Below are 60948 nucleotides of genomic sequence, written 5' to 3'. Positions count from 1 at the left end.
AAATGGACCTCCTAAGCAAAACATTCTTTCGATTAGACACCATCAAATTTATGTTTAGCTACCCTTTTGACAAAATTCCACCTCCTACATGCCAACACTGCAATCAAAACCTAACCCTGATCAACATATATTTCTAGGATGTCCCCTTTACGTTGAATCCAGAAGGAAACTCCTCCAAAATACCATAGAAGAAATTATAAACCAAAAAAATGCTGTAACATTTATCATATTTCCCAAATCCATCTACCTCTACAACAATATATAATGTAATCGTAATATTATCAACAAAAATTGTAAACTCCCATGTACATATTACTGAAATTAATTTATTCATTCACTAATTCATTAATTCGCTCAATTAATGTTGTTATTTATAACAACGGAGTAGTTATGCAGAAGGCCACTGTAGCTGTTGCCTAATGCTATCACACTTTGTAATTGTCGGTCATAAGTTAATCAAGATGTGTGGATTATAGGAGACTCCCGCGTCTGTCACGGCCGACAATTTATAAGTCTGCCGGGTGTCGTCTACGGAGTCGCCGTCCATCCAGTGGTGTTGGAAAATGTCTTGACAGACAGTGTGCATGTGTAAGCAGACGTTCCCGGTATCGACTTGAGGATTTACAAATCGTCCCTGTTACTGTCGGAACTCCCGTTTCCTGGAACATAACTCGGTTTTTTCACTTCACCCCCAGCATCTTTCTGAGAGCCTTTGTAATGCACGTTTGCACCCTCTTTAGTGAAGCCCCCAGTTACCGTCGGCACTCCAGTGTCCTGGAACATAACTCGGTTTTTCCACTTCACTCCCAGCATCTTTCTGAGAGCCTTTGTAATGCACGTTTGCACCCTTTTTAGTGATGGCCCAGCAAGTGATTCCCCAGCTTAATGACGGAAGGACAATGGCCTTACAGAGCCGCACCTTGGCTTGAAGGGATGGGCCGCTATTTGGACGAAGGAGCCAGTCCATTTTGTCAAGTTTTGTTTTTGCTGACCCACAGACCCGATCAATTTGTCCCTTCCAACAAAGGCGACGGTCTAAGGTAACTCCGAGGTACGTCCCCTTTTCTTCGTGTTTGAACCTATTTCCAGCAATAAAGAGGCTACTCGAACGGCCAGGGCGGACAGCAAATGTGGCATGTTGCGTTTTGCCAACATTTAGCGCAATGTTCCAATTCGTCCAAGAATGTCTGGACACGTCGGGAGGCAGACGTAGTGGTGCTACCACCTGCAGCAAACTCTCTATTATCTAAGCACGATACAATGAGATTCCAGAGTCCCTCAGCCAAACCCTGTCACAGGTCTGTTGAACGTCAAGAAAAACGGCTGCGCAATGACAGAGCTAGGCAGAGCATTTACTACTTTGCCATCAATCGCGTCCATTCCAGGAGCTTTAGTAGTAACCAGTCGCTTTATATGACCGCGCACCTCAATTTCGTGTAATGGACGGAGAGCAACAGGATAGCCAAAGGAAAGCCCTAGCCTAGAGATTGATGTCTGGACCTCTTTGCTTGCTGCAAATTCAAATGGAGTAAAGCGATTCTCAAGATCATAAGCAAATATTTTAGCAATCTCGGAATCACCGTGGCCCCAAGTGCTATCGCTACGTTTAAGGGAAAACCTCTGAAGCGGCTGTCTTTTAAGGTTCCACAGCGCGATATCGATCATCAATGTGAAAGAATAAGACTAATGGTTAAATGTGTCTCTGAGATCATTAAAATGTCAATGTTGCGTTCCTGGAGGATTCCAAGAGATTGCCAACTAAGTTGTTTGCGTCATGTCAGGATTTCGTCTTTTCCTGATGTTATTTGAGTATTCTTACTAATTCACTTGGGTGTAAAAATGGTCATAGTCGGGACAGATGAGCAGATATCTGCATAAATGGGATCATCAGATTCTCAAAACTAAAATCATTAGAAGTGTCAGAGAAGCACCTATTGGCATCAAAGGCAGTCGCCTTGGCATTCATAGAGGCTTTAATAACAGCTTCTTTGGCAGCTTCGTCGGTATTGACCGTTGGTCGCGTGACTCGGTCCTTAGCAAATGCTTAGTCACATTAGAGTCACGACAAGCTTTCGCCGAGATGGCTTGAAACTGGGCACCATACCAGCATCTGACATTGCACTAGCTTAAGGAACCAAGAGAATACAGAAAAAGACAGTTTAAGCGCAGCAACCGGCCTGCCAAAACCAAAGGCAAGGCCAGCGAATGTTTTGTTAAGAAAGTCAAAAAATCGTAAAAACACAGGAAAAAAATTTTTTATACAACTTTTTTTTTTAAATACGGGAACTCTGAAATAAACACAGCCGGTTAGTTTGACACATAACTCGAAATAACAATATACTCGTATATGGAACTGTGTTCCCTGTGTGTTAAACTAACACTGTTTTAAATCATGGATAAGTCGATATAAAAATAGTTAAGGATTTCCTGTGCTTCCACTGAAAGCTAATATATTCGCAGAGACTGCTACTCGAATTTATCTTCTTCTAGGGATACAACTTCTCTGAAAGTGATGCAGTTTTCGAAGCAAAATATCCATATTTTTGAGTTATCCTTTTTCTTTGCAGCTTAAAGCATTGCAGATTCTGACTGTATTCTGTCTCACTTTAACAAAAAGCTCTCTTCTTTTGGATCTTCTTCGTATTAAACCTGTTTATTCGCCAGGGCCCGATGGTATTCCTGGGTGCGTGCTGTGCAAACCTCTTCATAAGTTGTTTACCTTATCTCTAGAAACCTCCCAATTCCCAAATATTTGGAAGGAATCATTTGTTATTCCTCTTTTCAAAAAAGGTAACAAGTTAGAAGCCAGTAACTATAGAGGTATTTCTAAGTTGTCAGCTATTCCTAAGCTTTTTGAAAAAATTATTACTCCTCATTTGCAGCACCTTTGTAGATCAATCATTTCTCCGAGTCAACACGGATTTATTAAATGTAGATCCACAATCATAAACCTTCTAGAGCTCACTACATTTATGATAAAAGGCTTCAATAGTAGTTTTCAAACAGATGTCATATACACTGACTTTAGACTTACAATCCATTCTAGTTAATTTTCAAAACTGGTGCCGAGATAATTTACTAAATTTAAACGGTTCCAAGTGCAAGCTGATGACTTTTTATCGGGCCAATCCGATATACGCGACTTACACGTTAAGTGGCAGCTCTTTGGATAGAATAACTCTTGTAAACGATTTTGGCGTTCTCTTGGACCCTAAACTAAAATTTTCTAATCACATTTCGTCCATGGTTAATAAAGTCAGAGGAGTGCTTGGATTTATTAAAAGGTGGTCAAAAGAATTCGATGATCCTTATTTGACTAAAACTTTATTTATTTCCTAGTCCGTCCGATTCTGGAGTATGGGTCTCCCGTCTGGAGTCCACAATACGGAATACATATTGGTCGTATTGAATCTGTACAAAAAAACTTCCTTCTTTTTGCTTTACGGCGCCTAAACTGGGATGCAAATCTTATCTTACCTTCTTATTCTAGTAGACTTCTTTTGATTAATTTACCATCCCTTGCCAACCGTAGAACGATGCTTGGTACTATCTTTATTTATAACCTTATACATGGTGATATTGACTGCCCCGACTTGTTAAGTCGGCTAAACTTTTCTGTGCCAAGTAGATTAACTAGAAATTATTTTCCCCTAATTTTAAATCGTTGTAGATCTAACTATGCCTTGCATGAGCCTTTCAGAGTATTATGTTCTGACTATAATAGACTTTTTCCTGTAATATCAAATCTTGACTCTCTGCCGCTCCTAAAACGATTGATACTTGCTTCATTGGCACAAGATTGATCTAACTATTACTTTTTTCCCCGGACCTTTACCTTTATTTTCCTATCTCGCGTCTATCTTATCGCGAATCGTGCCGTACGATACACGGCTGCGCCCCTCGGTCGGTTAGGCGGGTAAGTGGGCCGTGGGACTCCGCACGCAAAAAAAAAAAAAAAAAGTTACGGACATGGGAACAGAATATAAGAATTCAATTATAGACGATTTGTGCAAATATTTAAATATTGAAAATATTACATCCACAGCACACCACCACCAGACAGTTGGAACAATAGAAAGAAGTCATAGAACTTTCAATGAGTACATACGATCTTACATATCGGTTGATAAAACTGATTGGGACGTATGGCTTCAATATTTTGTCTTTTGTTTCAACACGACCCCCTGTATGGCACATACTTATTGTCCATATGAGCTAGTATTCGGTAAAACAAGTAATTTACCGAAACATTTTAATAGCATAGACAGTGAAGAAGCACTATATAATATAGATGACTATGCTAAGGAAAGTATGTATAGATTAGAAGTAGCCAATAAAAGAGCTAGAGTTATGTTAGAAGCAAATAAGAAAAGAAATAAAGTAAGGGATATAGATATATCAGTAGGTGACCAAGTTTTATTAAAAAACGTGGTTTGCAAAGCACGTCTCAAACGTCTTTTCTCCAGAACAAGCTGTTCGATTTCAAGGTTTTTTTTGTGTTGGTGTGTGTGCCCATCCCACACTTGCGGTGTTGAAACTTTGGCTGCTGCGACGAGTACAGACTCCAGTGCATCGGCATAGCAGTCGATGTCCTCCTTGATGTTGAGCTGTGAAGTTAGTTCAATGTGGGACCTTACGTACTTTTTGAACTTCAGCCAGTTAGTTCTATGCGACGTCAGCATGCGAGGGTGCTCGATTAATTCCGGGCTTTGAAGAAGAGTTATTAGCACAGGTGGTCCGATGATAGATCCAAAAGCGATTTTGCTGATATTAGATTGCGAGAAATGTTTTTTTTCACAGCAAAATCAATTAAATCAGGTAGTTTTCTAGGATCTGTAGGCCAGTATGTAGGGCTGTCTGATGAAACGTAGTCCAGTTTGTTGCATGTTTTAATGAGTGCATTATATAATTGCCTTCCTTTGGGGATCACAAGGCGGGATCCCCAGTGCGTGTGCTTGTCGTTGTAATCTCCTGCTGCTATGAATCGCTCACCAAGTGAATTGTAGAAGTCCATGAATTGTTCTTTGGAGACTGTAAAGCGGGGTGGGCAGTAGACAGCGGCAATGGCAAGGTTGCAGTTGCCAAACTGTAATTTTATCGAAGTTGCAGCTGATTTTTTGCAAACCGTTGGTGAAAGTGGTGTTTGACGCGGTCTCTTATTAAGATGCCAGTTCCGCCATGCGCTTTACCATCTGGATGATCGGTGCCGTAGAACGTGTATCCCCGTATTTGAAAGTTATATTTGCTGGTGAGATGCGTTTCTGCCAGCAACACAACGATGTGGTTTTCGTTCAGAAATTGAGTAATTTCAGGTTTATGCCGTGATACACCGTTGGCGTTCCACAGAGTTATTCAAAGGCTAGGCATGGTTTATTTGGACTGCTGACCTGCAAGCATTTGTAACAAGATATTTTGGTTTTGCATAAGGGTTTGGATGGTGGTTTTCATGAAGGACATAAATTCCATCATATTCAGTTGCAAAGTAATCATCATAGATTCCATGTTACTTTGTGACTGTCCCATGGCCTGCTGGATGTTATCAATTTTCGGCTCTATGTGAGCTGTGCCTGATCTTAAAGCACTGGCGTAAGACATTCCGTTGGTGGTAATTGAAGGGCCAAATGATGATCTGGCTGCTTTTGCGAAAAAAACTTCCGGTGTCGTTTGTGATCTCATGTAAGTGTTTTGTGTGTTCAGGGAGCGTGCCGTTGTCGTTCGTTGCATATGACTTTTTATCATCTTGTAGACTGGACTGCCTCTGTAGTTTGCGGTGTGGTCTCCTTGGCAGTTTACACACTTTTTAGTGAGAGAGTCTTCCTTGTTGGCAGGGCAGGGTTCGGAGCCGTGGCAGTTTCCACATCCTACACATACTGACCTGAGGGTGCAGTAAGCCCTGGTATGACCGTATTCCTGGCAATTTGTGCATTGCACTGGCCCGGTCCGTTTGTGCGGCTCTTCCACTGTGATCCTACGGTGCAAAAGGTACTGCAACTTGTAGATCGGGTGCACTGCGTTTTTTTTCTAGGTTCAACTGTCTGGCTCCAGCTGTACCTTGAAGAGTGGTTGCGGCTTCTTGTTTTTGTTCATAAAAAAAAAAAAAAAAAAGGACTCTGTAATTTCGGAGGGGGTCACATCGGGTTCTATTCTCTTGAGCACAACTTGCAAGCGTTTGCAACTTTTCAGCTGGTACGTGTAGTAATTCTTTTTGGCATCGTTTAAGTACTTCGACACTGCTCGGAAATCGTCTTCGGTTTTGGTTTGGAGTTTAGTTTCGCTTATATTCCCTTTCATAAGCGGAATAACATGTGAAGAGTTGGGGCGTCGCGGGTGTTCGTCGATGGAAGGCAGCTTCGTCGGGCGTTGCGGCTGTTGAACGTAGCCGGGTGGGAAGCTGTGGAATAGATTGGTAAAACACTCGACGATCGCGAGAAAGGAACAAAAAGACTTGGTGAACTTTTTTCGTGTTATAGCGCGGACCGGCCGGGCGATGTATTTCAATAATGAGACAATGAAAGACTAACTTAAGCCTAATTGAGCGCTGCGTTTCAAAGCGCAGTGGAGAGATTCCGGGAGCGGGAAGGCCGGAGAGCCTGGAATCGCAAGCGTCCAGTGCGGGAGAGCGGGAGAGCCTGGAGTCGCGAGCATCCAGTGCGGGCGAGTAGGCATTCGCTACGAGGGAAGCGCGGGTAGTTTAAAAGAGGGGAGAGCGGCGTAAACATTCCGCCCCCCTTGCAATCGCTAGCGTTGCAAAAGAAAAAAAAAAGCCCACTCCTGTCGTCTAGGCTTGACTGCAGGCGCCGGACAGGATCCACCCGAATGCCGTCCTCTGGGCCACTGGGAGTCCCTCGTCGACCAAATGGAAGCCCGGTCGGATGACCTTGGCGTAGACATCCGCACCCAGGACTACAGAGATGGTTGCCGGCAAGTAAAAGCGTTTGTCGGCGAACGGGAGGTCCCCGTATCTGCCGACCACGGTGTCCGAGAGCTCTCGGATGGGGGTGCGGATGCGGACGTTCGGCTCCACTTTCAAGACCACCTCTAGCTTGAAGCCGTTGTCGCACTTCGACCGAATTGTCGCCGTGCAGATGCTCTCGTCGCCGTGCAGATGCTCTCGTCGCCGACGGTCGTAGTCGGCAAGCGGAACGCGGACGCCAATGATGCGTCGATGCAGCTCGTCGGCGTACACGGGTCGATGAGGGCGGCCGTGTCGAAGGTCTTCAGCCCGGTCTCCAAAGTGACCATGGCCGTCGGCAGGACATTCACGCTGTGCCGTTGAAGGATGGACGCAAGTGACGGAACCGGAGCCGAGGAGGCTGAGCGCGGCGGAGAGGCAAGCGCTCTGCGAGTTGGCGGATCTTGCCGGCGCGAGCGCTGCTGAGAAGCGGCTGATGCCGAGCGCCTTGCCGGGGCTAGCGCTTGGCGAGTTGGCGGATTCTGCCGGCGCAAACGCTGTTGAGTAGCCGACGGCAGGGGACGCTCGTGCATATGGAGGAGCGTGTGGTGCTTCCCGTTGCACGTTTTACATTTGTCGCGAGACAATTTGAGCAGTACTTATTAATAAGCACTGCCCGAAGCCGCTTCTCTGCGCTCAGCTTTAGGAACCTCTGGCACTTTCGAAGCGGATGGATTCCACGGCAGACTCGGCATCGGTAGGAATGTATACCTCGAGTACGTCTGCTTTCCAATGCCTGAGCGCTGCGTGGACGAGGAACCATGATGTGATCTGGTAGTGAGTAATGGATAAAAAAAAGATGATTTGAAACTGCTTAGATGGCGAGGATTGTTTGGGAATTATGTGGAGGATGTTGGTTGAGGAAGACGGTTGGAGTGTTCTCCTGGCAGAAGAACCACCTTGGTCACGGGACGCTTGATAATCCTGCGTGCCGTGAGAATGCTGACGACACGGACATTGCCGTCAGCCCCCGGAAAGACAGAGTCGATTCTGCCAAGGCGCCACTCATTCGAGGGCAGATTGTCCTCCTTGACGACTACCATGTCGCCAACGCGGAGATTTGCGGTCGGGGACTGCCACTTGTTACGCTTGTGGAGCTCTTTGAGATACTCCTCTTTCCATCGAGCTTGGAATTGTTGATGGAGCGCCTTTAAGTGTTGCCACCGATTCACAATGGACTTGGATTCCCCTTTTAATTCGGGATCCACTATGGACAGAAGAGCTCCGCCGTCTAGAAAATGCCCTGGTGTCAATGCTAAGAGATCAGTGGGATCTTCAGACATAGGAGATAGCGGTCTGGAATTTAAACAAGCTTCCATTTTCGCTAGGAGTTGAAAGTTCTTCAAAAGTGTACTTTCGAGTAGCGGTGGACTTGTAAAACAAGGTTTTGAAGCTTTTGACACCCGCTTCCCACAGGCCTCCCATATGGGGTGCCCCCGGAGGAATGAATTGCCAGTTGAGCTGCTGATGACTATACGCATCAGTCACAGACTCTTTTACGGCTTGTAGAAAATCTCGGGAGAGCAGGGTGGCAACGCCGACAAAGGTTTTCCCATTGTCGGACTGCACTTGACGGGGACAACCTCTTCTGGATACGAACAGAGCGAAAACGGCGAGAAATTTTTCGGTCGTCAGATCGGATGTAGGCTCTAGATGGATGGCCTTTGTAGAGAAACACACGAAAACCAACACATACCCTTTTGTAATTAGGCAAGCTCTGCCTGTGTAATTTTTTATGTCGAAAGGGCCAGCGTAGTCCATCCCTGTGTACGTGAATGGCCGGGAAAAAGAGACTCGCTCTTTCGGAAAACTTCCCATCATCTGAACTTGCAATCGCTTCTTATGGATAACCCAGACCTTGCAGGAGTTAATAACGGCCTTTACCAAGTTCTTTATTTTCGGAACCCAGTATCTTGACCGGGTGAGACGTACGACTAACTGGTTACCTCCGGGCAACGTTATGAGATGCGTAAAATTTACCAGTAGTCGAGAGAGTGCACATTCGTACGGGAGGATTATAGGATGTCGTTCATCATATCGCAAATTTTCGGAGGCCGTTATTCGGCCGCACGCCCTTATAAGCCCTTTCTCATCTAGAAAGGGGTTCAAGGAGAGGATGAAACTTGTGGCGGACACAGGACGCTTTTGACTCAAGAAGCGGTATTCATTAGCAAAATATCTGCGCTGAGTGCTAATGACCATGAGCCGTTCAGCGGCGACAAGTTCTTGGGCTTCTAGATGGACTTCCGGAATCGGCGACTGTTTCCTACATCGCTGGACAAAACGGTGGACATACGCAAGGACCCGTAAAGCTCTATTTAACTTAGAAAAGCGATCAAGGATGTCTTCTGTCGGAATGGACGCAACATGGGCCTTGACAGGACGCCTTTCCACTTCGGTCACCTGTAAGTCGGTGCTTTGGGCAGGCCACTGATCTCGTGGCTTTTGCAACCAAGTGGGCCCATGCCACCAAAGGGAGTTGTCGCCCAGTTCTTGTAATGGCACGCCCCGACTGGCCAAGTCAGCTGGATTGTGTTCGGATTGAACATGCGACCAATTGGCTGCCTCTGTGGACTGGGTGATCTTTGTTACCCGATTGGCAACGAACGTTGTCCACTGGCATGCTGGTTTGGCTAGCCATGCAAGCACAATCGTGGAATCGGTCCAACAATGGAGTTTCGAGGACAGCATCGGCATATGGGGGAGGATGGATTCGGCCATCTCGGATAGCAATAGAGCTCCACACAGCTCTAGTCTGGGAAGCGACACAGTTTTTACTGGCGCCAGGCGCGTCTTGGCCGTGACAAGATGCACTAGCGTCGTGTGCCCCATCTCGACGCGCACATAGATCGCAGCACCGTACGCCTTTTGAGAGGCATCACAGAATCCGTGATGTTCCACTCGGAATTCTGGGCGGAAGGAAACCCATCTGGGAATTCGGACTTGATCTAGGACTGAATAGCTTTTGAGGAAATCACGCCACTTTTGGCACAGTTCAATTGGAAGTTCATCATCCCACCCTAGATCACGCAGCCAGATCTCCTGCATGAAAATCTTGACACAGACCACGAAAGGAGCGAGCCAGCCTGCTGGATCAAACAGCTTCGCAATTTGGGAGAGAACATGCCGTTTTGTGAGTGTAGCTTCGGTGGATAGGTCGGGGAGGGCGAAGAAAAACTCATCGGATGTTGCTTTCCAACGGACTCCGAGAGTTTTCGCCGTGCTTTCCGTATCTATTTCGAGGAAATCGGCAGTTAAAAGATGATCGGTTCCGATATGAGCCAGAACTTTTTTGTGGTTGGAGGTCCATTTCCTCAATGGAAAACCAGCCGAATTGAGGCCACTCTGCAACTCGCGAATGGTGAGGTGAGCCTCTTCTGCAGAGTCAGCTCCCGAAAGGACATCATCGACATACATGCAACCACGAATAACTTTACTCGCCCTTGGATGGGTTAGTTGCACGTCGGTCGCCAGCTGTTGCAGAACCCGAATTGCCAGGAACGGTGCACAATTGACCCCAAACGTAACAGTTTTTAGTTCAAAATCTCGAATGTATCATTCCCTATCGCGGAATAAGATACGTTGGAACGTTGCTTCGGATCTACCCAGATCTGCCGGTACATTTTCTCGATGTCAGCACTATACACAAATCGGAAATATCGCCACTTCAGGATCTGGATGGTTAGATTGGACTGTAGGACCGGGCCAGCATGAAGGATATCATTTAAGCTGACCCCATTGTCTGAAGGGCTGGAGGCGTTGAATACCACTCGAAGTTTGGTGGTCGTACTCTCCGGTTTTAACATTGCGTGGTGTGGCAGGTAGTAACAAGCTGAATCGTGGGTAGGAAGGACTTCTCTCATGTGATTGCGGTCGAGATATTCTTGAATAACTGAGTCGTACTTGGATTTTAAAGTACTGTCCCTTTTTAGCCGCTGCTCGTTTCTTAAGAATTGATCCAGCGCCTGGGATCTGGAATGTCCTAGGGAGCAATTAATGTTCTCAGGATCTCGAAAAGGAAGACTCACGACATACCTGCCGGTCTCGTCTTTTATGGTGGTCCGAAGGAAATTGTCCTCACAAATCACGTCGGATTCTTTTGCCACTTTTACTGGCAGATCCTCCACCTCCCAGAATTTGGTGAGGAGTTTATCGAGAGACGCTTCATACGTGTGTGCAACTTGCGTGGAAAAGGATGATATTTGATCATGCCTCGGAGCGGGTACTGGTCCTGTTAGAATCCAGCCGAAAATGGTCTCTTGACCGAGAAGCGAGCCACAGATGTTCGCTCGGGTACCGCTTAGTAGAATGGATGGAAGTATATCGGCCCCGATTAGAATATCTATTTGTGCGCTCTCATAAAACGTTGGATCGGAAGTTCGGGAAGGTCTCGCAGGAAATGTTGCGGAAGCGCACATGAAGGAAGATTTTCGGCTATTTGTGGAAGCACGTAGGCAGTGGTGTTTAACTGCAAACTAGGCCGGGTCGGAGAACGGATCGTGAATTGACAGATCTTTTTGGTCTCAGCGGAGACCGTTTGATTAAGTCCTGAGACCTGTGCTCGGATAACCTGGAACGGCAGTTTAATCAGGTTGAAAAGGCGCTCAGTGATGAAGGTCGCCTCAGATCCGGAGTCTATTAAGGCTCGCGCTTGGAAATTGGAACCTCGATGGCATATATTAATTATAGCGGTGCCTAGGAGGACTGACCTAGTGCCTGCCGCAAAATAATTCTGATGCGTTGACTGCGTGCCACTGGCAGCCGAGGGACCGAGAGTATTTGGTCTGGATCTGGGCGTTGGCGTTGGATTTGCGCGCGCTGGGGATGGGCTGCCTCGGTGTAGGAGGGTGTGATGGCGGCCGCGGCACGTGAAGCAGTTATGTGCGCTTTCGCAGTCGCGCAACTGATGTGTCCGCGCAAAGCAGCTTAAACACAGCTGTTTTCTTTTTATATATGCGATGCGTTGGTCGACCATCATCTGGAGAAATTTGGCGCATGTGGGTACAGGATGGTTCTCTCTATTACAGAGATCGCACCCTTTAGGTTGCCTAGGTGCTACCCTTGTCTCGAATTTATTCTTCGAGACTCCGAGTTGGATGTGGATGCCCTGGGCTGAGTCTGACTAGAACCTGATGGTCGAACATCATCTATGGCTTCTAGTGTCCTGTGACGCTCCGTTAGGAAAACGTTCAGCTCGTGCCACGTAGGGATCTCGGCTTTGTTATGGAGGGACTGCTCCCATAGGGAAAGCGTAAGCTTTGGGAGTTTGGACGAGCACATATACACCAAGAGGCAATCCCAAGTTTCGAACTAAATACCGGACATTTCTAGTGCAGTAAGGCAACCCTGGATGGTACTTTGAAGTTCTTTCAAAGCTGACCCAGACTCCTGTGTGACGGACGGTACATTGAGAAGTATCTTTAATTGACTGTTTACTAACAATCGCTCGTTTTCGAAATGCTCAATGAGATTATCCCACGCTGATCGAAAGCCATCATTAGTAAGGGGTGAATTTGAAACTATATTGTGAGCGTCGCCACTCGTTTTAGCATTAAGGTGAAATAATTTTTCGACAGGAGTGAGTCTGGGATTGTTGATATAAATTGCCGTGAATAGATCCCTAAAGGTTGGCCAACGAAGATAGTCGCCGGTAAAAACTTCGGTATCGCACGGCGGAAGCCGGCAGCCTGACGGAATGTATGTCTGAGAAGGATCAGCTGGCGTTGGGGAAGGTTGCGGAAGTTGCGGAGTTTGCGCTATCATATCTGCTATCTGGGCGCCGCACCTTTCGTACGCGCTGTAGCAATAACCGTACTTAGCCTTGAGGACTGGCAAGCTGTCAGGTGCACCTTCTCCGGCTGCTACAAGGCATGCGGTACAGGCATCGTATTCTTTTTTGATGCGGACCCATACCTCTCGGATTTCGTCTCGGCGAATATTGAGGACGGATAACGTAGGAGGGACCGCCGAGGGAATATTTATTCCCGATTCCAATTCGGACAGTCGATCCGAGACTTCAATAAACTGGCTCATAGCGAGGTCGGCAGCCGTTGCAACCATTTTTGTGCTGGCTCGCGTGGTTCTTTCGATGGCAGAAGGAGCCTTTTTGGGAGGTGGCGTCTTGACCTTTTTAGGTGTGGGCGTCCTTACCGTGATTTTTGGTATTTTCGGTGATGGAACAGGGGATAGTTTGTTGGAACTTTCCCTGGACATACCAAACTAGGATGCTGTTAGGATGGAATGTGCGCGCTGATATTTCGGACAAAAATCAGAGAAACCATTACGGACCCACTTATGGACCGGTGGAAATAGGGTATCGACTAGCTCAAAAAATAGTCGATATGCGAGGCTGAATTAAGCCTAGTATCCAGATCGACAAACGATTACGCTAGCGTAAAAACTTTAATCTTTCCAGTGTGACCAAAGTTTCGAGAGTTCATCAGATTTAAGCGTGCTACGGTCGTACTGTCAATCAGCTGGGTTTGTTGGCAAGCAGTTACAATTCAAATATCGTATTTGCGGGAAAAGAGCCTTTAAAAGATATTATTAAATACCTTGGCAAGACAAGTCTGCCGGTGTACAAAGAAATTAAAAAACAATACAATTTAAATTTAACAGTTGTTTTTTTAGTTTACTGATAATTATTTGCTAATTTAAAGTTCATGTCTGCACTTTTATTGTGTTTTTTCGTACATTCTGGACCTAAAAAACATTTTGCTCTGACAAGAGGCACCCCAGATAGTATTAATGTTATTTTGTCCTCACATGTAAACACCTGCAATCGACTTTTGTGAGTTTTTTTTTAATTTTTCCCTCCATTTCTTATAATGTTCAGTGAGAAGCGCACGCCAAAAGATTAAATTTTTTAATCTTTTCGCTAGGGTTCAGCCAAACTTCATTTCAGCAGACTGGCAACGCTATGAAATTTTCTGGTATTTTTTTCGTCGATCAGGAGACCGACGTGAAAAAAAGGCCCGACAAAAAGTGAACGCCAGCTGTTTGCCTCTCGCTCTCTCTCATGACTGGCGTACGGTTTTCGTCGATCTGGATGGATGGAAGTATATCGGCCCCGATTAGAATATCTATTTGTGCGCTCTCATAAAACGTTGGATCGGAAGTTCGGGAAGGTCTCGCAGGAAATGTTGCGGAAGCGCACATGAAGGAAGATTTTCGGCTATTTGTGGAAGCACGTAGGCAGTGGTGTTTAACTGCAAACTAGGCCGGGTCGGAGAACGGATCGTGAATTGACAGATCTTTTTGGTCTCAGCGGAGACCGTTTGATTAAGTCCTGAGACCTGTGCTCGGATAACCTGGAACGGCAGTTTAATCAGGTTGAAAAGGCGCTCAGTGATGAAGGTCGCCTCAGATCCGGAGTCTATTAAGGCTCGCGCTTGGAAATTGGAACCTCGATGGCATATATTAATTATAGCGGTGCCTAGGAGGACTGACCTAGTGCCTGCCGCAAAATAATTCTGATGCGTTGACTGCGTGCCACTGGCAGCCGAGGGACCGAGAGTATTTGGTCTGGATCTGGGCGTTGGCGTTGGATTTGCGCGCGCTGGGGATGGGCTGCCTCGGTGTAGGAGGGTGTGATGGCGGCCGCGGCACGTGAAGCAGTTATGTGCGCTTTCGCAGTCGCGCAACTGATGTGTCCGCGCAAAGCAGTTTAAACACAGCTGTTTTCTTTTTATATATGCGATGCGTTGGTCGACCATCATCTGGAGAAATTTGGCGCATGTGGGTACAGGATGGTTCTCTCTATTACAGAGATCGCACCCTTTAGGTTGCCTAGGTGCTACCCTTGTCTCGTATGAATTTATTCTTCGAGACGCCGAGTTGGATGTGGATGCCCTGGGCTGAGTCTGACTAGAACCTGATGGTCGAACATCATCTATGGCTTCTAGTGTCCTGTGACGCTCCGTTAGGAAAACGTTCAGCTCGTGCCACGTAGGGATCTCGGCTTTGTTATGGAGGGACTGCTCCCATAGGGAAAGCGTAAGCTTTGGGAGTTTGGACGAGCACATATACACCAAGAGGCAATCCCAAGTTTCGAACTAAATACCGGACATTTCTAGTGCAGTAAGGCAACCCTGGATGGTACTTTGAAGTTCTTTCAAAGCTGACCCAGACTCCTGTGTGACGGACGGTACATTGAGAAGTATCTTTAATTGACTGTTTACTAACAATCGCTCGTTTTCGAAATGCTCAATGAGATTATCCCACGCTGATCGAAAGCCATCATTAGTAAGGGGTGAATTTGAAACTATATTGTGAGCGTCGCCACTCGTTTTAGCATTAAGGTGAAATAATTTTTCGACAGGAGTGAGTCTGGGATTGTTGATATAAATTGCCGTGAATAGATCCCTAAAGGTTGGCCAACGAAGATAGTCGCCGGTAAAGACTTCGGTATCGCACGGCGGAAGCCGGCAGCCTGACGGAATGTATGTCTGAGAAGGATCAGCTGGCGTTGGGGAAGGTTGCGGAAGTTGCGGAGTTTGCGCTATCATATCTGCTATCTGGGCGCCGCACCTTTCGTACGCGCTGTAGCAATAACCGTACTTAGCCTTGAGGACTGGCAAGCTGTCAGGTGCACCTTCTCCGGCTGCTACAAGGCATGCGGTACAGGCATCGTATTCTTTTTTTGATGCGGACCCATACCTCTCGGATTTCGTCTCGGCGAATATTGAGGACGGATAACGTAGGAGGGACCGCCGAGGGAATATTTATTCCCGATTCCAATTCGGACAGTCGATCCGAGACTTCAATAAACTGGCTCATAGCGAGGTCGGCAGCCGTTGCAACCATTTTTGTGCTGGCTCGCGTGGTTCTTTCGATGGAAGAAGGAGCCTTTTTGGGAGGTGGCGTCTTGACCTTTTTAGGTGTGGGCGTCCTTACCGTGATTTTTGGTATTTTCGGTGATGGAACAGGGGACTAGGCTTTATTGTTAAAATATTCCCCAGGCTTTTGGTGGAACGATGGAGCAAGAATGGAAAAAAATACCAAAAAAATACGACAAAATAAAAATACTGAAAAAATACTGTATTTGATGAGGTATTAGTCGTTTAAGCCTAGTATCCAGATCGACAAACGATTACGCTAGCGTAAAAACTTTAATCTTTCCAGTGTGACCAAAAGTTTGAGAGTTCATCAGAGTTAAGCGTGCTACGGTCGTACTGTCAATCACCTGGGTTTGTTGACAAGCAGTTAATATTCAAATATCGTATTTGCGGGAAAGAGCCTTTAAAAGATATTATCAAATACCTTGGCAAGAAAAGTCTACCGCTGTACAAAGAAATTAAAAAACAATACAATTTAAAATTAACAGTTCTTTTTTTTTAATTTACTGATAATTATTTGCTAATTTAAAGTTTATTGTGTTTTTTCGTACATTCTAGACCTAAAAAACATTTTGCTCTGACAAGAGGCACCCCAGATAGTATTAATGTTATTTTGTCCTCACATGTAAACACCTGCAATCGACTTTTGTGAGTTTTTTGAGTTTTTCCCTCCATTTCTTATAATGTTCAGTGAGAAGCGCACGCCAAAAGATTAAATTTTTTAATCTTTTCGCTAGGGTTCACCCAAAGTTTATTTCCGCAGACTGGCAAGGCTATGGAATTTTCTGGTATTTTTTTCGTCGATCAGGAGACCGAAGTGAAAAAAGGCCCGACGAAAAGTGAACGCCAGCTGTTTGCCTCTCGCTCTCTCTCATGACTGGCGTACGGTTTACGTCGAAGTGGATACTAGGCTTTAGTATTTTATAGGGGGTGGTTGGCCGAATTAGGATGGGATTGGATGTCCCCAGCAGTGTTTGGAGTTTATTGGTTTTGTTTTTCTTTATTTTAAAAAAATATTCGGAGACAAAAAAAACCTTGCGGTGGTATGCGGGTGGTATTTTTTTCCAATTTTTCTTTTTTATCCCCAAAAGAAAAAATTGAGTATCGATATATATGTAGATTTACCAAGCTCAATAAATAAGAAAAAAATACTGGAATGGGCGTTTTTTGTGGAAAAAATGTGAAACCGAAGAAACAAATTAATAAAGCCTAGTATCCAGATCGACAAACGAGTAGCTACGTAAAAAACTTTCCAGTGTGACCAAAATTTCGAGTTCATCGGATTTAAGCGTGCACGGTCGACACAATCAGCTGGGTTTGTTGACAAGCAGTTAAAATCAAATATATTTGCGGGAAAGAGCCTTAAAAGATATTATCAAATACCTGGCAAGACAAGTCGCCCTGTACAAAGAATTAAAAAACAATACAATTTAAATTTAACAGTTGTTTTTTTAATTTTATGATAATTATTTGCTAATTTAAAGTTCATAGCTGCACTTTTATTGTGTTTTTCGTACATTCTGGACCTAAAAAACATTTTGCTCGACAAGAGGCACCCCAGATAGTATTAATGTTATTTTGTCCTCACATGTAAACACCTGCAATCGACTTTGAGTTTTTGAGTTTTCCCTCCATTTCTTATAATGTTCAGTGAGAAGCGCACGCCAAAAGATTAAATTTTTAATCTTTCCGCTAGGGTTCACCCAAAGTTCATTTCCGCAGACTGGCAACGCTATGCAATTTTCTGGTATTTTTTCGTCGATCAGGAGACCGAAGTGAAAAAGGCCCGACGAAAAGGAACGCCAGCTGTTTGCCTCCGCTCTCTCTCATGACGGCGTACGGTTTACGTCGAAGTGGATACTAGGCTTAAATCCATAAATTAATAAATTGATTCCACTAGTTCCGCGATGGCGACAGTATTTTATATTTCTCCCCTTTTTTTTGTCTTTTTTGGAACTGGCAGTAATTCTCAGTATTTGTTTAATTTTATTAAAGTTGAACTTGGTGTTTATTAATTTTGTTGGAATTTATTTATGGGATGATTGAAAAACAACTGCCCGAACTTTTGCGGGCTGTGTATTGGTGACGCTGGAATGCGCGGGATTATCGAGCTTTTTGCGGTACTGCAATTCGCGTGTATGTGTAGATGTATGGATGCCCTGCAGTACCGTTCATCACCTTTTAATCGCTTTTTCATCACCAAAAATTCATCACTGCTGATTAATCGGCGATGAAACTTCATACAAATTAGTGATGAATTTAACATTGGCATGTCCTAGGAGTTAATCAGTGAAAAATTCATCACTCTTTAATCAGTAATTCATCACTCTTTTTCAGTTTTTCATCACTCTTTAATCAGTAATTCATCACTCTTTGAACAGCGTTTACTGATGAACATGCGATGAACGAGTGATTAAAATGCGATGAAATAGTGATTAACGAGTGATGAATTACTGATTAAAGAGTGATGAATTCATCACATTTTCATCAGTAATTCATCACTTTTTAATCAGTAATTCATCGCTTTTTCATCTCATTTTCATCGCATTTTCATCGCTTTTTTTTCATCAGTAAAATTCATTCAGTAAATTTTCATATAAATTTCATTTTTTATTTTATTACAATATTTCAATATTATTTTATTTATTTCATTACATATAACTAATTAATTTAACTTAATTCAATCTACATATGTACGTTTTCAGTTGTCCCGGAGGTGTTGAGGATGTTTCGGTTTCCGTGCCCTTTTTTTGACTTCGTGCTTTATGTACTGGCTCTTCCTGACCAAGTATATCTGAAATAGAAAAATTATTAAAAAAATAAAAACTTACTGCGTTTTTTGTTTTGCCGCCGGCCAAGTCCAGCTTAGTTTATGCTGGCCCAACAGTTTTATTATAAGCTTCGCCTTAAATAATGAATAAATATATTAACAGTATATGTATGTACAGATCAAAATAATTAATAAAATAACACTTACCTAAATTTCTGATAAATTTAGTTATAAAATTTCACAAAAAATCTCAGCTTCGATCTGTTTTCTCCGTTCTCTCAAATGCAAGTGCACGTAAAAACCGCGAAAACAACTTCAGTTGTTGTTCTTTCCGTTGCTTAATTTGTCTTTACATGTTTCGCTTCGCGTCAAAGCAGGGTATATAAAAGCATGTCCGACTATGAAAAATAATTACATAACTTAAATTCACTTAAAAAAGGAATCAATACCTTTCGAAACTATCATAATAATTTTATTTTTAAAAAGTGTTTCCATAAAATAATATAATTAATAAGAATCAACGACTACAATACAAAAATTATGCTCATTTATTTTCAAGGGTGTATAAAGGTCGATCTGATTTTAATACATTGTCCTCCACCTCTCAGCTCATTTTATGGGGAGAGAGACAGATTAAGAGAGGGAGATGGAAATTTTTCTGCGTTGCCTACGATCGGGGACTGAGAGTTTCGGCTCTGCCGACTTTGCCTTTGGCTCTGCCGGCGTCGCAGTCCGCTGCTGATTAAACAGTGATGAATTTTTGTAGTGATGAATTTCGGAACTGCAGGGTACAAAACAGACGTTGAAAATTGCGCTCACATTTACAGACACTTACTTAATAACAACTAGTATTAATCTCCACGTCCGACGGTGCAGACGTGTAAAATTATGTAGGTGTAATAATTTTTAAAGCTGTGTTTTTTTATTGTCTAAATTTATGTTATTTTATGTTTTTATGTTGATTATAGTTGCCCTGAAGACGGTTGCCGAAGTGCAACCGAAATATATTGGAAATAATAAAAAATAAAAATTAAAAACTTTTATTTATAACATTTTTCAATTGTTGACCTCGAGCCGGAAAAACTCAAAAAATTTAAACATACATCAAAGGTCGCCTACAAACAAAATTACAAAAAACGGAAGGCACGCCGTACGTATACACCAACACAAACATGGGATATACGCATATTAAAAACCACTATAACAACTACAAGGACATAATAAACAAATTCCAGACAACATATAAAAAACAAGTAAAATTAAAAGCTGGTATTATCTTTTTGTTAAAATGTAGAAAGTCCCAGTTAATTCCAAATTTTTTAAAGAATACAACTAAATGTAATAAGCTATTTATATTTGACAATGACGCACATCCAGACATTAGAAGAGCCTTAGCTAGACATTCACATATATTCCACAAGAAAGTACTAAACATTATAATAAAACACAAACATGACTTAATGAAGGAACTAAACAAAAGGGTAAAGGAAACCAAAGAAATTCTGGAGAGGCAGTTAAACTCAGCTGACTTACAAATGTTTATGAAGAGCGAGAGAAACGTCGCGAATAAACTAACAACAACATTGAAAGAGAGACATGAGAGGAAGTATAGAAGACTACAAAAGGAACGGAATAATATATTCACGAACAACAACAAAACGAACGATTGGTTTGTCAACAAAACGAATGTGGAGTTCCCGCCAGACGTGAAAGCACTTCTTGCAAAGGGTCCAAAGTTCGCGATACCAATAGAGAAGAAGAATTTCCCTCTCTTCAAGTATATAGCGGACGGAGAGGAATTGGTGCAAACTCTTATAGGTAAAGAGCAACAAGAAGAGTCACGCACTAAATTCTCTTTACTTATTAAAGATTATATGACGTCGGTTCGGGAAAGTGCAATAGATCGCGCAATACTAGACACAGTGGGGCAGACACGAAAAAAATTTTAAAGGAAAATGACGAAATACTAATTTTAACTTCTGACAAAGGAAACAAGACAGTTGCTATGGACAAAGATACTTACAATCAAAAAATGAATAACATATTGGAGGAAAGGAACACATATCGGATTTTACGAAAGGATATAACATCGAAACTTCAAACAAGAAACAATGAATTAGCGGAAAATCTATTAACAAAAGGACTTATTTCACGGAGCGAAAGGAATAAGTTAGTCACGACAACGGCATTACCACCACGCATATACGGACTACCAAAAATCCACAAGGAAGGGACTCCATTAAGACCCATATGTTCATCTATAGGATCACCATCACACGGACTTTGTAAATATATTTCAAACATACTAAAGAACATCACCATAGACTCCAACTACAACATCAAAAACTCAGTAGAATTCAAAGAAAGAATCAACAACACTTACATCTGTGATGATGAAAAATTAATATCATTTGATGTAGTCTCACTATTTCCCAGCATACCTATAGACCTTGCACTAGACACAATTAGAGAAAAATGGACAAAAATAAAACAACACACAAATATGCCGAAAAAATGTTTATGGACATAGTACAATTTTGCATACAAGACAACCGATATTGTAAATTTAATGACGATATATACACACAACTAAAAGGAATGCCGATGGGATCCCCTGCTTCACCAATAATTGCAGACATAGTAATGGAAGAGCTATTAGACAACACTTTGAAAAAACTAGGACACAAACCAAGACTTTTGACGAAGTATGTGGATGATTTATTCGCAATAGTAAAAGAAGACGAAATACAAAACACACTTGACGCTTTAAACTCTTTCAATAAAAATATAAAATTCACACTGGAACAGGAAGATGATGGAGGACTAGCATATTTGGACTCAATGGTTCACAGACAGGGGAACATTCTAAAACTAAAGTGGTATAAAAAACCAGCATCAGGACGAATCATAAACTTTAACTCAAAACTCCCTAAAACAATGATAATCAGTACAGCGCACACTGGTCCCAATGCCCAATATTTTTGCAAAAACCTATTTTTTTTTTTGAAGTTATGAAAAAAATAACATTTTATCTTCGTAGAATAATATACGTTGCATTTAAAAATCGCAATTTCGTTACTGAAATTGCAGCCCTGTTAAATTTGGTAAAACCCTGAAAGTCAGCAGTTCGTTGATCAGAAATGTTGACTTTTTGGCGCTAAATAAAATCAACACTTTAAAGAAAGATTGCAAAGGTTCTACTTAACATTTTAAAACAAAGTAAAATGGAAAATATTAGTGGAGGTATGTAAAATTTAAATGTTTAATGCAATATTTGTTTAATGTGATTTGTCTTTGTGTATGTGTGCTTTTGTAGAGTTGTATTTTTAACAATTTTAACCTATCATTTTTCGTGTTTCTTGGAACAAAAGTATGTTGGATTGTGCCGGATTATAAAAAACTATTAACGCAGTTTTGTTCTTGCATTTATTTACAATACGATGACATAAACCTTTTTTGCTCCATTTTCCAAAAAAAAACTTTTGCTAGACAACATAGACCTATGTTATGGAGAAATGCTAGAGTATTGGCTGGCACATGGGCGGAAACCGAAAGCCTTTACAACTTTGTGTTGCAGCATCGAATTGGAAACTTAAAGCAAAACATAGATCCTTTGAAAAAGAGGATTAAGAACTTTGTTGCTTATGTGGATGCTGGAATAAAAAAAATGCTCTTTAATGATCTTTTAACACTACCAAATGTCGATTTCCTAAATAGTTATCCTACTACAGATAATGTTGATGATGATGACTTGGATACCTTTGAATGTAACGATACCTATTCCTTTGATTTAGATGTTGAAAGTGATTAAAAATTAATTAAGTAAATATATTATAATTTTTTAAGATGCATTATTTAGTTTGGAAGTTGAAAATTGGTAGGGCGGGAGGGGATAGAAGATTGAGGGGATATTTACTAAAGTTATTTTATATATATTTAAAATTTATTGGAAATATTGGCTATTGGCTTTACTAAAGATATTTTATATATATTTAAAATTTATTGGATATATTGGCCCGATTTTCGTGGATGTTTTGTAAATTTTTGTCCCGGGGTGCATTTCTATGGGGCGGAAAGAAGGCGTGGCCCGATCGGCACAAAATTTTGTCCGGACTTCGCATATATAGTAACTATATAGTGTGCCAAGTTTCAAGTCTGTAGCTTCATTTTTCTAGTTTATGCAAAAATATTGGTCATTGGGACCAGTGTGCAGCGGTAGGTTGTATACAACGGATGCTAGCCATTTCGGACAACATTTTTCATGAAGAAACCAAAAATGAAATAAGACAAATTTTAAAGGACAACGACTTCCCAAACCATCTAATTAGAACTTTAATTAAAAGACACCAAAACATGGAACAAAAAACAAAATTTAGAGAACCTACACAATACATGTCCGTAACATATATACCAAGACTATCAGAACGCCTTAAAAAGTCAGAATTTTACAATAAACAAAAAATAACAATAGCACACAAGCCCAACAATACCCTACGACCAATATTCAACAAGACCAAGTCCAAAATACAAATGTTTGACAAAAACAATGTGGTATATAAAATACCATGCAATGGAGATATAAATAAAAAAATGTGACAGTATATATGTAGGAACAACTAAATCCAAACTAAAAACTCGAATATCACAACACAGATCAGACTTCAAATTAAGACACCAAGCTAATATACAAAAAACAGCACTTATGGCCCACTGTAAAACCAGCGGTCACTCACCAAATTTTGAAGCAACGACTATTTTGGAACAAGAACAACATTACAAAAAACGCTTCACCATAGAAATGTTACATATAACAAACACACCCACAAGCATAAGACTGAACTACAAAACAGACGTTGAAAATTGCGCTCACATTTACAGACACTTACTTAATAACAACTAGTATTAATCTCCACGTCCGACGGTGCAGACGTGTAAAATTATGTAGGTGTAATAATTTTTAAAGCTGTGTTTTTTATTGTCTAAATTTATGTTATTTTATGTTTTTATGTTGATTATAGTTGCCCTGAAGACGGTTGCCGAAGTGCAACCGAAATATATTGGAAATAATAAAAATAAAAATTAAAAACTTTTATTTATAACATTTTTCAATTGTTGACCTCGAGGCGGAAAAACTCAAAAAATTTAAACATACATCAAAGGTCGCCTACAAACAAAATTACAAAAACGGAAGGCACGCCGTACGTATACACCAACACAAACATGGGATATACGCATATTAAAAACCACTATAACAACTACAAGGACATAATAAACCAATTCCAGACAACATATAAAAAACAAGTAAAATTAAAAGCTGGTATTATCTTTTTGTTAAAATGTAGAAAGTCCCAGTTAATTCCAAATTTTTAAAGAATACAACTAAATGTAATAAGCTATTTATATTTGACAATGACGCACATCCAGACATTAGAAGAGCCTTAGCTAGACATTCACATATATTCCACAAGAAAGTACTAAACATTATAATAAAACACAAACATGACTTAATAAAGGAACTAAACAAAAGGGTAAATGAAACCAAAGAAATTCTGGAGAGGCAGTTAAACTCAGCTGACTTACAAATGTTTATGAAGAGCGAGAGAAACGTCGCGAATAAACTAACAACAACATTGAAAGAGAGACATGAAAGGAAGTATAGAAGACTACAAAAGGAACGGAATAATATATTCACGAACAACAACAAAACGAACGATTGGTTTGTCAACAAAACGAATGTGGAGTTCCCGCCAGACGTGAAAGCACTTCTTGCAAAGGGTCCAAAGTTCGCGATACCAATAGAGAAGAAGAATTTCCCTCTCTTCAAGTATATAGCGGACGGAGAGGAATTGGTGAAAACTCTTATAGGTAAAGAGCAACAAGAAGAGTCACGCACTAAATTCTATTTACTTATTAAAGATTATATGACGTCGGTTCGGGAAAGTGCAATAGATCGCGCAATACTAGACACAGTGGGGCAGACACGAAAAAAAAAATGTTTAAAGGAAAATGACGAAATACTAATTTTAACTTCTGACAAAGGAAACAAGACAGTTGCTATGGACAAAGATACTTACAATCAAAAAATGAATAACATATTGGAGGAAAGGAACACATATCGGATTTTACGAAAGGATATAACATCGAAACTTCAAACAAGAAACAATGAATTAGCGGAAAATCTATTAACAAAAGGACTTATTTCACGGAGCGAAAGGAATAAGTTAGTCACGACAACGGCATTACCACCACGCATATACGGACTACCAAAAATCCACAAGGAAGGGACTCCATTAAGACCCATATGTTCATCTATAGGATCACCATCACACGGACTTTGTAAATATATTTCAAACATACTAAAGAACATCACCATAGACTCCAACTACAACATCAAAAACTCAGTAGAATTCAAAGAAAGAATCCACAACACTTACATCTGTGATGATGAAAAATTAATATCATTTGATGTAGTCTCACTATTTCCCAGCATACCTATAGACCTTGCACTAGACACAATTAGAGAAAAATGGACAAAAATAAAAGAACACACAAATATGCCGAAAAAAATGTTTATGGACATAGTACAATTTTGCATACAAGACAACCGATATTTTAAATTTAATGACGATATATACACACAACTAAAAGGAATGCCGATGGGATCCCCTGCTTCACCAATAATTGCAGACATAGTAATGGAAGAGCTATTAGACAACACTTTGAAAAAACTAGGACACAAACCAAGACTTTTGACGAAGTATGTGGATGATTTATTCGCAATAGTAAAAGAAGACGAAATACAAAACACACTTGACGCTTTAAACTCTTTCAATAAAAATATAAAATTCACACTGGAACAGGAAGAAGATGGAGGACTAGCATATTTGGACTCAATGGTTCACAGACAGGGGAACATTCTAAAACTAAAGTGGTATAAAAAACCAACAGCATCAGGACGAATCATAAACTTTAACTCAAAACACCCTAAAACAATGATAATCAGTACAGCGGTAGGTTGTATACAACGGATGCTAGCCATTTCGGACAACATTTTTCATGAAGAAACCAAAAATGAAATAAGACAAATTTTAAAGGACAACGACTTCCCAAACCATCTAATTAGAACTTTAATTAAAAGACACCAAAACATGGAACAAAAAACAAAATGTAGAGAACCTACACAATACATGTCCGTAACATATATACCAAGACTCTCAGAACGCCTTAAAAAGTCAGAATTTTACAATAAACAAAAAATAACAATAGCACACAAGCCCAACAATACCCTACGACCAATATTCAACAAGACCAAGTCCAAAATACAAATGTTTGACAAAAACAATGTGGTATATAAAATACCATGCAATAGAGATATAAATGAAAAATGTGATAGTATATATGTAGGAACAACTAAATCCAAACTAAAAACTCGAATATCACAACACAGATCAGACTTCAAATTAAGACACCAAGCTAATATACAAAAACAGCACTTATGGCCCACTGTAAAACCAGCGGTCACTCACCAAATTTTGAAGCAACGACTATTTTGGAACAAGAACAACATTACAAAAAACGCTTCACCATAGAAATGTTACATATAACAAACACACCCACAAGCATAAGACTGAACTACAAAACAGACGTTGAAAATTGCGCTCACATTTACAGACACTTACTTAATAACAACTAGTATTAATCTCCACGTCCGACGGTGCAGACGTGTAAAATTATGTAGGTGTAATAATTTTTAAAGCTGTGTTTTTTATTGTCTAAATTTATGTTATTTTATGTTTTTATGTTGATTATAGTTGCCCTGAAGACGGTTGCCGAAGTGCAACCGAAATATATTGGAAATAATAAAAAATAAAAATTAAAAACTTTTATTTATAACATTTTTCAATTGTTGACCTCGAGCCGGAAAAACTCAAAAAATTTAAACATACATCAAAGGTCGCCTACAAACAAAATTACAAAAAACGGAAGGCACGCCGTACGTATACACCAACACAAACATGGGATATACGCATATTAAAAACCACTATAACAACTACAAGGACATAATAAACAAATTCCAGACAACATATAAAAAACAAGTAAAATTAAAAGCTGGTATTATCTTTTTGTTAAAATGTAGAAAGTCCCAGTTAATTCCAAATTTTTTAAAGAATACAACTAAATGTAATAAGCTATTTATATTTGACAATGACGCACATCCAGACATTAGAAGAGCCTTAGCTAGACATTCACATATATTCCACAAGAAAGTACTAAACATTATAATAAAACACAAACATGACTTAATGAAGGAACTAAACAAAAGGGTAAAGGAAACCAAAGAAATTCTGGAGAGGCAGTTAAACTCAGCTGACTTACAAATGTTTATGAAGAGCGAGAGAAACGTCGCGAATAAACTAACAACAACATTGAAAGAGAGACATGAGAGGAAGTATAGAAGACTACAAAAGGAACGGAATAATATATTCACGAACAACAACAAAACGAACGATTGGTTTGTCAACAAAACGAATGTGGAGTTCCCGCCAGACGTGAAAGCACTTCTTGCAAAGGGTCCAAAGTTCGCGATACCAATAGAGAAGAAGAATTTCCCTCTCTTCAAGTATATAGCGGACGGAGAGGAATTGGTGCAAACTCTTATAGGTAAAGAGCAACAAGAAGAGTCACGCACTAAATTCTCTTTACTTATTAAAGATTATATGACGTCGGTTCGGGAAAGTGCAATAGATCGCGCAATACTAGACACAGTGGGGCAGACACGAAAATTTTTAAAGGAAAATGACGAAATACTAATTTTAACTTCTGACAAAGGAAACAAGACAGTTGCTATGGACAAAGATACTTACAATCAAAAAATGAATAACATATTGGAGGAAAGGAACACATATCGGATTTTACGAAAGGATATAACATCGAAACTTCAAACAAGAAACAATGAATTAGCGGAAAATCTATTAACAAAAGGACTTATTTCACGGAGCGAAAGGAATAAGTTAGTCACGACAACGGCATTACCACCACGCATATACGGACTACCAAAAATCCACAAGGAAGGGACTCCATTAAGACCCATATGTTCATCTATAGGATCACCATCACACGGACTTTGTAAATATATTTCAAACATACTAAAGAACATCACCATAGACTCCAACTACAACATCAAAAACTCAGTAGAATTCAAAGAAAGAATCAACAACACTTACATCTGTGATGATGAAAAATTAATATCATTTGATGTAGTCTCACTATTTCCCAGCATACCTATAGACCTTGCACTAGACACAATTAGAGAAAAATGGACAAAAATAAAAGAACACACAAATATGCCGAAAAAAATGTTTATGGACATAGTACAATTTTGCATACAAGACAACCGATATTTTAAATTTAATGACGATATATACACACAACTAAAAGGAATGCCGATGGGATCCCCTGCTTCACCAATAATTGCAGACATAGTAATGGAAGAGCTATTAGACAACACTTTGAAAAAACTAGGACACAAACCAAGACTTTTGACGAAGTATGTGGATGATTTATTCGCAATAGTAAAAGAAGACGAAATACAAAACACACTTGACGCTTTAAACTCTTTCAATAAAAATATAAAATTCACACTGGAACAGGAAGAAGATGGAGGACTAGCATATTTGGACTCAATGGTTCACAGACAGGGGAACATTCTAAAACTAAAGTGGTATAAAAAACCAACAGCATCAGGACGAATCATAAACTTTAACTCAAAACACCCTAAAACAATGATAATCAGTACAGCGGTAGGTTGTATACAACGGATGCTAGCCATTTCGGACAACATTTTTCATGAAGAAACCAAAAATGAAATAAGACAAATTTTAAAGGACAACGACTTCCCAAACCATCTAATTAGAACTTTAATTAAAAGACACCAAAACATGGAACAAAAAACAAAATGTAGAGAACCTACACAATACATGTCCGTAACATATATACCAAGACTATCAGAACGCCTTAAAAAGTCAGAATTTTACAATAAACAAAAAATAACAATAGCACACAAGCCCAACAATACCCTACGACCAATATTCAACAAGACCAAGTCCAAAATACAAATGTTTGACAAAAACAATGTGGTATATAAAATACCATGCAATGGAGATATAAATGAAAAATGTGACAGTATATATGTAGGAACAACTAAATCCAAACTAAAAACTCGAATATCACAACACAGATCAGACTTCAAATTAAGACACCAAGCTAATATACAAAAAACAGCACTTATGGCCCACTGTAAAACCAGCGGTCACTCACCAAATTTTGAAGCAACGACTATTTTGGAACAAGAACAACATTACAAAAAACGCTTCACCATAGAAATGTTACATATAACAAACACACCCACAAGCATAAGACTGAACTACAAAACAGACGTTGAAAATTGCGCTCACATTTACAGACACTTACTTAATAACAACTAGTATTAATCTCCACGTCCGACGGTGCAGACGTGTAAAATTATGTAGGTGTAATAATTTTTAAAGCTGTGTTTTTTATTGTCTAAATTTATGTTATTTTATGTTTTTATGTTGATTATAGTTGCCCTGAAGACGGTTGCCGAAGTGCAACCGAAATATATTGGAAATAATAAAAAATAAAAATTAAAAACTTTTATTTATAACATTTTTCAATTGTTGACCTCGAGCCGGAAAAACTCAAAAAATTTAAACATACATCAAAGGTCGCCTACAAACAAAATTACAAAAAACGGAAGGCACGCCGTACGTATACACCAACACAAACATGGGATATACGCATATTAAAAACCACTATAACAACTACAAGGACATAATAAACAAATTCCAGACAACATATAAAAAACAAGTAAAATTAAAAGCTGATATTATCTTTTTGTTAAAATGTAGAAAGTCCCAGTTAATTCCAAATTTTTTAAAGAATACAACTAAATGTAATAAGCTATTTATATTTGACAATGACGCACATCCAGACATTAGAAGAGCCTTAGCTAGACATTCACATATATTCCACAAGAAAGTACTAAACATTATAATAAAACACAAACATGACTTAATGAAGGAACTAAACAAAAGGGTAAAGGAAACCAAAGAAATTCTGGAGAGGCAGTTAAACTCAGCTGACTTACAAATGTTTATGAAGAGCGAGAGAAACGTCGCGAATAAACTAACAACAACATTGAAAGAGAGACATGAGAGGAAGTATAGAAGACTACAAAAGGAACGGAATAATATATTCACGAACAACAACAAAAGAACGAACGATTGGTTTGTCAACAAAACGAATGTGGAGTTCCCGCCAGACGTGAAAGCACTTCTTGCAAAGGGTCCAAAGTTCGCGATACCAATAGAGAAGAAGAATTTCCCTCTCTTCAAGTATATAGCGGACGGAGAGGAATTGGTGCAAACTCTTATAGGTAAAGAGCAACAAGAAGAGTCACGCACTAAATTCTCTTTACTTATTAAAGATTATATGACGTCGGTTCGGGAAAGTGCAATAGATCGCGCAATACTAGACACAGTGGGGCAGACACGAAAAAAAATGTTTAAAGGAAAATGACGAAATACTAATTTTAACTTCTGACAAAGGAAACAAGACAGTTGCTATGGACAAAGATACTTACAATCAAAAAATGAATAACATATTGGAGGAAAGGAACACATATCGGATTTTACGAAAGGATATAACATCGAAACTTCAAACAAGAAACAATGAATTAGCGGAAAATCTATTAACAAAAAGGACTTATTTCACGGAGCGAAAGGAATAAGTTAGTCACGACAACGGCATTACCACCACGCATATACGGACTACCAAAAATCCACAAGGAAGGGACTCCATTAAGACCCATATGTTCATCTATAGGATCACCATCACACGGACTTTGTAAATATATTTCAAACATACTAAAGAACATCACCATAGACTCCAACTACAACATCAAAAACTCAGTAGAATTCAAAGAAAGAATCAACAACACTTACATCTGTGATGATGAAAAATTAATATCATTTGATGTAGTCTCACTATTTCCCAGCATACCTATAGACCTTGCACTAGACACAATTAGAGAAAAATGGACAAAAATAAAAGAACACACAAATATGCCGAAAAAAATGTTTATGGACATAGTACAATTTTGCATACAAGACAACCGATATTTTAAATTTAATGACGATATATACACACAACTAAAAGGAATGCCGATGGGATCCCCTGCTTCACCAATAATTGCAGACATAGTAATGGAAGAGCTATTAGACAACACTTTGAAAAACTAGGACACAAACCAAGACTTTTGACGAAGTATGTGGATGATTTATTCGCAATAGTAAAAGAAGACGAAATACAAAACACACTTGACGCTTTAAACTCTTTCAATAAAAATATAAAATTCACACTGGAACAGGAAGAAGATGGAGGACTAGCATATTTGGACTCAATGGTTCACAGACAGGGGAACATTCTAAAACTAAAGTGGTATAAAAAACCAACAGCATCAGGACGAATCATAAACTTTAACTCAAAACACCCTAAAACAATGATAATCAGTACAGCGGTAGGTTGTATACAACGGATGCTAGCCATTTCGGACAACATTTTTCATGAAGAAACCAAAAATGAAATAAGACAAATTTTAAAGGACAACGACTTCCCAAACCATCTAATTAGAACTTTAATTAAAAGACACCAAAACATGGAACAAAAAACAAAATGTAGAGAACCTACACAATACATGTCCGTAACATATATACCAAGACTCTCAGAACGCCTTAAAAAGTCAGAATTTTACAATAAACAAAAAATAACAATAGCACACAAGCCCAACAATACCCTACGACCAATATTCAACAAGACCAAGTCCAAAATACAAATGTTTGACAAAAACAATGTGGTATATAAAATACCATGCAATAGAGATATAAATGAAAAATGTGACAGTATATATGTAGGAACAACTAAATCCAAACTAAAAACTCGAATATCACAACACAGATCAGACTTCAAATTAAGACACCAAGCTAATATACAAAAAACAGCACTTATGGCCCACTGTAAAACCAGCGGTCACTCACCAAATTTTGAAGCAACGACTATTTTGGAACAAGAACAACATTACAAAAAACGCTTCACCATAGAAATGTTACATATAACAAACACACCCACAAGCATAAGACTGAACTACAAAACAGACGTTGAAAATTGCGCTCACATTTACAGACACTTACTTAATAACAACTAGTATTAATCTCCACGTCCGACGGTGCAGACGTGTAAAATTATGTAGGTGTAATAATTTTTAAAGCTGTGTTTTTTATTGTCTAAATTTATGTTATTTTATGTTTTTATGTTGATTATAGTTGCCCTGAAGACGGTTGCCGAAGTGCAACCGAAATATATTGGAAATAATAAAAAATAAAAATTAAAAACTTTTATTTATAACATTTTTCAATTGTTGACCTCGAGCCGGAAAAACTCAAAAAATTTAAACATACATCAAAGGTCGCCTACAAACAAAATTACAAAAAACGGAAGGCACGCCGTACGTATACACCAACACAAACATGGGATATACGCATATTAAAAACCACTATAACAACTACAAGGACATAATAAACAAATTCCAGACAACATATAAAAAACAAGTAAAATTAAAAGCTGATATTATCTTTTTGTTAAAATGTAGAAAGTCCCAGTTAATTCCAAATTTTTTAAAGAATACAACTAAATGTAATAAGCTATTTATATTTGACAATGACGCACATCCAGACATTAGAAGAGCCTTAGCTAGACATTCACATATATTCCACAAGAAAGTACTAAACATTATAATAAAACACAAACATGACTTAATGAAGGAACTAAACAAAAGGGTAAAGGAAACCAAAGAAATTCTGGAGAGGCAGTTAAACTCAGCTGACTTACAAATGTTTATGAAGAGCGAGAGAAACGTCGCGAATAAACTAACAACAACATTGAAAGAGAGACATGAGAGGAAGTATAGAAGACTACAAAAGGAACGGAATAATATATTCACGAACAACAACAAAACGAACGATTGGTTTGTCAACAAAACGAATGTGGAGTTCCCGCCAGACGTGAAAGCACTTCTTGCAAAGGGTCCAAAGTTCGCGATACCAATAGAGAAGAAGAATTTCCCTCTCTTCAAGTATATAGCGGACGGAGAGGAATTGGTGCAAACTCTTATAGGTAAAGAGCAACAAGAAGAGTCACGCACTAAATTCTCTTTACTTATTAAAGATTATATGACGTCGGTTCGGGAAAGTGCAATAGATCGCGCAATACTAGACACAGTGGGGCAGACACGAAAAAAAATGTTTAAAGGAAAATGACGAAATACTAATTTTAACTTCTGACAAAGGAAACAAGACAGTTGCTATGGACAAAGATACTTACAATCAAAAAATGAATAACATATTGGAGGAAAGGAACACATATCGGATTTTACGAAAGGATATAACATCGAAACTTCAAACAAGAAACAATGAATTAGCGGAAAATCTATTAACAAAAGGACTTATTTCACGGAGCGAAAGGAATAAGTTAGTCACGACAACGGCATTACCACCACGCATATACGGACTACCAAAAATCCACAAGGAAGGGACTCCATTAAGACCCATATGTTCATCTATAGGATCACCATCACACGGACTTTGTAAATATATTTCAAACATACTAAAGAACATCACCATAGACTCCAACTACAACATCAAAAACTCAGTAGAATTCAAAGAAAGAATCAACAACACTTACATCTGTGATGATGAAAAATTAATATCATTTGATGTAGTCTCACTATTTCCCAGCATACCTATAGACCTTGCACTAGACACAATTAGAGAAAAATGGACAAAAATAAAAGAACACACAAATATGCCGAAAAAAATGTTTATGGACATAGTACAATTTTGCATACAAGACAACCGATATTTTAAATTTAATGACGATATATACACACAACTAAAAGGAATGCCGATGGGATCCCCTGCTTCACCAATAATTGCAGACATAGTAATGGAAGAGCTATTAGACAACACTTTGAAAAAACTAGGACACAAACCAAGACTTTTGACGAAGTATGTGGATGATTTATTCGCAATAGTAAAAGAAGACGAAATACAAAACACACTTGACGCTTTAAACTCTTTCAATAAAAATATAAAATTCACACTGGAACAGGAAGAAGATGGAGGACTAGCATATTTGGACTCAATGGTTCACAGACAGGGGAACATTCTAAAACTAAAGTGGTATAAAAACCAACAGCATCAGGACGAATCATAAACTTTAACTCAAAACACCCTAAAACAATGATAATCAGTACAGCGGTAGGTTGTATACAACGGATGCTAGCCATTTCGGACAACATTTTTCATGAAGAAACCAAAAATGAAATAAGACAAATTTTAAAGGACAACGACTTCCCAAACCATCTAATTAGAACTTTAATTAAAAGACACCAAAACATGGAACAAAAAACAAAATGTAGAGAACCTACACAATACATGTCCGTAACATATATACCAAGACTATCAGAACGCCTTAAAAAGTCAGAATTTTACAATAAACAAAAAATAACAATAGCACACAAGCCCAACAATACCCTACGACCAATATTCAACAAGACCAAGTCCAAAATACAAATGTTTGACAAAAACAATGTTCTATATAAAATACCATGCAATGGAGACACAAATGAAAAATGTGACAGTATATATGTAGGAACAACTAACAAATTAAGACACCAAGCTAATATACAAAAAGAGCACTTATGGCCCACTGTAAAACCAGCGGTCACTCACCAAATTTTGAAGCAACGACTATTTTGGAACAAGAACAACATTACAAAAAACGCTTTACCATAGAAATGTTACATATAACAAACACACCCACAAGCATAAGACTGAACTACAAAACAGACGTTGAAAATTGCGCTCACATTTACAGACACTTACTTAATAACAACTAGTATTAATCTCCACGTCCGACGGTGCAGACGTGTAAAATTATGTAGGTGTAATAATTTTTAAAGCTGTGTTTTCTATTGTCTAAATTTATGTTATTTTATGTTTTTATGTTGATTATAGTTGCCCTGAAGACGGTTGCCGAAGTGCAACCAAAATATATTGGAAATAATAAAAAATAAAAATTAAAAACTTTTATTTATAACATTTTTCAATTGTTGACCTCGAGCCGGAAAAACTCAAAAAATTTAAACATACATCAAAGGTCGTCTACAAACAAAATTATAAAGATTATTAATTCATAATTATAATTACTATTTAATATATAAATATTATTTAATTATTTCAAGGCAAAATAATTAATTTATTTAATGGATTAAAAAAATTATTTTAATTTCGTTTTTGATTTTTTTTGAATCAAAGATGTAGCCAAAGTCCCAAAAAAATCCAAATTTTTTAAAGAATATAACTAAATGTAATTAAGCTATTTATATTGGCAACAATGACGAACATAGAAAAAAACCTTAAAATAAACAAAAAAATATTCCACAGAAAGTACTAAAAAGGAGTAACAAGATATACAAATAGACTTAAACAAGATACTATAACAATAGGGTTTCATCGAATTCCAAATAAATTCTGGAGAGGCAGTTAAACTCAGCTACAAACAAATGTGTATGAAGAGCCTGAGAGAAACTTTGCTAATAAACTAAGCGTGCAATCATTTGCAAGCGACGACATGAGGGAAGTATGGCGACTCAAAAGATCGCACTAAAGCTTAACGGTGAATAACCTCACAAACGATTGGTTCTGTCAACAAAACGCCCCTTGCTCAGGTCAGTGGACAAGAGCTGATCCGCAAAGTTCGAGATCCAATAGAGAATTTCCAGAGGAGACGACAAGAAACCGAGGTCGAACCCATCTTATCCGTAAAGAGCAAAGAAGAGTCCCGCACTAAATTCTCTTTACTTATTAAAGATTATATGACGTCGGTTCGGGAAGGTGCAATAGATCGCGCAATACTAGACACAGTGGGGCAGACAAAAAAAATTTTTAAGGAAAATGACGAAATACTAATTTTAACTTCTGACAAAGGAAACAAGACAGTTGCTATGGACAAAGATACTTACAATCAAAAATGAATAACATATTGGAGGAAAGGAACACATATCGGATTTTACGAAAGGATATAACATCGAAACTTCAAACAAGAAACAATTAATTAGCGGAAAATCTATTAACAAAAAGGACTTATTTCACGGAGCGAAAGGAATAAGTTAGTCACGACAACGGCATTACCACCACGCATATACGGACTACCAAAAATCCACAAGGAAGGGACTCCATTAAGACCCATATGTTCATCTATAGGATTACCATCACACGGACTTTGTAAATATATTTCAAACATACTAAAGAACATCACCATAGACTCCAACTACAACATCAAAAACTCAGTAGAATTCAAAGAAAGAATCAACAACACTTACATCTGTGATGATGAAAAATTAATATCATTTGATGTAGTCTCACTATTTCCCAGCATACCTATAGACCTTGCACTAGACACAATTAGAGAAAAATGACAAAAATAAAAGAACACACAAATATGCCGAAAAAAATGTTTATGGACATAGTACAATTTTGCATACAAGACAACCGATATTGTAAATTTAATGACGATATATACACACAACTAAAAGGAATGCCGATGGGATCCCCTGCTTCACCAATAATTGCAGACATAGTAATGGAAGAGCTATTAGACAACACTTTGAAAAAACTAGGACACAAACTAAGACTTTGACGAAGTATGTGGATGATTTATTCGCAATAGTAAAAGAAGACGAAATACAAAACACACTTGACGCTTTAAACTCTTTCAATAAAAATATAAAATTCACACTGGAACAGGAAGATGATGGAGGACTAGCATATTTGGACTCAATGGTTCACAGACAGGGGAACATTCTAAAACTAAAGTGGTATAAAAAACCAGCATCAGGACGAATCATAAACTTTAACTCAAAACTCACTAAAACAATGATAATCAGTACAGCGGTAGGTTGTATACAACGGATGCTAGCCATTTCGCACAACATTTTTCATGAAGAAACCAAAAATGAAATAAGACAAATTTTAAAGGACAACGACTTCCCCAAACCATCTAATTAGAACTTTAATTAAAAGACACCAAAACATGGAACAAAAAACAAAATTTTAGAGAACCTACAAATACATGTCCGTAACATATATACCAAGACTATCAGAACGCCTTAAAAAGTCAGAATTTTACAATAAACAAAAAATAACAATAGCACACAAGCCCAACAATACCCTACGACCAATATTCAACAAGACCAAGTCCAAAAATACAAATGTTTGACAAAAACAATGTGGTATATAAAATACCATGCAATGGAGATATAAATAAAAAATGTGACAGTATATATGTAGGAACAACTAAATCCAAACTAAAAACTCGAATATCACACCACAGATCAGACTTCAAATTAAGACACCAAGCTAATATACAAAAACAGCACTTATGGCCCACTGTAAAACCAGCGGTCACTCACCAAATTTTGAAGCAACGACTATTTTGGAACAAGAACAACATTACAAAAAACGCTTCACCATAGAAATGTTACATATAACAAACACACCCACAAGCATAAGACTGAACTACAAAACAGACGTTGAAAATTGCGCTCACATTTACAGACACTTACTTAATAACAACTAGTATTAATCTCCACGTCCGACGGTGCAGACGTGTAAAATTATGTAGGTCTAATAATTTTTAAAGCTGTGTTTTTTATTGTCTAAATTTATGTTATTTTATGTTTTTATGTTGATTATAGTTGCCCTGAAGACGGTTGCCGAAGTGCAACCGAAATATATTGGAAATAATAAAAAATAAAAATTAAAAACTTTTATTTATAACATTTTTCAATTGTTGACCTCGAGGCGGAAAAACTCAAAAAATTTAAACATACATCAAAGGTCGCCTACAAACAAAATTACAAAGAACGGAATGCACCGTACGTATACACCAACACAAACATGGGATATACGCATATTAAAAACCACTATAACAACTACAAGGACATAATAAACAAATTCCAGACAACATATAAAAAACAAGTAAAATTAAAAGCTGGTATTATCTTTTGTTAAAATGTAGAAAGTCCCAGTTAATTCCAAATTTTTTAAAGAATACAACTAAATGTAATAAGCTATTTATATTTGACAATGACGCACATCCAGACATTAGAAGAGCCTTAGCTAGACATTCACATATATTCCACAAGAAAGTACTAAACATTATAATAAAACACAAACATGACTTAATAAAGGAACTAAACAAAAGGGTAAATGAAACCAAAGAAATTCTGGAGAGGCAGTTAAACTCAGCTGACTTACAAATGTTTATGAAGAGCGAGAGAAACGTCGCGAATAAACTAACAACAACATTGAAAGAGACATGAAAGGAAGTATAGAAGACTACAAAAGGAACGGAATAATATATTCACGAACAACAACAAAACGAACGATTGGTTTGTCAACAAAACGAATGTGGAGTTCCCGCCAGACGTGAAAGCACTTCTGGCAAAGGGTCCAAAGTTCGCGATACCAATAGAGAAGAAGAATTTCCCTCTCTTAAGTATATAGCGGACGGAGAGGAATTGGTGCTCTTATAGGTAAAGAGCAACAAGAAGAGTCACGCACTAAATTCTCTTTACTTATTAAAGATTATATGACGTCGGTTCGGGAGAAGTGCAATAGGTCGCGCATTACTAGACACAGTGGGGCAGACACGAAAATTTTTAAAGGAAAATGACGAAATACTAATTTTAACTTCTGACAAAGGAAACAAGACAGTTGCTATGGACAAAGATACTTACAATCAAAAAATGAATAACATTTTGGAGGACAGGAACACATGTCGGATTTTACGAATGGATATAACATCGAAACTTCGAACAAGAAACAATGGATTAGCGGAAAATCTATTCACAAAGGACTTATTTCACGGAGCGAAAGGAATAAGTTAGTCACGACAACGGCATTACCACCACGCATATACGGACTACAAAAAATCCACAAGGAAGGGACTCCATTAAGACCCATATGCATATCTATTGGATCACCATCACACGGACTTTGTAAATATATTTCAAACATATTAAAGAACATCACCATAGACTCCAACTACAACATCAAAAACTCAGTAGAATTCAAAGAAAGAATCAACAACACTTACATCTGTGATGATGAAAAATTAATATCATTTGATGTAGTCTCACTATTTCCCAGCATACAAATACACTGTACGTAAATATCACTCCGACTACTCTAAAACGGCTAAAAATAACTTGAATTTTACAATAAACAACAAATAAAGCACCCATAGCTGTATACAAGCCTCAACAATACCCCTACCAAATGCACCAAGTCCAAAATAGTTTGACAAAACCAAATGGGCCAATAAATACCCGCGCCTACACAAAGCAAAAATGCTGATGTGCAATATGTAGGAACAACTAAATCGAACTAAAAACTCGACTATCACAAGACAGATCAGACTTCAAAACAGACACCAAGCTAAAAAAACAGCACTTATGCCCATAAAAATGCGGTCACTCACCAAATTTTGAAGCAACGACTCCATTTGACAATAAAAAAAACAAAATAACACTTACACTTAATAACAACTAGTATTAATCTCCACGTCCGACGGTGCAGACGTGTAAAATTATGTAGGTGTAATAATTTTTAAAGCTGTGTTTTCTATTGTCTAAATTTATGTTATTTTATGTTTTTATGTTGATTATAGTTGCCCTGAAGACGGTTGCCGAAGTGCAACCGAAATATATTGGAAATAATAAAAAATAAAAATTAAAAACTTTTATTTATAACATTTTTCAATTGTTGACCTCGAGGCGGAAAAACTCAAAAATTTAAACATACATCAAAGGTCGCCTACAAACAAAATTACAAAAAACGGAAGGCCCTATACCCACGCCGTACGTATACACCAACACAAACATGGGATATACGCATATTAAAAACCACTATAACAACTACAAGGACATAATAAACAAATTCCAGACAACATATAAAAAACAAGTAAAATTAAAAGCTGGTATTATCTTTTTGTTAAAATGTAGAAAGTCCCAGTTAATTCCAAATTTTTAAAGAATACAACTAAATGTAATAAGCTATTTATATTTGACAATGACGCACATCCAGACATTAGAAGAGCCTTAGCTAGACATTCACATATATTCCACAAGAAAGTACTAAACATTATAATAAAACACAAACATGACTTAATAAAGGAACTAAACAAAAGGGTAAATGAAACCAAAGAAATTCTGGAGAGGCAGTTAAACTCAGCTGACTTACAAATGTTTATGAAGAGCGAGAGAAACGTCGCGAATAAACTAACAACAACATTGAAAGAGAGACATGAAAGGAAGTATAGAAGACTACAAAAGGAACGGAATAATATATTCACGAACAACAACAAAACGAACGATTGGTTTGTCAACAAAACGAATGTGGAGTTCCCGCCAGACGTGAAAGCACTTCTTGCAAAGGGTCCAAAGTTCGCGATACCAATAGAGAAGAAGAATTTCCCTCTCTTCAAGTATATAGCGGACGGAGAGGAATTGGTGCAAACTCTTATAGGTAAAGAGCAACAAGAAGAGTCACGCACTAAATTCTCTTTACTTATTAAAGATTATATGACGTCGGTTCGGGAAAGTGCAATAGATCGCGCAATACTAGACACAGTGGGGCAGACACGAAAATTTTTAAAGGAAAATGACGAAATACTAATTTTAACTTCTGACAAAGGAAACAAGACAGTTGCTATGGACAAAGATACTTACAATCAAAAAATGAATAACATATTGGAGGAAAGGAACACATATCGGATTTTACGAAAGGATATAACATCGAAACTTCAAACAAGAAACAATGAATTAGCGGAAAATCTATTAACAAAAGGACTTATTTCACGGAGCGAAAGGAATAAGTTAGTCACGACAACGGCATTACCACCACGCATATACGGACTACCAAAAATCCACAAGGAAGGGACTCCATTAAGACCCATATGTTCATCTATAGGATCACCATCACACGGACTTTGTAAATATATTTCAAACATACTAAAGAACATCACCATAGACTCCAACTACAACATCAAAAACTCAGTAGAATTCAAAGAAAGAATCCACAACACTTACATCTGTGATGATGAAAAATTAATATCATTTGATGTAGTCTCACTATTTCCCAGCATACCTATAGACCTTGCACTAGACACAATTAGAGAAAAATGGACAAAAATAAAAGAACACACAAATATGCCGAAAAAAATGTTTATGGACATAGTACAATTTTGCATACAAGACAACCGATATTTTAAATTTAATGACGATATATACACACAACTAAAAGGAATGCCGATGGGATCCCCTGCTTCACCAATAATTGCAGACATAGTAATGGAAGAGCTATTAGACAACACTTTGAAAAAACTAGGACACAAACCAAGACTTTTGACGAAGTATGTGGATGATTTATTCGCAATAGTAAAAGAAGACGAAATACAAAACACACTTGACGCTTTAAACTCTTTCAATAAAAATATAAAATTCACACTGGAACAGGAAGAAGATGGAGGACTAGCATATTTGGACTCAATGGTTCACAGACAGGGGAACATTCTAAAACTAAAGTGGTATAAAAAACCAACAGCATCAGGACGAATCATAAACTTTAACTCAAAACACCCTAAAACAATGATAATCAGTACAGCGGTAGGTTGTATACAACGGATGCTAGCCATTTCGGACAACATTTTTCATGAAGAAACCAAAAATGAAATAAGACAAATTTTAAAGGACAACGACTTCCCAAACCATCTAATTAGAACTTTAATTAAAAGACACCAAAACATGGAACAAAAAACAAAATGTAGAGAACCTACACAATACATGTCCGTAACATATATACCAAGACTATCAGAACGCCTTAAAAAGTCAGAATTTTACAATAAACAAAAAATAACAATAGCACACAAGCCCAACAATACCCTACGACCAATATTCAACAAGACCAAGTCCAAAATACAAATGTTTGACAAAAACAATGTGGTATATAAAATACCATGCAATAGAGATATAAATGAAAAATGTGACAGTATATATGTAGGAACAACTAAATCCAAACTAAAAACTCGAATATCACAACACAGATCAGACTTCAAATTAAGACACCAAGCTAATATACAAAAAACAGCACTTATGGCCCACTGTAAAACCAGCGGTCACTCACCAAATTTTGAAGCAACGACTATTTTGGAACAAGAACAACATTACAAAAAACGCTTCACCATAGAAATGTTACATATAACAAACACACCCACAAGCATAAGACTGAACTACAAAACAGACGTTGAAAATTGCGCTCACATTTACAGACACTTACTTAATAACAACTAGTATTAATCTCCACGTCCGACGGTGCAGACGTGTAAAATTATGTAGGTGTAATAATTTTTAAAGCTGTGTTTTTTATTGTCTAAATTTATGTTATTTTATGTTTTTATGTTGATTATAGTTGCCCTGAAGACGGTTGCCGAAGTGCAACCGAAATATATTGGAAATAATAAAAAATAAAAATTAAAAACTTTTATTTATAACATTTTTCAATTGTTGACCTCGAGCCGGAAAAACTCAAAAAATTTAAACATACATCAAAGGTCGCCTACAAACAAAATTACAAAAAACGGAAGGCACGCCGTACGTATACACCAACACAAACATGGGATATACGCATATTAAAAACCACTATAACAACTACAAGGACATAATAAACAAATTCCAGACAACATATAAAAAACAAGTAAAATTAAAAGCTGATATTATCTTTTTGTTAAAATGTAGAAAGTCCCAGTTAATTCCAAATTTTTTAAAGAATACAACTAAATGTAATAAGCTATTTATATTTGACAATGACGCACATCCAGACATTAGAAGAGCCTTAGCTAGACATTCACATATATTCCACAAGAAAGTACTAAACATTATAATAAAACACAAACATGACTTAATGAAGGAACTAAACAAAAGGGTAAAGGAAACCAAAGAAATTCTGGAGAGGCAGTTAAACTCAGCTGACTTACAAATGTTTATGAAGAGCGAGAGAAACGTCGCGAATAAACTAACAACAACATTGAAAGAGAGACATGAGAGGAAGTATAGAAGACTACAAAAGGAACGGAATAATATATTCACGAACAACAACAAAACGAACGATTGGTTTGTCAACAAAACGAATGTGGAGTTCCCGCCAGACGTGAAAGCACTTCTTGCAAAGGGTCCAAAGTTCGCGATACCAATAGAGAAGAAGAATTTCCCTCTCTTCAAGTATATAGCGGACGGAGAGGAATTGGTGCAAACTCTTATAGGTAAAGAGCAACAAGAAGAGTCACGCACTAAATTCTCTTTACTTATTAAAGATTATACGACGTCGGTTCGGGAAAGTGCAATAGATCGCGCAATACTAGACACAGTGGGGCAGACACGAAAAAAAAAATGTTTAAAGGAAAATGACGAAATACTAATTTTAACTTCTGACAAAGGAAACAAGACAGTTGCTATGGACAAAGATACTTACAATCAAAAAATGAATAACATATTGGAGGAAAGGAACACATATCGGATTTTACGAAAGGATATAACATCGAAACTTCAAACAAGAAACAATGAATTAGCGGAAAATCTATTAACAAAAAGGACTTATTTCACGGAGCGAAAGGAATAAGTTAGTCACGACAACGGCATTACCACCACGCATATACGGACTACCAAAAATCCACAAGGAAGGGACTCCATTAAGACCCATATGTTCATCTATAGGATCACCATCACACGGACTTTGTAAATATATTTCAAACATACTAAAGAACATCACCATAGACTCCAACTACAACATCAAAAACTCAGTAGAATTCAAAGAAAGAATCAACAACACTTACATCTGTGATGATGAAAAATTAATATCATTTGATGTAGTCTCACTATTTCCCAGCATACCTATAGACCTTGCACTAGACACAATTAGAGAAAAATGGACAAAAATAAAAGAACACACAAATATGCCGAAAAAAATGTTTATGGACATAGTACAATTTTGCATACAAGACAACCGATATTTTAAATTTAATGACGATATATACACACAACTAAAAGGAATGCCGATGGGATCCCCTGCTTCACCAATAATTGCTGACATAGTAATGGAAGAGCTATTAGACAACACTTTGAAAAAACTAGGACACAAACCAAGACTTTTGACGAAGTATGTGGATGATTTATTCGCAATAGTAAAAGAAGACGAAATACAAAACACACTTGACGCTTTAAACTCTTTCAATAAAAATATAAAATTCACACTGGAACAGGAAGAAGATGGAGGACTAGCATATTTGGACTCAATGGTTCACAGACAGGGGAACATTCTAAAACTAAAGTGGTATAAAAAACCAACAGCATCAGGACGAATCATAAACTTTAACTCAAAACACCCTAAAACAATGATAATCAGTACAGCGGTAGGTTGTATACAACGGATGCTAGCCATTTCGGACAACATTTTTCATGAAGAAACCAAAAATGAAATAAGACAAATTTTAAAGGACAACGACTTCCCAAACCATCTAATTAGAACTTTAATTAAAAGACACCAAAACATGGAACAAAAAACAAAATGTAGAGAACCTACACAATACATGTCCGTAACATATATACCAAGACTATCAGAACGCCTTAAAAAGTCAGAATTTTACAATAAACAAAAAATAACAATAGCACACAAGCCCAACAATACCCTACGACCAATATTCAACAAGACCAAGTCCAAAATACAAATGTTTGACAAAAACAATGTGGTATATAAAATACCATGCAATGGAGATATAAATGAAAAATGTGACAGTATATATGTAGGAACAACTAAATCCAAACTAAAAACTCGAATATCACAACACAGATCAGACTTCAAATTAAGACACGAAGCAACGACTATTTTGGAACAAGAACAACATTACAAAAAACGCTTCACCATAGAAATGTTACATATAACAAACACACCCACAAGCATAAGACTGAACTACAAAACAGACGTTGAAAATTGCGCTCACATTTACAGACACTTACTTAATAACAACTAGTATTAATCTCCACGTCCGACGGTGCAGACGTGTAAAATTATGTAGGTGTAATAATTTTTAAAGCTGTGTTTTCTATTGTCTAAATTTATGTTATTTTATGTTTTTATGTTGATTATAGTTGCCCTGAAGACGGTTGCCGAAGTGCAACCGAAATATATTGGAAATAATAAAAAATAAAAATTAAAAACTTTTATTTATAACATTTTTCAATTGTTGACCTCGAGCCGGAAAAACTCAAAAAATTTAAACATACATCAAAGGTCGTCTACAAACAAAATTATAAAGATTATTAATTCATAATTATAATTACTATTTAATTATAAATATTATTTAATTATTTCCGGCAAAGTAATTAATTTATTTAATGGATTAATAAATTTATTTTTATTTCGTTTTTCCGGATTTTTTTTGCAATCAAAGATATTTTCCAAACCCAAAAAAAAAAAAAAATAATAAATAAATAACTAAATACAATTAAATTATTTGGCAACAATAACTAAAGTAAAAAATTAAAATAAACAAAAAAACAGAAGTCATCAAAGGGAGTAACAAGATATACAAATAGATAAACAAGATATATAATCAATACGGTTTCATCGATTTCCAAATATTTTCTTCTGATTCTACTCCGCACAAATAAAGAGTGTGACCGTTCTCTGTGGCTTTCTTTTCTTTTGCGTGCGTTCATTTGCAGCGACGACCAACTCGTTGGCGACTCAGATCGCGCTGAGAGCTTAACGGTGAATATCCTCACGTTCTGAACGAAACGCCCCTTGCTCAGGTCAGTGGACAAGAGCTGATCCGCAAAGTTCGAGTCCGAGAATGCCCACGGGAGACGACAAGAAACCGAGGTCGATCCCATCTATCCGTTTGGGCAGGTCCCAATCCGCGTCTCCGCGGCCGTCTCAATAAACACCAAAGCTGCCATTGCCATTCCAAGGGCAAAAAGCGACGAGTCCGTCGAGACTATCTCCGGTCCCCAGTCAAGGCTTTCTCGGTCGGTGTCCAAGATGGCCCAAACTGCGATAGACATCGCCCTCAAAAAGCTTATTGCCACAACAGACCGGGTTAGCCAATTTCAAGTGGATATTCATACTCCGAGCACCGCTGAACCAGAACGACTTTCCCCTGGCATGTGCCAAGTCCATCGGGACCAAATCCAAAAGCTATGAAAGTTGCTCCGATCTTCTTTCCGCGTCCACCGACAGTACGGCCACCTCGACAGTGCTTGAATCCAAGTACAGTTACTGCTACTCCGTATATTCGAGATGTTTGGTCCAGCTTCAGGACATAATAGACAAGGCCGCCTCCCAGTCCATTAAGGCTGCTGTCAGTGTTCCAACACCGCCGTCTACGGGCTGTCGTTTGCCACCAGTCGACACCGAAGTTTTCGCTGGTGATTACCTGCGTTGGCCCACCTTCAGAGATCTTTTTACCGCGATATACATCCACAACTCGCGTCTTACACCGGTAGAGAAGTTGATCCACCTATTTTCCAAAACAAGTGGCGATGCGCACGCCATTGTTTCCAAAGCCCCGCTGACCAACGAAGGGTTTATCACCGCGTGGCGAAGCCTCACCGACCGATCGAAAATCGGCGGTTATTAGTCAATAGCCAGTTGAAAATCCTCTTCAACATTCAGGCATTACCCCAAGAGACCGGAGCCGCTCTGAAAGAGCTGCAAGGCACAATCCAAAGTTGCCTAAAAGCCTTAGAGATGTCCTCTATTCAAGTCGAGACTTAGGATTGTCTCCTGGTGTATATGGTTTCTTTAAAGCTTCACAAAATCACGCTTTCGATGTGGGAGCAATCCATTCACAACAAGGCTGAGATTCCAACATGGTATGAGTTAGAATCGTTCTTAGAGCGTCATCGCACTCTGGAGGCTATCGATGACATCATGCCTAGCAGTTCGGGTCAGTTTCCGCCAAGGTCGACACCTGCGAGCGCCCCAGCGCGTAGGCCAGAGTGACTCCAGCCCCAAGAGGGTGCGATCTCTGCTCCAGAGAGAATCATCCTGTTCGCTTATGTACGCGCTTCCTTGGATGTAAATGGTCGCTCCGACTACATTAAGAAAAAGCAGCTTTGCCTGAACTGTTTTGCACGAGGGCACCTGCAACGGGATTGCACTAGCTCCCATAGCTGCTTCACGTGCCACAGCCTGCTTCACGTCACACCCTCCTGCACCGCGGTAATGCATTCGCGGCCGCTCCAAGTCCGTCTGGGCCAACCAGGTCTCGACCCGCGCCTACTACAAGAGGCACGAGCCCCACAGAGAATTACTCTGATGTGCAAGTGTGCTTCGCTTCCGGCTCAAGAGTCGTCCTACTGGGCACAGACCTCATTAGCATTTGCCATTAAGGGTGCAATTTCCAGGCGCTAGCCCTGATCGACTCTGGTACCGAGGCAACCTTTATTACGGAGAGACTTTTCAACCTCGTCAAACTTCCATTCAAGACTATCCAGGCCGAAGTCTCTGGTCTTAATCAAACCGTTGCCGTTCAGTCCACGAAACTCTATCATTTTTCTATTCGATCGCCTTCCACACCCGGGCTGCATTAGGAACTTCAGCTTACGTTCTTCCGCAGCTGTCCGGGAATCTGCCTTCGTATCCCGTCCCTCGAGATCTTCTTAAGGGAATTCCTGACATCCCCCTTGCGGATCCCAAATTCTTCGAGAGCTCCCAAATCGATGTCTTGATAGGAGCCGACAATTCTTCCGTCAATCCTTCTCGGCAACGCCAGGGCTAACATTTACGGTTCACTTCTCGGCCAGGAAACCATTTTTGGATGGGTGTTGACAGGCCCCATATCTCCAGCGGCCCCCCGCAATTTGTCCGCCTTCTCCACTCGAGTTACCTGCGGACTCGACGACTCGTTGGATCATCTCCTTACCAAATTCTGGGAGGTGGAGGAAGTGGCCACACAGATATTCCCGGAGTCTGATTCCGTCTGTGAACACAATTTTGTCCAGACTACAAGAAGGGACAATCGTGGCAAATACGTTGTGATACTCCCCTTGCGCGATCCCGAGCATAGTGTTTCCGAGCTCGCATCTTCACGATCCTTTGCTCTGGCTCAATTTCTGAGAGATCCTCCCCTGAAGGCCCGGTATGACTCTGTGCTCCAAGAATACCTCGACTTAGGTCACATGGCCGAGGTCTCTTTGACGAGCAGTTCCGCCACGTACTACCTTCCACATCACGCCGTTCTTAAGCCCGAGAGCACAACCACTAAAGTGCGGGTGGTTTTCAACGCCTCTAGCCTTACCGCTGTCCACGCTTCTAGCTAGGATCGAAGCATGCCTGAATTCGTGCCCGCTAGCGCCGATGTCCGAAGACCCCACTGACCTGCTGGCACTTACGCCTGGGCACTTTCTTGTTGGAGGGCCCCTCCTCGCCATGGTCGAACCCGAGATTAAGGGGGACACCACATCTATTATAAACCGCTGGCAGCACCTGAAGGCTCTTCATCAACAATTTCGTCAGCGATAGAAGGAGGAGTACCTCAAGGAACTCCATAAGCGGAATTAGTGGCGAACCCCTACAAGAAATCTCCGTGCCGGGGACATGGTGGTAGTCAAGGAAGACAACCTTCCGTCCAATGAGTGGCGATTAGGCAGAATTGACGCGGTGTTTCCAGGATCCGATGGCCATGTTCGTGTGGTCGACATCCGCACTGCACGGGGACTCATTAAGCGTCCCATAGCGAAGGTCGTCCTTCTTCCAACGGAAGAGTTCACCTGGCCGCAATAACCAGTCGACCTTTCACTCCGGTGTTTCAATTCATCACTCCGATTCGTAGCGTCAATTAATAGTTCCAACCCGTAGTTCCAATTCGCAGTTCTTATCACTACTGATCCAAATTTTTATTTTGTCCTCTTCCGCCAATCAGATCTCACACGATGTCTCCACGTCCGCGCAGCGCCATCGCATTGGAACACAGACGAACTCGAGGTATGCAATCCTACCGTTGCCGAGTCTGTAGCGGGATCCATCCACTTCGGAAGTGTCGTCGGTTCCTCCGTCTGAGTGCCGAGAAGAGGCTCCGGGCTGTCCTTGCCAACCGGTACTGCCACCGATGTTTGGCCCACGAGCACTCCGACGGAGCGTGTCGGCGAGGTGATCGCTACAAAACGTGCGGCCAGGATCACCACACTCTTCTTCATCTCCCGGAACCAACGATGGCATCACGGCAGTCCCGCCCGGCAGCACGCCGGTCGCAGAGGTCCGTTGCCACTCCTCAACACTCCCAGCCGCTCCTCGGCCCTCGTCAGCCACTCCACGGCATTCTTCAGCTGCTCCTCGGCCCTCGTCCGCCACTCCACGGCATTCTTCAGCCGCTCCTCGGCCCTCGTCCGCCACCCACGGCACTCATCCGACACTCCGCCGCAATTTTCTGCTACTCGTCGGGGTGCCACGCAGCCCGCGGTCGTCGCTCCATCCTTAACGTCCCCTCCTACAGCGGCACAGCGCCAACCTCCTCCCGACGGCTTTGGTGCGGTTAGAGACCGGGAGTCGAGTCTTCGACACTGCGGCGCTCATCGACCCGTGTACGCCTATGAGCTGCATCGACGCTTCGCTAGCGTCGAGTTTCCGCTTGCCGACCACCAACGTGGGAGGCGAACAGATATGTTCGGCAACTGTGGTTTCCAGAATCGACAGCGCTGTCCGGCTCGACTTAATTTTTAAAATAGAGCCTCACGTGCGCATTCGCACTCCAATCCGGGAGCTGAGCGACGCGTTAAGGACCCACTTCCGGGACATTATGCTGGCTGACGAGCGGTTCTTTCTCCCCGCGACGATCTCCGTCATCCTGGGTGCGGATATGCATCCAAGCGTGATGCGGCCGGGCTTCCTGAAAATTCTGGATGGACTACCAATAGCCCAGAGCACCGTGTTTGGGTGGGTCGTGTCCAAAGCGTGCCACCAGCCGTGAGAAGAGCAACCAGGCTATGTTGCAACCCGAGTAGTTGCAAGGGGGGGCGGTATGTTTAAGTCAGTTCACTAAGCTCTATGAGCTTTCGCTCTCGCCCCTCTTGGCGTCGGGTTTCGCATCCGAACTCCTTGGACGGCCGCTGCCGATCTGCCGCTCTCGCTTCAGCGAAGTAAAGCGGGCGGGAGCGCGGCTTTAGGTTTTAAGTCAATGGTCTCATGTATGCAGCTGAATAAAACACACTGAATTACACCACGACGCCCCCGACTTCTTCATTTTCGTCTTCCTTTGCGTTTGCGCCGTGGGAAATTTTTGTGCCTTCAATTCTTTTTGTGGAAGTATCGCCCCCTACAATGCAGTAGAATAGCTTTCTGGCAAGGTTACCTCCTTATCGCGCCAAAGCAAGCCAACTACATAATAGCCGTTAATTTTTTTTACAAGTATCTTCAAGAATACCTATAGCTTTTTTATCGTTTTTTTGTGCCTTTAATTCTTTTTGTGGAAGTATCGCCCCTAGAATGCAGTAGAATAGCTTTCTGGCAAGGTTACCACCTTATCGCGCCAAAGCAAGCCAACTACATAATAATTTAATTTTTTTACAAGTATCTTCAAGAATACCTATAGCCTTTCTATCGTTTTTCAGAGTAGAAATTGAAGCTTTCCTTTACAGCTCTGTCGATTTCTGGCCAGTTACAGTCACAGTGATGCAAGGAGACGTGACGGTTTGAATTGCTTGATCCTTGAATGATCCATCCCAGTAAACACTTTGAGGCTATAGAAGCGTTGTGTCTTCCTTCACGAATCTTCCGAGGTACTGCCAAAGTCCAGTTGTTGGCGCCAATTAAGAGCATCGGCTGTGCATTGAAGTATGACTGTAATGGCATTCCTTGCTAGTGTGAATATTGGTTGTATAGTTTGTTGACATCGACGCTTTGCTTTGGTAAAGCCAGGTTTTTAACTGACCGTACGTTGTTTAGCCACTACCTTTTTTGACTTCCCGCTTCTGATGCTTGAATGTGAGCCTTGTTAGATGTTTCATACATGCGAGTGGTTTCGCTAGTCCATTGTAAGCATAGTGGTTCCAGTGTTTAGGAAACTTTAAGGACCCGAAATATATTTTCGTCAATTAGCGTGACAGATGAGCCTTCATCCAAAAAGGCAAATGTGTTGAAAGTTACTCCGTTTCCATATAGAGTGACTGGCACGATTTGGAAGTATTGTTCTTCACGGTCGCCATACTTATGGTGGGCACTGACGAGTTCTGCCTTCGGTACATATCTGTGCAGAAGTGGGTGGTGCTTGGACTGACAATTGTCGGCGCCACAGTTACGTCTTTAGGCACCTGTACCACGCTTTAGTCTCGATAATTATGCGCTGGCGTTCTTCAGTAGTAAGCATATTAAATTTCTGACACTGGGCAGCTTGATGTTCAGTGGACTTACCCATCGCACATGTGCGGCTTGAAGCTGCTTCTTGATCTGTTTTAGAATCATCATTGTTTTCCATTCCTTGGTGAACTTGTGTGTGAGTGTTACGAACTTGGTACGGCTATAACGGTTGATGGTGCCTCTGCTAATTTATACAACCTGTCGCTGAATGACTTAACAACTGGTCTGTCGTTACAGCGGGGGTGTAAGGCCCAGTTCAGTTTCTGTTGCGTGGACAGCTTATCAACAAGTTCGCGCAGGAGCATTGGGTTGTCAAGATCAGAGGTCACATTGCAGGCCTCCAGTGTTGCGCATGCATTGCGTACTGCCATAGCGAAATCGATGAGAGATTCCAATCTGTCTTTGTGTACGTTGACCTTCCTGATTTTGTCAATCAAACAGTCAAGGATATGTTTTGGCCGTCCAAAAAAGGTTTTCAGGGTGTTGATAACTTCTGGAACTAGCTCTGAAAGTAGCAACTTATCTCGCTTTTCCTTTGAGGCACTTCTGGAGTCGAAGCATGATTTCAGCGTTTGAGAAGCCGGCTACTGCACAGCTATTTTCGTACATGCTGATGAAGATTGGCCAGTCCTCTGCGTTGCCATTGAAGGTAGGCAGATCCGGAGATAGCACCTGTCTTGAGGCTAGCTGGGACCAACTGCAGGTCCAATTGATATTGATGGAAGTGACATGGCGCGTGCTCCCTGTGTTTGGGAGAGCAATATGTATTTTTGCTCGATGACATGGTGTAATTGTATTGGTGGGATTAGAGTTCAGGCTTGCACTAATTTGCAATTTCGAGATATCCCAATTGACTTGATTGATTAGTAAGTCGAATGGATTGTCCTTTTCCAGTTGATGGTGCAGTCCGCTTGTTGAAGCTGCATCTGTTTCCGGGACTTTGCACAAGGCGCAAGTCCAATCCAGCTGCGCAATTGTACAATCTTTGCAATTATCGCACTGTACCCAATTTTGGATACCATCAGAGGCACGGGTCTTTTTGCAAATCCCACAGACTGTGGTGTCCTTTTCCAGGGTAATTTCACCCAAATGTTTGGATGGTTTAGATTAGGCTCTATTCGGCGCTATGTATTACAGCGTGGTTTCTTACACATACATGGCTTTTACACTTTTGTGTATGTGAGTGCCTTTGTGAATTTCGCAATTAATTCCGAATATGAAGTGCGTATTTAAAGTTTTTTAAGGAAATGTTCAGGCACCGATGTTAATAATGGACGAAAGCAGTTTAAGGTAAACAAATTTATGTAGCGGTCTTTATTTAAATCAAATTTTAAATTATGATAAAAAGCTTTAAAAAACTTTGTGTTGCTGCTTCGCTGGTTTTTTCCAAAGTGGCGTCTTTTACGTAGCGTTACATCATCATACTCTGATGGTGCTGCCATATTCGCATAAGTGGCTAATTCGATTTGGCTGCAGGCTTGACAATAAATTACAGCGGTAACAAGGGGTTTCGCACAACTCGGCTACGGAAACCATGGTCGGGAGGGTAAAGAGCCAGCCTCTCAAGAACATCTGAGAGTGCTTTTAAAGAATGTAAATACACCCCAAACCTTAGTAATCCATTTAATTAATTAACAATAGTTAGAAACAAATTAAAGCTTATGATAGACGGACTCTGTAATATATTATTGTGATGGACGTCCAGAGCTTGATTGCCAAGAACTCACCCCGTCCCGACTGACTGCTAGCCCTAAGACGGGTCCCGCCTGTTTTTGGATAGGGCGGAAGTGTTGGGTGGGTTAAGTATAACGAATTCTAATAGGATTCTCGATCAAGAATAGAAACTGCCCGTTGCCTACACTACTACCTTTTCAATACAAATAATAGCGCCCAACTTGGGCCTGTCACTAGTAAGTGTGGCTCGTCACTAGTAAAATTTTGGTAGTTACCAATATAATTATTGGCAAGCTAAAATTAAACGAATGGCACCCCAAGGCCTGATGCTGATAAACCAACAACAGTTTGTTAGTGATCAGATTTTTTTATAGAACCCCTTGAAGAAATGTGGATAGCGTTTGTGTATACAGCAGCGAGTGCATTAGTTAATAGGTTGTTTGATAGGAAATTCGATTTATTATGGCTCATGACCGGAATACCGCAAACATCAGTTTACTAGTGTAATCAGCTTGCTTAAAACATAAATATACGTCAAGCTTGCCATAACACCTGCATGTAAATAAATTCAAATTCCTTTACAAACAATAGAGTAAATACAATTAAAATCATTGAAATTTCTTTTCGCTTTAGACTCGGGAATAAGGTAGTGCAATAATTTCAAGAATTGATTTGGAATACATAACTGAAGTGAGCTTTTGTTACTTCACATGTCCGCTTGTTTTCTATAATCCTTTGTACTAATCAATAAGCGTGGCCTAAGCTCGATCTTGAACTAAAGATTCAAAAGGTTTAGAAGAAGAGAGGATGATAGGGTAAGTGGGCCGTGGGACTCCCCGCGAAGAAAAAAAAAAGTTGGTGGAATTAAATCATAGGTGTAGTGTTGACCAAGGAAATGCCCTAGATAAAATCTTATCATATCGTAAATACTTTAGAGAAAAATTATTCAAGAATCAATAACCCAATTTTTTTAAAATAATAAGTAAGTTTTTTTTTTTTTTATTTAACTTTGCTTTTATTTATTGAATCTTCTCTTAATTTTGAGACTAACAATAAGTTTACGAATCTTAACATTAAAATTTAACTAACAGTATAATAAGACTGCATTCTGGTTGCGCGTGCCTCAAGTCGGTCGCTGGGTGGGTAAGACATTGCGACGAAGGCGTGATTGGTTGATCAACCTTGTAAGACCTCTCGCCAGGTGGTTAGGGTGCAACGATAGCTTGGTAAAGTACTTTTCCTTCTGTTCTGCGATCACTTCTTTGACTGGTAGAATGTTTAAGTCGCGATGTATGTTTTCGTGCCCCGGTGATTGTTCTCAAGATCTTCGACTGAGCTCGCTGGACTATGTCAATATTGCTATTGCTGGCATTCCCCCATAACTGAGAGCCGTACATCCATATAGGTTTTAGTACCGAGTTATACAGCAGGACTTTATATTCAAGACTAAGGGGAGACCGAGCCAATGAAGGCTACTGGCTTTTAGCTTTAGGTGTGTTCTTTTGGCTTCAATGTGCCGGCGCCATGTGAGTCTTGTGTCGAGGTGTACTCCTAGATATGTCACTTCGTTTGCTTGCGGGAGTAGAGTATGGTTTAACATGAGCGGCGGGCAGTTTTGCCTGTTCAGGGTGAACGTAACGTGCTTGCATTTTTGTTCGTTCACTTTAATTCGCCAATCTGAAAGCCACTTTTCTACATCGACCAGATGAAGAGCGAGCTGCGCAGTTGCTTGCATCGGGCATTTTGAGCGGCTGAGAATGGCTGTATCATCAGCAAACGTAGATGTTGTTAGTCGTGTGCTTGTTGGGATGTCTGCTGTGTAGAGGACATATAATGTTGGCCCGAGCACGCTTCCTTGAGGAACTCCAGCTCCAATAGTGAAATCGTCAGTTATAGCAGTGTTGCATCGAACAGCAAATTTTCTGTCGTAGAGGTAAGACTCTAAAAGCTTATGGGTGTTGTAGGGGAGCATTGTCTTGATCTTGTACATTAGACCTTCTAGCCAAACTCTATCAAATGCTTGAGAGACGTCTAAAAATATGGCAGTACAGTACTCTCGTTTTTCGAACGCGTTCCGAATTTCTTATGTTATCCGGTTTACCTGCTCAATTGTTCCGTGCTTTTCACGAAACCCAAATTGATGTGACGGAATTCCTTCCTGGATTCTTAGGTATGTGTTTATCCGAGTCAATACGCATTTTTCAAAGAGTTTAGATAAGCATGAGAGTAGGCTTATAGGTCTATACGACGTGGGAATTGTGTGGTCGTTTTCCTGGCTTTGCTATCATTATTATAATCGACTTTTTCCATCTCACTGGAAAGCGGCCAAGTTTTGCGATGGCATTAAAAAGCTGGGTTATAGTGCAAACGGCGCGATATGGGAGCTCAATAATCATTTTGGGAGTTATGAGGTCGCAGCCCGGGGATTTTTTCGGATTCAGCTGATTTTTGATGATGTTAACGATTTCGTTTGGGCGAAACTCAATTGGTTCATGTTGAAGCTGAGGCTCATGTGGTAAAGTCGGCAAGGTGAACGCACTAGTGGCAGGATTTGGTTGGAAGACATTTTTAAGGTAGTTGGCAAACGTGCTGGCTCTGTCTGCATCGCTGCGCGCCCAGCCGCCTGTGGGATTTCTAATAGGCATCACGGTTACTTTCGGTGAGCTTAGAGTAGGGTGAGCTCTCCATAGTGAGTGTTTTGTACTAGATGTTGACAATTGCTCTATGTAGCGTCGGTGGACCTGTGCTTCTTCTTGCTGTAAAGCTTTTGTGAGTTGACGTGAGGCATATTTTAAGCTTTGCCTAGCAGATGGTGATCTGTGGAGTTGCCACTCTCTGTTCTATTTGTAGATTTGTCTTCTTTTGGTTGCTTTGTGTACTTGTAGTTTGGGGTGTTGAAACTCGAGCTGCAGAGACGAGTACAGACTCCAGTGTATTAACAAATCTGTCTACGTTGGCTTCATCGTTGAGATGAGGACTTAGCTCAATGTGTGAGCTAATGTATTTCTTGTACTTAACCCAATTGGTTTTCTGCGATGTCAATTTAAACGATTGCTCCAATGCTCCTGGATGTCGAAGTAGAATAAACACGACAGGCGAGTGATCCGATGAAAGATCCGAGAGGCATTCGGCGCTTATCAGATTTTTAGGAATGTTTTTGGTAATTGCAAAGTCTATTAAATCGGGTAGTTTCCTTGGGTCTGCCGGCCAGTATGTTGGTCTGCCAGGAGAAACATGGTCCAGCTTGTTCTTGGCTTTTATAACAGCATTATAGAGCTGTTTTCCTTTTGGAGTCACGAGACGTGATCCCCAGTGTGTGTGCTTGGCGTTGTAGTCCCCTGCTGCTATGAAGTGGTCTCCTAGCGAGTTGAAAAACTGCATAAACTCATCTTCAGCTATGGTGAAGCGAGGGGGGCAGTATACAGCGGCTAGTGTAAGTTGGTTGCCAGTATTTGTTTGTATATTTATAGATGTGGCCTGTAGGTAATTGTTAGCAAATTTGTTATGATAGTGGTGCTTAATACGGCTTCTGATTAAAATTCCAGTCCCACCATGTGCTTTACCATCTGGATGATTTGTTCCGTAGAATGAATAACCTCGTAGTTGAAAATTGTATTTGTTTGTAAGGTGTGTTTCTGAAAGCAGCATTACGTCGATATGGTTGTCGAGTAGGAATTGAGCTAACTCAAGTTTATGCTGTGAGACGCCGTTAGCGTTCCACGTAGATATCCTTAGGGAAGTCATTATTTGGATTGTTGTGAAACCAGCATTTGAATCAATAGATTTTGGTTTCGCATTAAATCTTGCATAGTTGTGCGCATAAACGACATAAACTCCGTTAGGCTTTGCTGCAGGCTGTATATCATATCTTCAAAGTTGCTTTTTGACTGCTCCGGGAATTGTTGCTGCTGAGCCGTGTTCGGTTCTTGGTATGCTGATTGCAGAAATGAACTTTTTGAGACAGGGTTAGCCAGTCCTGATTTTAAAGCGCTTGCGTAAGTCACATTTTTATCAGAGTTTAAGGGTCTTAGTGAGGATCTGGCTGCAGTCGAGAAGAAGACTTCAGGGTTTGATCTGGAAGCTGTCATCTGTTTATTTTGGGTGCGGCCGGCAGTTCCTCTCTGGTGGATGCGACTTTTCAGCTCCTTATAAACAGGGCAGCCTCTGTAGTTAGCAGTGTGATTGCCACCGCAGTTGCCGCACTTTTTCGAGTTGCAGTCATCTTTGCTCGCTGGGCAGTGTGCGGAGTCATGAAGATCTCCACAAACTACACACACCGGGCGCAGTTTACAGTATGACCTTGTATGGCCATATTCTTGGCAGTTCGCACATTGTACCGGGCCATTGCGTTTGTGCGGTTCCTCAACTGTAATTCTGCGGTGCAGCAGGAACTGAAGATTGTAAATGGGGTGCACTTCGTATTTCTTTAGGGGCTTACTTTCTGGTTCGAGCTCAACCTTAAAGAGTGGCTGCGGCATTCTATCCCTGTTAAGGATGTTGAAGACTGTCTTAGCGTTAAATCCCTTCTCTTGAAGCGCCTTTGTTATCTCTGCAGGCGTTACGTCGGACTCTATGCCCTTAAGTACGACTTGCAGGCCCTTGCTACTTTTTATCTGATACGTGTAAAAGTTCTTTTTATTTTCGGAAAGATATTTCGATAATACTCTGTAATTATCTTCAGACTTCATTTGAACCTTTGTTTCCTGGATGTTGCCCTTTACTAGAGGTATTATGTGGAAGTTATCCTTTCCAATAAGCTCGATAATTTTGTTGACAAGAACATTGGAACTTTTTTCTCGAATATAAATAGGCGGAGGTTTTGGCTTCCTTTTCTTGACTTCAGTGGATTCGGCCGCCTCAACGTCATAGGCGTCTTCCAAGATTTTAAATCGGTTTGAGTTCGTGGGCGTTTCTATTCCAGCTAGGCTAGCATTGTAACGGGTTATTTTGCGTTGAGAATTTAGAGGGCTCAGCTTCCTTTTGATTTGGATGTAGCGATCCATACCAGTCTGCACAGCCGGCTTAGCACATTCATTGGTTTTGTTCTGTTTTTGGGGCAGCGCAGCGGCAGACGTATTAATATTTGCGCTGCTAGCTGATGAAGTCATTAAACGCGCAGTCGATACGGTTGCAGTTGTTGTTGTAGTTACAGTTGACGTTGTTAAAGAAATTGCGGTGCTAGTTACTGCTGATGAGCTAAGGTTATTGCATACCTGCATTGGAGCACTTTCAGCGCTCTTTGGACGCAGAGACGTCGATGGTAGCGAGGGGGAGCAAGAACGCGCTCTCTCGCTCGCTACGTTTAAGAACTCGGTCAAGTTGGGGGTAATTGCCCGCGCTTGATCAGAGCTTGCATTATTTTCGGTTGCTTTAAAAGAGAAGTACGCGTTATTTCTTTGCACTGAGAGCCGTCTCTCGTCTTGCTCACGTTGACGTTGTGTGCGAACGTCGTTCAGACTCATTGTATTCGTGGTAAAGTTAATTAGAGTTTTAAGTGTTAAGTTTTATATTAATTAAATGACAAATCAATATAAACATTCGCGATTTCATCGCAAAAAGCGTCTTTTCGCGTTATAGTAGATTTATTAAATCGGTCACTGCACTTTTGTGATTTTATTGAATACTTTTTTCCCGGAGCACAATAAATACACGTCTGCATGCGACGACGGTTTAATTACCGACTAATTACCGATAATAAGTAAGTCTTTAATTGTTTATTAATACCGTATCAAAACCCAGAGCTTACCGCTGAACCAAAAAATTATTTGTGAAGAACTTTAATTAGATTACAGTAAGATGCCTGTGAGACATACTCCTGAGAATGTTTCTGACGGTAACGCCCGTGATAACGACAATCAGTCTAGTTTATTTAACACGGTGATGAATTCGGAAACTCCTTTTATTACAAGAAGATGCAAGCATACTTTCCACCAAAATTGTTTAACCACATGGTTAACAGATAATCCGGAATATCCAATATGTCGAAGTCCATGTCAACCACAGGAGTTACAATTTGTAAATCGAGGTCAAACGTTAGAAAGTAAAATGTCAGAAGCTGCTAAAGTCGGTGTGCCGGGGCAAGCCATCCGGGAGGCCCAGCATCGGCAGCAGGAATCCCCAGAGCTATCGTCCGATCCCCCAGGTCAATGTGCAGCCTCCATCCGGCAAGGAAAACGAAAGCGAAAACTGCGGCGACTTTGGGAGCATACTCTAATCACATCTAATTGCACTCGAAATCGGCAACTAATCTGTGACTTTTCACTACCTGTACTAAAGTATTTCACAATCAATCCGACATATAAATGATTGATCTAAAATACCAAAACTTTGGTGTTTGTAATGTTAGGAAGTTGGGTTTTTCTATGGGTTTTATTTTTGGCCAATCAATCTGACCTACCAAGTTTCATAAGGATCGGCCGACTATATCCCATAGCTGCTGAAAAATGCCCTAGCTTTGGTGTTTTTAAAGTTAGGAAGTTGGGATTTTTATGAGTATTAAGAATGCATCATATGAATAATTTTTCTGCAACTTTAAATTGCTAGAAAAAATCAACATTTTTTTGGTGATCAATTTTGATTTGTTTTTATTTTTATAAAATTGTGAAATACTCACAAAACGAGTTTTGATATGGAAGCAAAAGACGGTCCTTCAGGCAAACGTAAGCGTGCCACGTCGAAAAGCGTCCCCGAGAAGGCGCACCAACGTCGTAAACAATCCAATGTCCATTCGCGAAGAAGCTCCTTCAGGATCCCATGGCAGACATACGCGAGCCACGTCGAAAAGCGTTCCCGAGAAGAAAGGGCGCACCAAAGTCGTTAACAATGACGAGTTCGTTTTTAGTGATGTTCCCAGGCATGTCGGAACGAATACAAGGCGTGTTGGCGAAATACTCTTGACCTGAGCATCAATAAAATATTATAACAAGATCTTAAAACCGCATTTTCATTTAAATCGATAGTTAATAGATTAAGCCTATATTGGATTGGGCTTAGTACATTTAGAAGCTGTTTATTTAGTCTACATATAGAATGTTTAATTTTTATAACAGCTGCTGATTTGTTTTTATTTGACAAGTCCAAATCTTTTGCAACCCTGAATTATGTGAAAAACTTGTGGTAGCCCTCGAATTTCGTACCTTTTAGTCAAATACAAGGGCGGCAGCCCTGCAAGCTGAACAACCCTACACTTATATCGATTCCGTTAAAAGGACAATCGAAATGGCCTGCAGGGAAAAACAACTTTGGAATCGTAAGATTTCGGAAATTTTAAGTGGAAAAACATCTAGTAGGCCAGTTGGGATGTAAGTTGACGTTTGGAAGCTTTCCGTTCGCCCCCGGTGGCAGCCGAGTGAGTAGAAGGACCTCCTCGAGCAAAGGTGTATAATATCGCCACCAGTCCGTGTTCGAATCCCGCTAAGATGTAAGAAGCATGGCACACAAACAGACTGGGATCACTGACAAACAAACAGACACTTACTTACACTTGTATAAACTCACAGCACTAACAGCGATGAAAAACTTTGAGGATCGACCATAATTATATGTTAAAGGGAATTGCCAGCCGGAAAGACAGAGGACTAAAGAGTGGCCTGGCCCGGCCCAGCAGAGCATAAAAATTAGAATTAAGTAAAAAGTTATAAAAAAACAACTTGGTGTTAATCACCTGAAATAAATAAAAAAAAATAATATTTTGTTCGAAAAAATCCTCAAATTTATCATTTTTTTTTTTTATTAATTGTTATAAAAACATTACATTTCACGTAAAAACATTCGTATATTTTATGGGTACTATTTTCTTGGAATCCCATTTTGTATACAACTTTAAAAACAGCACTTGTTTTCCGAACTCATATGGCAAAGCTTCCAGCCATAATAATTTGCCCAAGCACTCGCAGCAACTTCCCGTTTTTTAATGAACTTATTTCTAAAGCTTAAATTTTGTTATGAAATGATAATTCGATGTACTTATAATCAATGGCTAAATCATTTTCAAACTTTGTGTGCTTTACAAAACTAAGCTATTTTACCTATTTTACTGTATTTAAGTAGCATGATAAATATGTATACATGTAAAAAAAATTGGGGAAGGGTATGGGGAAGGTATTGGCAGGA

The 60948-nt window shown here is 39.8% G+C and overlaps 1 pseudogene; it reads right to left on the bottom strand.

Moving 5' to 3' along the window:
- Positions 1-8276: 8276 nt before the first annotated feature.
- Positions 8277-15586, bottom strand: LOC123037615 (annotated as a pseudogene).
- Between the last annotated feature and the right edge of the window lie 45362 nt (positions 15587-60948).

Source organism: Drosophila rhopaloa, unplaced genomic scaffold (assembly GCF_018152115.1).
Source record: "Drosophila rhopaloa isolate 14029-0021.01 unplaced genomic scaffold, ASM1815211v1 contig_184, whole genome shotgun sequence".
NCBI classification, from domain to species: Eukaryota; Metazoa; Arthropoda; class Insecta; order Diptera; family Drosophilidae; genus Drosophila; species Drosophila rhopaloa.
Note: the sequence above shows the minus strand (reverse complement) of the source record. Positions and strands in the feature narration are given on the sequence as shown.